This window comes from Glycine max, chromosome 17 (assembly GCF_000004515.6).
Source record: "Glycine max cultivar Williams 82 chromosome 17, Glycine_max_v4.0, whole genome shotgun sequence".
Lineage (NCBI taxonomy): Eukaryota > Viridiplantae > Streptophyta > Magnoliopsida > Fabales > Fabaceae > Glycine > Glycine max.
In genome coordinates, this window is record NC_038253.2 from 16,507,188 (window position 1) to 16,579,276 (window position 72,089).

General features: G+C 37.2%; 4 protein-coding genes, 1 non-coding gene and 2 pseudogenes across 5 annotated transcripts in view; 2 read left to right on the forward strand and 5 right to left on the reverse strand.

The window, feature by feature from the left end:
* Positions 1 to 3,687: 3,687 nt before the first annotated feature.
* Positions 3,688 to 6,209, reverse strand: LOC102659632 (protein NETWORKED 1D-like; annotated as a pseudogene).
* Positions 6,210 to 6,280: 71 nt separating this feature from the next.
* Positions 6,281 to 7,249, reverse strand: LOC100794742 (transcription factor DIVARICATA-like). Its single transcript, XM_006601430.1, has 2 exons — positions 7,046 to 7,249; positions 6,281 to 6,637 (listed from the first exon to the last, which is right to left on the reverse strand). The coding sequence occupies exons 1-2, from the start codon at positions 7,247 to 7,249 to the stop codon at positions 6,281 to 6,283; spliced, it is 561 nt and encodes a 186-aa protein (XP_006601493.1).
* Positions 7,057 to 10,754, reverse strand: LOC100795272 (probable polygalacturonase). The gene is made up of 6 exons (XR_005889417.1): positions 10,335 to 10,754; positions 9,490 to 9,771; positions 8,934 to 9,126; positions 8,778 to 8,848; positions 7,887 to 8,125; positions 7,057 to 7,242 (listed from the first exon to the last, which is right to left on the reverse strand). It is a non-coding gene; the product is annotated as a probable polygalacturonase (transcript).
* Positions 10,755 to 11,546: 792 nt separating this feature from the next.
* On the forward strand, positions 11,547 to 25,789 carry LOC102666361 (mediator of RNA polymerase II transcription subunit 25). The gene is made up of 9 exons (XM_006600890.3): positions 11,547 to 11,641; positions 13,329 to 13,399; positions 13,721 to 14,050; positions 20,359 to 20,412; positions 20,598 to 20,626; positions 24,861 to 24,935; positions 25,035 to 25,125; positions 25,280 to 25,366; positions 25,518 to 25,789. The coding sequence occupies exons 2-9, from the start codon at positions 13,352 to 13,354 to the stop codon at positions 25,542 to 25,544; spliced, it is 741 nt and encodes a 246-aa protein (XP_006600953.1). The 5' UTR covers positions 11,547 to 11,641; positions 13,329 to 13,351; the 3' UTR covers positions 25,545 to 25,789.
* Positions 25,790 to 37,546: 11,757 nt separating this feature from the next.
* On the reverse strand, positions 37,547 to 42,806 carry LOC121173868 (protein PLASTID MOVEMENT IMPAIRED 2-like; annotated as a pseudogene).
* Positions 42,807 to 43,779: 973 nt separating this feature from the next.
* LOC121173869 (secreted RxLR effector protein 78-like) lies at positions 43,780 to 44,130 on the reverse strand. The gene has a single exon (XM_041011397.1). The coding sequence runs from the start codon at positions 44,128 to 44,130 to the stop codon at positions 43,780 to 43,782; it is 351 nt and encodes a 116-aa protein (XP_040867331.1).
* A 27,425-nt stretch (positions 44,131 to 71,555) lies between these two features.
* The window catches only part of LOC102666751 (zinc finger protein 4-like), a 680-nt gene continuing 146 nt past the window's right edge, over positions 71,556 to 72,089 (forward strand). The window contains 3 exon segments of the mRNA XM_014769710.2: positions 71,556 to 71,600; positions 71,661 to 71,775; positions 71,778 to 72,089. The exon segment at positions 71,778 to 72,089 is cut by the window's right edge and continues 146 nt beyond it. Of these exon segments, the coding sequence (XP_014625196.1) occupies positions 71,556 to 71,600; positions 71,661 to 71,775; positions 71,778 to 72,089 (472 nt within the window).

Below are 72,089 nucleotides of genomic sequence, written 5' to 3' on the forward strand. Positions count from 1 at the left end.
TTTTAAAATAATTTTTTAGATTAGTTCTTTTATAATTGATCTAAAACCATTCATTCTATTTAAGAAAATGTTACCGTGTTTTATTAAAATAGTTCTTGTATATTCGATGTGAAAAGCTAATTTAAATTTTGTTTTTTCAATTAGTGTATACTTGAGTGTACCCCCTTGGCAACCAACCAAATTGGTGAGTTTAATTTTTATTCCCAAACTAGTACTCTACTAATTATTTAACTGCATTCCATCTATTTATATTTCCCCTCTTGTAGTTTTATGCTTTATTTACATAAATACCACTAGGATTTTTTTTTAATAAGAGCAATGATATGAAAAACATCAAAGGCCATGACATCCCAACCAGATTGGTGGCATCCGATGTCCAACTTATCATCTGTAGCACAAGGCCGGCTTAAGGCCCAAGCAGCCCAAGCAAGGGTTTTAGGCCCAAAAAAAAAAGACCCTAATTTTTTTTTAGTACTAATATACCTAAAAAAAATTATTGTAAAATTATATTTGAAAATAAATTTTAATTAAAATATTATAAGTAACTTTTAATATTTTTATTGGTATCGTAAGTAACAATTAATGAGCAACAACTCTACACTAATATCATAGCTTTGTTTAGAAAAAAAGATTTAATAGTTAATAGGTAAAGAAACCCAAAAGCTTTTCTTTTATTTCTATTATCTTCCTATTCAATTCTAATTCTATCTTCTTTTCTCATGGTCTCTCATACTTCTTTAGTTTACTTCATTATTGTTTCACTTTGACACATTAGTCAATAGCTCCTCAATACCTATTTGTTTATTCTCATCTCTTATGTGCATGTGTCTCTATTTGGAGGTTAGAGGGAACAGTTGACATTTCTTCCTTTTGAGTGTGTCAATATTAGGTAAAAGTCAAAAATAGAACTTATTGTACTCTTATTTACTCAAATTTTCTTTTGTTGATAATTATTACATACTTACATGTTCCTTTATCAAATTATAATTACCTTTTCTATTGAAAAGTGTTAATTTAATAATCTAAAATCTTATACATACAGTAATAGTCTCATTATTGCATTGACAAATTGAATGACAAGTTTTATATATATTATTAAGCTTCTACCCCAAATCCTGATGAATTGCGAAAAATCAATTTTAAATAAAACAATTATAATTTTAATAAACTATTTTATGAGTAAATAAAAGGTCTCATTCTTAAATTTGTTTTAGGTCTCTCAAGTCCTTGAGCCGCCCCTGCTGCAACATAGCACCAATTTCTTGATAATTAACAAAGAAAATAATAGATATCCATAAGGTATTACAAACTGCCTTTAGCCGGCAAAAAGTCACATAAATCTATAACTAGGAAACCGTATCCTATCTCTGCCAAAGAAATCCTTTACAAACCGGGGTATAGAATTCCACCAATTAATACAGGTAAGAGAAATCCCATGATTTGCAAGACTATTCTTTGTGTTTGGATGGAGGATTTGAAAATTTTAAGAAAATTTAAATGCATATAACATTTTAATTGCCTTGATTTAAATTCTTTTCATTTTGTAAATTGTTTGTTTGGATGAAGCAATTCAATTTCTTGTATTTTAATTTCCTTATTTTGATAAAGTAATTCAATTTCAATGAAATTCAAATTTTCATGTTTAAATATTTATTTAAAAATTAAAATTTCAATATTGAATAAAAATAAATATTAGTCTTTTTTTAATACTTAAATATTCACGATCTGCGCCTCTCCTTCTCCTTTGTGGTGTTGCTCCGCCATCTCCTCCTTGGGCACCACGTTGTGCGCCACCGCCACCAAAACATATTATAATCCCACTTAAGGTCCCTCTGTAGACAGCTCTTAGAAACTGTCACGCTCCATCACCTAGAGTTCGTATGAAACCATCATGCTAAGAGTAATGCTGGAGAGAATAGTGAGAGAGTCGAGAAACGACACCGTTTCGGCAACAAGGGAGGTGTGGTTGATGTATTTGAGGCCGATCTAGCAGTCGTATTGATAGCCGAGGGGGGCGTTCATCCAGGTGCAGGTGAACTTGACAGCACCGCGATGAGGGGTGAGGTGGTCGTGAGGGAGGTGCGGTAATGGGAGTAGTGGAGGACCTATAGGCAGTTCTTAGTGACTATGGAGCTTATGTGGTTGTTTGCAGAGGTGTCCATGATGGACTGCACCTTGGATTGCACGAGGAGGAGGTTGGAGGTTGAGGGTGAGGAAAGAGTGAGCGAGAACGCGAAGAACACAAGCTCAAGAGAGAGAATGAGAGCTAGGGTACCAGTGTGAGAGAGAGAACGAAGGGTTGCTTAGGGTGTGTGTGTGTGTGTGTGTGAGAGAGAGAGAGAGAGAGAGAGAGAGAGAGAGAGAACGAAGGGTCGCTTACGGTGTGAGAGGAGAGAATTTGAAATTCTTACAATTTAGGTGGAATTTCAATTTCTACGATTTTCGTCTATTAAAATTCTTTAAAAATGAAGTAAATTTAAATTCTTTAAAAGCATGTGTCCAAACAATTAAATTATGATAGGGGTATTTCAAATTCACTAAAAAAATACATTACCTTATTTAAATACCTCTTCCAAACTCAAAGTCGGTGTAGCGATTCCTCTCTCTTAATATAAGAGTAATTTGATGTTGCAAAGACGAAACATAACCATTGTCCCATCTAACTGGGAATTAAATTTCGCTACAATCATGCTTATTTATTAATGACCTAACTAATCATTTTCTTAACTTGTAAGGTTAATTTCCTTAATTACTTACCATCTAGCAGTTTTATTCTAACAATCTACTTAATCTTCCTCTCACAAGACTTATCTTTTAAATTTCAATTAGTTACTACTAATGAAATTAATTTTATTTAATTTAAGTACCTAAAATTAAGGGTGTTACAATATTAACTTTTGTACTATGCTAAATTACATTATAAATCATGAACTACTCGCTTTTATCTTCTTAGCTCTGAATTAGTTGTCCTTAATTCCTTAAACTCTTTTAAGTGTAATTTTTTCCCATAAAAATATCATCTAAAAATAAATTGATTCAAGACGCTACTTTAATGCCTTTTTTCCACTTTAAATCATTACAACTAACATAAGAGAAAATAAATTATGTAGTAACAATGTAAAACGACTTTACATTGTCATATAATCACAAACTAATTTAAGATAAATTTGTTGACTTTTATAATAATAACTTTTAAAGTGATATCAATAGTGATTTTTATTATTGGTTGGAAATGTAAAGGATACACTATCATTACTTGACTATTAAATTGTTAAATAATCTTATGTTAATATATTTTTAATTAAAATTTTCAATTTTATTAACAAATAATCACAATATATTATTTAATTTAATGATCACTACAAGAAAAATGACCTATACCTACGGACAAAAACTGTCACTATAAATAAAAAATCTGTAGGTAAATGTATGATAGACTTTGTCCTACAGACATTTCTTCTGTCAACTTTGAGGGGGCATATAATGATGGCTAATTATCTGTCACTATAGGTTTTACCTACTATGTATAGTGTGTAGGTAAAAGTCATTAACTTCTACTTATATTTTCTAACTGTAGGTAAAAGTCTTTAATATGTATCTATCATCTTCAACTGTAGGTAAAAGTTATTAACTTCTACTTATATTTCCTAACTGTAGGTAAAAGTCTTTAATATGAACATCACTTGAGACCACAAGAACCTTCTTTCCTATTAACCAATGCCACAAAACTACACTGTTTAGAAACAATGCCAGAACCTAAGATTAGATATGTTCAAACATGATGTAATAACACTTGATGTCTTTTGGCAGAACTTCAATTTCTTCAACAGGGACATTTGACACTGATTTTTTTGCCTTCTGTTCAACATACTTGCTTGCTTGAATATTTTCATGGCGCCGGCTGATTCCAGATTTTAACACTTGAATCTCTCTCATTTCATCCTTAGTTTTGAAACTTTCATTCCATCTGTTTAACAGCCATTTCAATTGCACTGATCCTTTTCTGCAAGCCTTGGAAGCCTGGAAGTGCATCTGTTGCCATAGCATTCTGATCTTCACCTGTTTGTGGACCACTTTCAGCATATTTGTGATTCATCAAATCTTTAACCTGGAAACAAAGATTGAAACAAATTACATCAATATAGAAAATGAAATAATGGTTGGTTCCCAGCTGAAGATACCATGTAAATTACCTTTAATACTTTGTAGTTATGAGGATTTGCATGTGCAAGTGTCTGCATCTCCAAGGATGTTATACAATCATTCAAAGCACTGACAGCTGGGACATAAGCAGCCAAATGACCACGTAATCTCCCATTTTCACCTTCCAATTTGTTAACTCTTTCTTTCAGCGTTTCACTTTCCATACCTTTAAAGTTGCTTCTGCGATCAAGATCTTCACATGCATCAGCTAACTCACGCACCTTCTCTTCAAATAATGTCTCATTGACAGCAGAAATCTGCAGTCTGGTATAGAGTGTGGTAGCTTGAGTATCCTTGTCTGAGGATAATTTTAAAATTTGACTAGCTTGGTCTTCAAGTATCACCCTGGCTCCATCATACTTGCTCTTCAGATCTTCCACCAATCTTTGCAATTCTGTTTTCTCATCATGTAAAGTGCTAAACATCTTTGCTGCTTCCAAAATCTCATTTTCCTTTTGAGACAACAATTCCTTTCCATTCCTAATCTGACAATTTAATTGATCATTAACGGATTGAACTAATTTTAGTTCATTGCTTGACACTATCAAGGACTCTTTAAGATCTGAGTTTTCCATTTGTACATCTTCCAATTTGCCCATCATTATTTTTAGTTTCTCCTCAAGGTCAGTATTTACTGAACAAAGTCTATCAAGATCTTTGCTTAGCTCTTTAAGTGCCTGGAGTTTTTCAAGGACAATGTTCTGGTAAAGCAGAGAAAGATTGGATTGTGCTATGGTATCGTGAATCATAATGCAGATTTCTTCTTCCAATTTACTTTTCTCTTCACCCAGGTCCCAAAATCTTTTCATCAAGGAATTTTTCTCTTCAAAGGTTTTGCAACTTTCTTCCTTTATGTTTTGGTGATCCTCTTTCAAGTCTAACAGCTGTTTGCATAGATTCTCTATTTCAGTTGTCATTACTTCCATTTTCCCTTCTCCTTTGCTTATTGTCAACTTTAATTCCTGATTCTTCTCCAATATCTTTTGTACCTCTGCTTGCAATGCCAAGAACTGCTTAGACTGGGTTCTCAACTCCTTATCAAGAGAATCTCTTTCTGTCAAAAGTTTTTCAGCCTTTAATTTCAACTGGCCAAGGAATGCAACGAGAACTGAATTCTCAATGGCCACTTGCTAGCTTTCATTGAAAATGCTAACAAAAGAATTTTGTGTCTCCTGAAGTTTGCCATGTATATGGTTCAGAAGCTCCTGGTCTTCTTCAATAATACCATCACACCAAGGCTCACTGTTAACATCAAGAGTTTTTAACGCCTGAAGCAGTCCAATTCGTAGTATTTTAATTTTCTCAGACAACGAATTCACATCAACTTGCTTTTGAACATTGTCATTCTCCAATTTAGATACCAATCTATCAGACAGTTTGGAAGACTCCAAGAGTCTCTGACTCTCAACTAGAAGGGAAAAGTTCTTTTGCTCCGAACCCTGGATACATTTATGCAAGATGAAAATTTCCATTTGAGCATGTGCAGCTCTGTCCAGTTCCTCTTCAAATTCCTTTTTCTGGTAATCTGCATCTTCTTGGAGAACAAACATTTGTAATTCCTTCTCAGCCAATTGACAGTCATTCAATTGCACAATTCTGGAATGCTCTTCCCTTTCAATTCCAAATGCTTCAGTTCCAATTCACTGTGTTTTTTCCCAAGATCTTTCAGAGTTTGATGAGTGATGTTTAATTGTGAAACCAACATTTCTTTATCAGAGGTGAGACTGGACTTTTCATGGTCAAACAATAGACAAGAGTCTTCTAAAATCTTTGACTTTATCCTTAATCCTTCAAGCTCAGAATTCACATTAAATAGTGAACTTTCTAAAAGGTGGTTTTTTTTCTGAGAGCTTCTCCAGCTTCTCAATTGTGGTTTGTAACTGAGAAAACAAGGTGGCTTTCTCAGCAGCAAGAGTGAATTTCTCCCCAAGCAAAGATTCACAAGTTTCTTCCAATATCTTTACCCGGTTGCGTGATGGGCCTGACGTATCACTCCAGTTGCGTGATCATATCTCTCAGCCAATGCCCGGTATGCGCGGTAAAACTCTTCAACTACATTAACCCTAGAATTCATAGCTCAAGTCACGCTAATTGGTCCAAGAAGGAAGGAATCTGGGGATGATTTTGTTTGTGTTTGTTCCAGGCCTAGAAGGGTTTTAGCCTTGCCCTTGGAGACTGCAAGAGTGAGCTCCAGATCAGGAACTACTGCTGCAACATTATTATTTGAAGATTTCATCTGAGGATGAAGCCACAAAAGCACAACTTCATGTTCAGCACCAGCTGGTCCAGCTTCACAATATTTATCACTATCTTTATGTTCATCTAATTTAGTATCTTGTAATTGAACAAGTGACAAGGTCACATCATCCTCAATTTCACATTTGGAAGACTTGCAGTTAGAGCTGCTAATTGGATTTGTGATGTCGTTACCAACCTGCCATAATTGATATCCAATCACATGGTATCGAGAAAATTAAATTATTTATTGCCTCCCTTCCTATGATGTTTGATTTTTTTCTTTTCTAATACTGGAACTATAATATTTTTTAAATTAATTATTTTTAAAGTACAAATATTTTTCAAAGAAAAAAAATAATATATTAGTAAATAATTAAGAGAAAAGTATTAATAATAATGATAATTTAAAAAAATTATAAATTTAAGATAAATTTATTGTTATCAATTAAATTAATTATCAATTAAGTAATTAGAATATAGTAACAGAAAAAGTATAAAATTTATTATAAACAAAACTAATTTAAGTACATATATATGGATATGTGATTGATATAAGATGAGATAATTTGGAAGTTGATCATGATGGATCTATGTATATATATACCATATCAAAAAGACTTGAACGTCTCTTTTTCTTATTCATGGTTGCAAGCCGAATAAAGTACTTATGAGCATGGCTAGCGACTTGGGTTGGGGTTCTTGAAGTCACATAGTTTCTAGAGATACCCCTCCAATCACCTTTTCCTAGCTTCTCAAATCCAACAGGGAACGTTCGGTGCTCTTCTTCTGTCCATGGTACTCCTATCATGTATGTAAGCACAAGAATCAGAGACTTTTCCCGGCAAAAATTAACGAAATTAAATATATAGTACTTCCAAGGGATAACAAATCCACAACAACCAACAAAATTTAATGAGTGATGAAATGTATTCAAACAAAATAGATAAAAACAATTAAACCTAGCTAATAATTGAGGTATATATATATATATATATATATATATATATATATATATATATATATATATATATATATATATGACAAGACAAATTAAAACTAGTTATAAATAATTTTTATTAGCTGCAACCTTTTCCTACTTTCCTAATTAATATCGACTATCATTGTTATCCTTTTGACAAAGAGAGATCTACAAATGTGAGCATATATACCTTTCTTCCTAATCTCTTGTGCTCCAACAATGAGACTATGATGGTAGCACAGTAACTATCTATGAGACTATGATAACAAACAAATATTAAAACTAGATTTTAGAAAGAAGAAGAAGAATGATATTGCTCTATTAGATTTTGTTCCCTGTTTAACAGAAGCATTTCTTTCTTCAGAAATGGGTGCAATTTAATCTCCAACCATTAAGATGCCAGGTGATGAATAAGAACTATATATGTTAGCATCTTAAACAGAATTGCTTTCAAAGCCAAAATTACCCGTCAGATTCTCTTGGAGCCATTTCGAGTTCTTGGGGCTAATGTGACTGTCCCACCATCATGAATACATTCTTCTAGAATCAGCATGGGACAAAGTTGCCATCGCTCCGGCCAAGTAAATCAACACCGACACCGAGTCTTCTGATTTTGAAGAAACTCAATCCGCAAAAATTCAATGATTTACAGCAAGAACCACGTTAACACAGTTACATAACAGATGGTATAGAGAGTCCCTCTTGCTGCTTGAAATAGTCATTGGAATAAACAAAAAAAAAAGAATGCAAATGGCTCAGTTTCAGATAAATCATACACACTTTTTTCTCATCAAAGCAAAGTAAAACATTTGTGTCCCTATCATGATCAATAGTGTCCAAAACAACTTTATTATACCAAAAGGCAACAACAAAAATTGAGAACTGCTTCTCAAGATTTTGAGCATTGAAAAATTTATGCCTTAATTAAGCTTACGATCCTAATATTTTTTTCTGTAATTATTTTAGTCCTTTAGTTTTTCAATGCATTCATTTTAAACACTCAATTCATCAATTACATCAAATTTCCATAGATCATATATCCAAATCATTTTATTAAACTCCAATGTGTCCAACAGTTATTCAAATGTCTAAGAAAAATCAAACTCGACACCTCACATCTTACTAGAAAAAAGCCAAATTGTATTTTTAACATACAGAAAAAGAGGAAATTATGAGAAGGCTAAACCTAATAAAAGCAACAAAGCAAGGATTAAAACTTATTTCATATTAATTTAGGAATAGCATTGATTATTTCCCTATCAGTATATTGTTAATCCCATATAGCTTTTTCCCTTTTTTCTTTTTATCTAATGTTTTCCTCTGAAAGCCAGTGGAAATAATAATAATAATAATTTACCTAGATCTATTCCATCAGTGTTTGGAGAATCAATTGGAGCAAGAATGGTCAGCCCTTGAATTATAATGTCGCTGCAGAGATAGGGGATAATAAGAATAAAAGAAAACGCTGTGCATTAAGATTAATCATCAAGGCAAATGAAAATTCTTGTCAAAACTTGTGTAAATTGGATGGACAAACAAAGATAGAGAATTGATCAAAGTGAGATTAGATATCTGGATGTGATCAAAGAACATAATCTCGATCATGTAAGGCCTGGTATTTCATATTAGCACCCTTGTCCATCAGGAGCATCCCTTCCTCTGCCATATGATGGTAGCACAGGAAGTGTGGGCCACTCTGATTCATCCTGTTTATGTGGGTCCATGGTAAAAAAACATCAACATAAAATAAATTAAAATAAAAAACTATAGATTATGATGTCAAATGCAGCTGAACTAACAGCCAAGAAATCATAGTTAGGCAAAAAGGCGAAAAGAAAGGCTAGTGACTTGATGTTAGGTGACCAAATTCTAATAATGTATTGTAACAAGAAATAACTGCTATGTATCTTTGAGTAATGTATTTTTACACTATAATAGGGTGCACATGTGTCATGCCTAGAAGATATCATATTAAACATAACATAATTGACCATGTTCTACAACGTGAAACCATGAAAGTAGTCTGATAATCTAAAAAAAAAAAGAGGAGGGGTGAGGGAGTAAAATACCTGAGATCCAAGAATTGTAGCTTCCTTTTGGAGAAAAAGTGTGAAATGGCTAGTGAGATTGAAACTTCCTGTTAACCATTTCCCTGGTGGCACAACAAGGAGAGCTCCACCATCAGATGCATAGTGGCTGAGATTGCTAATAGCATATTGAAAGGCCTTTGTGTTAGATGTTTTTCCATCACCAACACCACCAAAATCAGTCAAAACTGCACTGTGTTTTCTGCAGCTGATAGCAGGGTACTCAAAACAGTCCAATCCATTGGCCACTCTGCATTCCCTGTCCTAAAACTCAAATTATTGCATTTTTGTAGGTTTCCAATACTGCAACTGCAGCTGTATCGATCACATTACCAACATTTTATGCGATTTACTAGAGAACGTTAACCGCTATTTTAAAACCTTGGAAGGTAATCAATTTATAGAAATGAATAAAGCAAAAGAGGGGTCTATGAACAAGCACAAAAACCAAAATGATAAAAACATTGAAACATACTAAGAAAAATAGAACAGAAGATTGTTTGCATGTTTAAAAAGCTCAATGAACACACACAAAGAAAAAAAAGAATACCAAAATCGGAACACTCCATTCCAGCAACACAAACCACTTCCTTCAGAATCCTCCATTCTAATCATAAGAACAAATCATTTCCTTGAAAATCCTCCATTCTAATCACAACAACAAATCAGTTCCTATACAATCCTCCATTCTAATTCTAATTATAACAACTAATCATTTCCTACAAAATCTTCAACATTGTTAACTCTAATAACACGAAACTACTTCCTCCAAACCTGAATTTGCCAAAATAAATAAACAAATAGAAACAAACAGAGCGTTACGAAACCTGAAACATTGACTCGGAGCGGTCCAAGAGAGTATCGATGTAGCGGAGACTGAACCACTTCCCGAATGCGATGCTGGTCTGCACCAAGCGGCGAGCCACGAGTAGAGGCTTCCGCGAGCATACGACTGTGATTTTTGGTATCTGGTATTCCCCCAGCGAATCCGCCTTCGTCACGCTCAGCTCGAATAGGTACCCCGACTTTGCCGTGAACTCATCGTCACCGGACTCCGCGGCGGCGCATCGAACGACGCGGTGGCGCATCGAACGACGCGGCGGCTCCGACGAGGTCGAAATTGGAGATAACGGTTTGAAGCGAGAGAGGGGAAGGAGGGAGAGAGAGAAAGCACGGGAAGGAGTAGCATTTTTGTTCTTCGGAGTGTTGAAGTGGATTTGACTAAAATACCCGGCCCGATCCATAATCCAAAGGCTTGTGGCCATTTTGGAGTTTGATTTCAAGATGAAATGAATATCATTTATGAAACTAACAAGAAATTGCCATAAAAAATAATGTTAATCTAAATTAATCCATAAAAATAATGTTAATCTAAATTAAAATTTAATATTATTAATTAATATATTTTATCTTTAAAATTTTGAACAATTATTAACTAAAAATTAATTTAAATTAAATGGTTATTTTTTGAGATTGAGTATTTACTAAAAAAATAAGAGATTGGTATTCAAATTTAAATCGTAAAAAGTTTTACCTACACCACCAGTCGTAGATATAAGACTTTTGAGGTTATACCTACATCAACTGATTATAGACAAATGTTCTATGAAGTTTTATCTACATCATGTAGTTGTAGGTATAAGTTTTTTAGAATTTTGTCTACATTGTGATTTTGTAGGTAGCAATTCTTTTGAGTTTTACCTACACTAATCAATCATAGGCACAAGTTTTTTGAAGTTTTACCTACACAATGTAATTGTAGGTAGAAGTTTTTTTTAATTTAAATGAATTTACCTACACTAAATAATGTTTGGTACAAATAGTTGAGTTTTACCTACATTAGTTAGTTGTAGGTAAAAGTATTTTTGAAATTTACCTACACTAATTCATGTCTGTAGGAAAAAGGTGTCCGTAAGCATAGGTCATTTTTCCTATAGTGATACTAATAAAAATTCATAAATATAATTTATTATTAATACATTAAATTTATATATATACCCACACCCTTGCTCCCTCATTGTTGCAACCCTAATTTGCTCGGCGCATTCTCTATCTCTCTGTCTCTCGCTCTCTCGCTTTTTTCATTCTCTTTCTCCTTTCAGAATACACACTTTCTCGCGATAATTGATTATAGGTTTGTTACTCATCTCTAATCTAGGTTTCATTTTATAATTCATTAATTTGAATTTATGGTTTGATTTTATTAAGTTTGATTTTGATCTAGGGTTTTGTTATGTTGTACTAGTGAAGACTAAAAATTTATTTCTCTCTTCTTAATTGGATTCAAGTAGCAGAAGTATCATCTTTTCCTTTCTGCTTTTTTATATTTTCATGAGTTTATATTATTTTTTTGGCTATCTTCCTGATCTAGGGTTTTCTTTTTTATAATCTTGGCCATTTGAAATTAGGCGTTCTTTTTGAATTTATTCATTTTGATTATAGGAGTGTTAAAAATTCATTTGTCTTTGATGATTGTCAGTGTTTACAACAATAATGTTTCATGTCAAATGCAAAACAATGAATATCACATTTAGATTCATGAGAGTAGATGGAATTCCAAAATTACGTTATTTCTTTTTGTGATTATGTAAGTGGATCAAGAGGGAAGGGATCATAAATGTTGGAAGAGATTTTTAGGTCTTATTCTTTGACTAGTTGGGGTTAATTTGTGTCTAGTTACAATGTCATGTATTGCATGTTTGTTATGAATATATATGGCATGTCTATACAATAATGAGGCTGACCGGAAGTATAATGAAGCTATGGGTGTGGCTGGCAGCCTCCGTTATGACCATAGTCCACCTCTTGGTAATGCACGTGCACCACCAAACTCTCACCAAACACCAAAAAAGAGAATAGGGGAAAAGCATTCAATTAAGTTATAATACTAATTGAGAGAAGAGGGGAACCTGAAACTGGCAGCGGCGACGATGAAAGCTTTGGACTAGCACCGACAATGAGAAGCTAGGGCTCTAGACGATAGTGACGAGCACAAACACATGCAGTGATGACCAATGGCAACAGGAGATGACAATGACGACCACCACAACTATGACGAGCATGACAGTGGCAGTAGCTACAACAACAAGAAATGATATTTTCTAGTAGTGTTGACCCAAAAACACAAGTGAAGAAACCATCCTACCTGACGTTTTGATTTGACCTAATGGCCTCTCGATTTGACCCTCATATTCCAACATGATTAAAAAGGACAAGTTGGAAACTGTACTACTTAACATTCTGGTTTGACCTATTGGCATCTCGATCTAACCCACACAATCAAACTTGATAAAAAAAAAAACAAGTTAAGAAACCATGTCCCCCGCATTTTGATTTGACTTACTTGCATCTTGTTCTAATCATTGCATTCCAACTTGGTAAAAAAAGACAAGTTTAGAAACCATTCTACTCGATCATCAAGGACTACATTTCCCATAATTTTCGCTAACATTCTTCAAGCTTCTATATCTAAACATGTTTGTTTGTCATTGTTTTTTCACTTTCTTTTTATTATCTTTCCCTTGTGATATAACTTTTGTTCTTCCTATGTTCTGACAAAACTTTACCTCTAATTAGTTTTTTCTTTTGCAGTACATATTGTGGAGAATAATTTATTTACGAATAAATACCCATAAATAATGTAGTGGTAACATTCTTCCAACAAAAGCCATCAAAAGTGACATCTTATTTTATTTTATTTATGAATTAGTGTTGAAGATTACAGAAATTATGTTCTATTTTTGTTTCCTCTGTATCGCAATAGTGACTACAAGGCAAAATTTCTCTATTGTTTATGTTCTCTTTTTGTTTAATATTTTCAGAATACCTGTTCTCATCTAGTAGCATGGCACTCAGAGAGCAAACCAAGGAGGGTGTCCAGAATGTTAGACCTGTACGTATTGTCTTTTAAAAAAAAGTTTATTTGGCATATTAAAGTAAAGTTTTTTGGTCTCTCAAAATATTTTGAAAAACTTAATTTGAGTCTTCATAAAAAATTATTATGTTTGTTAATTCTTACATTTATCCAGAAATATGTACTTTTTGTCTAGGACTAAAACCACATCACTCTTAGAAATGAAAAGACTAAAAGCGTATCAGTTTGAGATATTCTTCTTTCACCTTCAAGGAGTTAAAATTCTTAGAGAATTTTCCGGTCCATCTATTTTGGGCTCATTATTTATTTATTTATTTATTACATAACTTATGTGTTCAGGAGTCTAAAAGTATCCTATCCCCGCTTATCCCACAGACAAAAACGGATGAGGAGCATGTTCCTTCCCCCAATGACTCTCTTCCAATGAATGTCTATCATAATGTTATGGCACAATTTCAATCATGCCCATCACGAAGCTTGCAAGTGCTTCCTTATGATAGTAGTAGTAGAAGTAGTCACCAACAATTTCCAAGGTACCTTCCGTTCCAAATGACTCGAATCAATCCACAAGGCATACCTCCAGCAATGATGCCTCAGTATAATAAAGGACATTTATGGCCTCACCCACCAACTCTCACAGATTTCCCAAAATTCGTGCATGCTTGGGAGGTAAACTAACTTGTCTTATTATTTGATTAATGAGCGACATAATATATGCTATGGTAATTTCCTTTCAAAAGAAATTAAAAATTATTTATTTGATCCTTACATTCCCTAGACATAAAAAATTCTCTTTTAGTTCTTGTTTAAAACACTTTTTGATCCCTCTTAGTTCCTGAGGTTACCAAGTGACAAGGACTAAAAGATAAAGTTTGTGTAATAATAAGAACCAAAAAAGATCAGAAGTGCTTATATAAGAACTAAAAGAGATGATTTTTAAGTGCAGTTAAAATGTGTAATTTTCCATTCCTAAAACTTAATTGGATGGCATGTATATCCTTGTCCTTTATATGTACTTTTTTATTGGTAGTTTCATTTATATGCAATAATTTAACTACATACATACATGCCAATTTACTTGTTACCAAAATACAAAATTGCTCCCCAGTTCCTAGACTGAAGCCTATATGAAATTACCTATAACAAACGAGGTTTAATGATATGATACCAAAAGCAGATAACATAGCACCAAAAACAGAGAAAATAACAACAACAATTAGGGAACCAAGGGTGCAAAAAGGAGAAAAGCCCTAGAGGAGAATTGCAAGACCATCATACCTTAGAGACTACGTTTAAGGTGAAGGGCATAATGGGCAGCGCAGTATCAATGCAATCTTGCTTGGTTGAGGCTTGTCTCCCTTGAATAGACAAGCATAACAAATTCTGTTACTTTTGTAATATTCCTATGGACAAATTAGCACAATTCTGTTAACAGGAATGCTATAAATATCAATGTAAATAACAAGCAAGGTGTGGAAATAATATTGCCCTTTTACCTCTAACTCTCTTCTTCTTCCTTGCTCTTCTAGAGGTCCTGGCCCTCGAAGCCAGTCTTTAAGCCTGTGCCTATCAACTTTGGTGCCTTCATTGACATGCCGGATTCAAGCACGACGTCGAGGTCTTTTGACAAGCTCAAAGATGCCCTCATTTGCCTCACTCATCAACAACTTTCCCTGGGTGACTCAATGAACTCCATGACTACCAAAATTGATGAACTCCTCCATTGAATCTCTCTGTTGCTTTCACCTGCTCCCTTAGCCACACCCTCCCCCTCCACCTACAACTACGTCAACACATAAAATGAAATTAGATGTGCCCTGATTTGATGGCATAGACCCGCTTGGTTGGATCTTCAAGATCAACCAGCTTTTCGAATACCATGGCACACCCGCACACGAGCGTTTAACCATTGCATCATTCTATATCGAGGGTCGAGCCCTTGCATGGTTCTAATGGATGACCAACAATGACCAATTTACCTCCTGGCCAGTTTTTCTACAAGCCTTACAGACTCATTTTGCACTGTCTCAATATGACGACCCAATCGATGCTCTATTCAAGTTAACTTAGAAAGGGTCTGTCAGGACTTACCTGTCGGAGTTCGAGGACTTGGCAAACCGCATCATCGGCCTGCCGCCGCCCTTTCTTCTTGTTTGCTTCATCTTCAGGTTGACGCTGGACATTCATTGCAAAGTGCAGGCACTCCAACCCTTGACCCTAGTCCAAGCAATAGGCCTCGCGCGACTCCAGGAGGAGAAATTTCTAGACCATCGTCAGGCGGTTCGGCCTCGGGCTTCCTTCTCGATGAACCCCACCCCTTTCCGCGTGCCACCAAGTCCTCTACCACAGCTGGTACCACTTCTTCCTGCCCCCATTCGACCACCACCACTGGCCCTGAAGCGATTAACTTCGAACGAGATAGCCTCACGCCGTGAGCGCGGGTTATGCTTTACGTGCGATGAGAAGTACCATAGAGGTCACTGTTGTGCCTCTAGGGTTTTTCTCTTAATCACTGAAGAGGATGAACCCCCTGCATCTAATATAGACCTACTCGACCTGCTTCCCGACCTGACCCGTACCCGGCCCAAATCAGTCTTAATTCTCTGGCGGGTCATGTAGCACCGAAAACACTCCGTTTGGTTAGCATGATCTCCGACCACCAGGTGGTCCTTCTGGTGGACGGCGAAAGTACTCACAACTTTATCCAGGAGCAGCTTGTTACACAATTGGGGTTGTCGTGTCAGGATACGACCCCATTATGAGTAATGGTGGGCAATGGCCAACACCTGGAGTGTAACTGCCTTTGTGCAAACATCACAGTCGAAATTCAGACCTCAAAATTCACAATGGATCTTTATGTGCTACCAGTTTCGGGTGCCAACGTAGTTTTCGGAGTTCAATGGCCAAATCATTGGGCCCTGTCCTCACAGATTATAACACCTTGCGCATGCAATTCTTCCATGAGGGCCGACTAGTTGAATTAAAGAGAGACAATGATGCCAATTTAAGATTGCTCACACCCCCGCAATTTCGTCGTTTATGTCACTGACAAGGGGATGGGTGTTGCTTTCACATTGCGATGCTTTATAACGACAATCCTTCATTGGAAACTCTAGATTTTCCTCATGAAATTCAAACTCTACTCATCAAGTTTGATGTCCTGTTTCAACCTCCTCAGACATTACCGCCTACCAAAGCCACATACCACCATATTCACCTGCTTCCTCAGTCTGTGCCAGTCAATGTGTGCCCGTATCGATATCTCCACTTTCAAAAGCATGATATTGAGCTCCAAGTCGAGATGATGCTTTAAAAAGGCTTGATTCAACCTAGCACAAGCCCCTTTTCTTTGCCAGTACTGTTAGTAAGGAAACAGGATGGCTCCTGGCGATTTTGCATTGATTATCGGACTTTGAATGTTGTGACGGTCAAGGATAGGTTTCCCATTCCCACCATCGATGAGCTAGGAGGTGCCCGTTGCTTCTTGAAGCTAGACCTGTTGCAGGGATACCATCAAATCCGCATCCACTCTGCCGATGTTCCCAAAACAGACTTTTGAACACACCATGGCCATTATAAGTTCAAAGTAATGTCATTTGGGTTGTGTAATGCATCATCATCATTCCAGGCCACCATGAACATGCTCTTCAGACCTTACCTCCAACAATTCATCATCATTTTCTTCGATGACATTCTCATTTATAGTGGGTCAATCGAGGAACATCTACGTCATTTAGAGACCACATTTCAGGTATTGCTCGAAAATCAATTTGTTTTGAAGTTGTCTAAGTGCTTCTTTGCTCAGTCTCAGGTGGAGTACCTTGGGAACCTCGTCTCGCACAAGGGGGTAGAACCAGTGGCTTCAAAGGTGGCGGCCATTCAACAATGGCTAGTCCCTTGATCTACTAAAGCTTTGAGAAGCTTTTTGGGCCTTGCAGGATTTTATCGCAGGTTCATCAAAAGTTATGCGACAATTGCAACCCCTTTAGTCCAGGCGACCACAGTGGACCCCTTCCAATGGATGGCTCAAGCTCAAACAGCCTTCGATCATCTAAAGGAAGCTTTATCAACAACTTCGGTCTTGGCCCTATCTGACTTCGAGAGACCATTCACCATAAAAACTGATACATTTGATGTAGGGATGGGCACGGTCATATCTTAGCAAGGCCACCCCATAGCTTTCTTCAGCAAACCCTTCAGCCCCAAGCTTCTAAGTGCCTCAACATACGTGTGTGAGCTGTGTGCGGTTACGTCGGTGGTAAAGAAATGGTGCCAATACCTGCTTGGTCACCATTTCACGATTATTACCGACCACCATAGCCTCAAAGAATTGTTGAGCCAGACAATCCAAACACTGAAACAACACATGTACTTGGTACGATTGATGGGCTACAATTATAATATTAAGTACCGTTCCAGCGTGCACAATCAAGCTGTTGATGCCTTGTCGAGATTGCCCAAGCAGAACTCCTCCATGACCATGATCCTCTCGGTTCCATGCTTAACCTTTTTGGAGGAATTACGTCACCAACTTGATAACCATTCTGGATACATACACCAATGCCGAGCCATTTTGGAATCTCTGGCTACCCATCCAGAGTTCTCAATTTCCTTGAACCTTGTTCTCCACAAAGGTCGCATTTGGTTACCTCGTGAATTGCCAATGATCTCCACCTTGCTCACTGAATATCACACCACCCCAACTGGAGGGCATACTGGGGTTGCCAAGACGATAACTCGTCTATCGGAGAATTTTTATTGGTTAGGGCTCAGAGAAGATGTAACACAGTTTGTAGCCAACTGGGTGGAGTGCCAACTTACAAAGTACGAAACCAAGAAGCTTGCTGGATTGCTATGCCATTTGCCGGTTCCATATTGCCTATGGGAGAATCTTTCGTTGGATTTCATTGTAGGGCTCCCGTCGTACCATGGTAGCATGGTTATCCTCGTCGTAGTTGATTGCTTTTCTAAGGGAATTCATCTGGGAATGTTACCCCCGCTCATAGTGCTCTCATGGTGGCTTCGTTGTTCATGAATATAGTGGTGAAAATCCATGGCCTTCCTCAGAGCTTGGTTTCTGATCGAGACCCCCTGTTCGTTAGTCGTTTTTGGTAGGAACCTTTTCGATTAAGTGGCACTCTGCTGCGGATGAGCTCAGCGTATCACCCATAGAGTGATGGCCAAATAGAGGTCCTGAATTGTGTAATTAAGCAATACTTGCGTGCCTTTTTCCATTGTCGGTCGGGAATGTGGGGGAAGCTTCTTCCTTGGGTTGAATGGTCACACAACTCATCTTGGACTATGGGCACAAGAACAACTCCGTACTAGATAAACTTCGGTCGCAAACCCTTCAACTTTTCAGAATACATTGTTAGGTCTTCCAAAATTGATGTTGTGGAAGAAATGCTATGTAACATGGAAGAGACTTTTCAAACTATACACAAGAAGCTTGTGAAGGCTCAAGAGACCATGAAGAACTATGCAGATTTCGAACGCATAGAGGTAGTTTATCAACCTGGTGATTGGGTCTTACTTAAACTATGGCCCCATCGACAAACAACTACCAAAGGACCTCAAGCGAGCTCGGGCAAGCTTGCCAAGTGGTTTTATGGACCCTTTCAGGACTTAGAATGCATTGGCAAAGTGGCCTATCACCTGCAATTACCTGAAGAAGCTTGAGTCCACTCTATTTTCCACTGCTCCTTGCTTAAACCATTCAGAGGTTCCCTGGAATAGTCGGAAATGGCTCCATTACCACAACAATTCATCAATTATCAACCCTTAGTTTCTCCTCTGGCTATCCTCAATTATCGTCGGGTACCTGGTACACCTAATGCTCCATGGGAGGTGTTAGTCCAATGGCAGGGTCTGTCTCCAGATGAGACCTCTTGGGAAGATTGGTCCCAACTATGCCAAAATTATCACCTTGAGGACAAGGTGATCTTATAAGGGCTGGGGAATGATATGATACCAGAAGCAGATAACATAGCATCGAAAATAGAGAAAACAACAGCAGCAATTAGGGAACCAAGGGTGTAAAAAGGAGAAAAGCCCAAGAGGAGAATTGCAAGACCATCATACCTTAGAGACTACGTTTAAGGTGAAGGGCAGAATGGGCAGTGCAATATCAGTGCAATCTTGCTTGGTTGATGCTTGTCTCCCTTGGACAAACAAGCATAACAAATTATGTTACTTTTGTAATATTCCTATGGACAAATTAGCACAATTTTGTTATCAGGAGTGCTATAAATATCTATGTAAAAAACAAGCAAGGTGTGGAAATAATATTGCCCTTTTATCTCTAATTCTCTTCTTCTTCCTTGTTCTTTTGGAGGTCCTAGCCCTTGAAGCCAGTCTTTAAGCCTGTGCCTAGCTATCATTTAAATATAGTTTTAGTTTTTCAAAATAAAAGAAACTTTTGGTTTTGATCCTCTAATTGAAAAATTGTTTTTTTAGTTTTCCAAATTTGCAGATTTTTTTTAGTTCTTGAAATTTGCAGAATTTTTATAGTCCTCTAAAGTAAATTTGAGAAATTAAAAAGTGATTTTTTTTTTCTATTTCCTTTAGTCCTCCAAATTGGAGTTGAGGGATGAAAAATAATATTTCACAAATTTGAGAGAGTAAAATAATATATTTTTAATTAGGGGAGCAAAGCTAAAAGTGTCCCAAATTTAAAGATTAATGAATGGATATCATTTCTCAAATTTTATATATTAAATTTAATGATAGTTTAGTAGTGGAGGAACATGTTATGTGATGATGTGCTCTATAAGCGGTAGATATATTGATTTTGGATTTTGTCGCCTTGCTCTTATTTGTACACTATTTATAACTATGCAATATAGAATTAGGTAAATAGATATAGAGTATGCCGTAAGAAATATATATATTTTTTAATTAATATTAAATTTGATAATATCAGTTTATATGGTCTATACATATGCCTTTATGGCAAACATATTCTTTTGTTCATGTAGGGAACTTTGGTTGGAAGAACTCACTCATATCGTGATTCCCTTAATCAAGCAAGGGTATGATATACTTAATTTATTGTTAAACAAATCTTTCTTGGCTTAAATATATAATCTGTTAAATTAGTTATATCACAAGGGGATTGTAATTCTACTTTTTTTATTTGAGCAACCTTCACTGTAACAAATATGAGAATTGACTACAAAATTGTTGAACTTTCTCCTCTTTTTTTCTTGCGAAACAGGCCGTGAGGAGACCCACATCACCTGTCAGGTAAGTGGATTTATTATATGTTTGCACTGAATGTAAAAAATGAAATTTATAATTATTATAATTATGGTTTTATCTTTTTATTTATAAGATAGCATAACTTTTCATTCATTTTAAGATTTTATGTACCTAACATCCCATACGGTCATACCCATTCAGCCATTCACACTTACAAGTTCGAATAGAAGATTAAAATTTGAATCATTACCTTTTATTTTATAAAAAAAAAGTGAAATATTAGAACAATGTAAAGATTCTATTGCGACTCCAATGCAGATTCATTGCAACTATGCTGTGCCCTTTCTTGTGATTGAAATTCACACCGCAATTGTCCCTTAATCCAATTTTGAGCACCAATGCCACAATAATATTGCGACTGCAATTATGGTTGCAGCCTGTAATTTAGAACCCATAGTCAGAATATACATTCCAAGAATTGGAATGTATCTTGCCTATTAGAGTACTCCAGTACCTTAATGAGAGGCTAGGATAGGTGAAGAAATGAGACAATTCACTATATAAGTCTCATTCATGAATGAAATCATGAAACCTTTTCTATATAAAAGGGTCTTGTAAAAATATGAATCATAGATGTTTTTGGGGAGGTTCATATAAGAAAAAGGAAGCTTCTGGCTAGAATATGAGGGATTCAGAAGGAGATGTATGAAGGAAGATCTAATACTTTCTTGCGAAGGCTTGAGAAATCGCTTCAGTGATTAGCTCTTGTTCTTCACCAAGAAGAGTTAACTTGGTTCCAAAAATCTAGATCTCAATGGTTTCTTGAAGGAGACCGGAACACAAGGTACTACCATGATAAAACAGTGAATCGGCGAAGAAGAAACAAGATTAGCATTCTCCGTGATAGTGAAGGTCATTGGGTGGATGAGGAGGATTTTATTGAGGAGCTAGTGAATATTGCTTATCAAAACTTATTTGCTGAAGACATGCCTCAAGGTTCGTGGAGGGATACCCCTTATTCCTTTCACTTTATTAAGCCTGAAAATTTCACTATGCTTGCGGCCCCTTTGCAGCATAAGGAAATTAAAATGGCTTTGTTTAACATGAAACCGTGGAAAGGCCCTGGTCCTGATGGCTTTCCAGCGGGTTTTTTACAGAATGCTTGGTCTATTGTTGGTGGGGATCTTTGTAATTTAATTCAAGAGTGGTGGGATCGACCGGAGGAGATTATGGAAGCTAATGCCAAAAACATTTTTCTGATTCCTAAGGTGGAACAACCAGAATTTGTTAGTCAGTTTCGTCCCATATCTTTGTGTAATGTGGTTTACAAAGTTTTGACAAAAAACTTTGGTGAACCATCTTAAAGCTTTAATTCCTAAGTTGATTTCTCCTCAGCAGACTGGCTTCATCCCTTCAAGGAGCATTCATGACAATATTGTAGTAGCACAAGAAATGATGCATTCCATGAGGCGTATGCAAGGCAAAGTGGGGTACTTCATTATCAAGGTGGACCTCCCAAAGGCCTATGACAGAATGTGTTTGTCTTTTGTGGCGAAGATTCTTAAAGAGGATAAGAGGTTAGGCTTCCGCAAAATATGATGAATGTCATTATGAGTTGTATGTCATCTGTGAAGACTAATATTCTCTGGAATAGGCAGTGATCTAACATGTTTTATCCTCATAGAGATTTAAGGCAGGGTGATCCTCTTTCGCCTTATCTTTTTTTTCTTTGCATGGATAAGTTGTCTCACATCATTTCCAAAGCTGTTGATGATGGGCATTGGAAACCTATGAAGATGGGTAGACAAGGACCCCAAATTTCTCATTTAATGTTTGCAGATGATCTGTTGTTGTGTGCTCATGCGAATCTGGTTCAGATGTAGAATGTTATGGACATTTTACAAGAATTTTGTCCCATGTCGGGCCAATTTGTTAGTGAAGAGAAAATAAGAATTTATTTCTCTCAAAATGTCAATCATCATCACATACGAAGACAACTGAATACTATAAGTGGTTTCTCTGAAGTTAATTCTCTAGGAACCTATTTGGGAATTCCTTTAACAGGTAGACTCCTAAACGTAGGGATTTCCAGTTTCTTCTTGACAAGGTGGCTAATAGATTGTCAGGGTTGAAATCCAAACAACCTTCTATGGCGGGAAGGATTACTCTTGCCAAGTTTGTTGTTCAGTCTTTACTGGTCTACTCTATGATGACTGGTCGTTCCAGTTGGAATTTTGAAAGATATAGAAAGACTTGAGAGAGCTTTTATTTGGGGAGAACAACAAGATAAAAGGAGGGTTCATGCTATTGGGTGGAGTACAATGATTCAGTCTAAGGTGTGTAGAGGAATGGCCATGTGCAACATGAAAGCTATGAATAAAGCTTGTCTTATGAAGCTTGGTTGGCAGCTGAGAAATGAAGGTTCTTGTCTTTGGTGCCCAGTCATGAAAGGTAAGTATATCAGGAATGTCTCTATGGATTCTTCTTTGATTGAAAAAAATTATGATTCTGCCCTTTGGAAGGCTTTGGCTAATCTTTGGCCAGATTTGGAGGAAGGTGAATTCTAGGTTATTGGTTGAGGGGAGACTGTGAATGTTTGGAGGACTAAATGGGTGGATAGAGACATAGAATTGATGAACATGGTTCCGCATGTTCCTGATCAATTCTGAGTTGAAAATCAATCAGTTGCTTAAAGAGGATGGTAGGTGGGATTCTGATTTTATTAGAATGCTTATGCCTGAAGTTATTGCTTGGAGGATATTTTGCTATTATGCCTCCCTGATCTCAAGCTGATTCTGATACACGGTTGTGGCCAAGTGATAGGATGGGCGATTTCACAGTCTCCAGTGCTTATAATAAGATCAATTATATTCCTAATTCACACTCTGATAATATGTGGAAGCAAATCTGGAATATTAAATCTCCTGAGAGAATAAAAGTTTTTATGTGGTTAGTTGCTCATAATAGACTAACTACCAACATGCGTATAGCTAGATGGGATGGAGAGACTCCTTTCTGTCATCATTGTCAAGGTATGGAAGAATTTGTCCTTAGTGTTCTTAGGGATTGCCCTATGGCATCTCAGATTTGGCTCCACTTGATTAATTATTCTCAGAGATTTAATTTCTTCATGGCTGATATGAAATATTGGATTTTCTTGAACTTGACTATGTCTATGGATAGCTTCGGGGGAAGTAATTGGATTAGGTTGTGGGCTCATGTTTGTTACTACCTTTGGTTTTAGAGAAATCAGCAGGTTCACAATGATTCTTTCATTAGACCAGTGAGACCTTGGCAATTTATCTATCATCAATGGCAGCTGTTTAAGGAACCTGAGACTTCATTTTGGAAGGGTACTGCTGTTCCTAAGATTCAAATTGTGGTTACTTGGTTGCCTCCTTCTCAGGGATGGACTAAATTAAATACTGATGGCTCAGTGCAAGGACCTCAGAATGTGACTCTTGTGGGGATTATTAGAGATGAGAAAGGATGTTGGATATCTGGTTTTTCAAAAAAGGTGGGAATTGCTTTTTCTTTTGCTGTAGACTTATGGGGAGTCTATGAAGGGTTATGCCTTGCCAGGAAGATTGGGTTAGTTGTTGTGGAAGTTAACATTGATTGTCAAGCTGTTGTGGATAGCTTATGTGGGAGTAAAACAGGTTGTGCTGTGGGTTGTAGATTGATCAATTCTATCAGAAGTATGATCAATACTAGTTGGCTGGTGGTGTTCAAGCATTCTTACCAAGAGACTAACAAGTGTGTTGATGCTCTTGCTAGAAATGCTTTGGTTGTGTTCAAGCATTCTTAGTATGGATAAGTTTTTTTGGTGTTTCAACAACCTCCTTCTTTCGTTAAGGAGTTGCTTTTAGTTGATTCTTCTGGAGTTGTAACTCCTAGAATAGTTCCTCTGTAGCTTCTTCTTATTTGGGCTTAGGCCCCGTCTTTTATATATATATAAAAAATATGAATTATCACAACCAAAGCAAGAGTAGAAAGTCTGTGTGATCACTTGTTGGAATGAGTATCTTAAATTGAAAATTAATGTGTTGCCGATTCTTGTAACTTTTAAGTGGGGAACTTGGGTTAGTAGAATGATACATAATTTATAATGGGCTACAATTCTAGAAATCATATTTGATGGATTAAAGTGCTTTTGAAACAATTTTATAGAGATAGGTAAGAAGTATTGAACTACATTAATTATTGAGTGTTTCATCTAAAATCTTTTTGCCAGGAGTGATTTTGCCCGAAAATTATCGATTCTTGTTGGTTATTACAGGCTTACTGCTGAATGGAGGCCTAGTCTAGACATCGTCATCTTCATACCTACAAATGCTATCAACTATACAATAATGTAATTTTAAGGCAAATATTGTTATTGTTGTCTTTTTTATTTAATATTGCCTTTTTGTGAGGAAATCTTATACATATTTTAATAATGTTTTAAACATAGGACTTATGGTGGACCTATTGATTATGTGCTCTTTCACATAACTCATTTTGACAATTTCAACTTGCACAATCATATGAGGAGCAAAAATTTGGTGAGTCATATATATGGGAATATTCTCTCATGTTAAATTTTAACTTAGGAAATGTTTTTCTTGGCTGTTATTGATTGAATAGATATTTTAGTTGCATATAAATGTATTTTATAATATATATAAGAATCACTTTAACTTTACATCTTTTGTGCAGTGTGCAAAAATTTTGCTCCCTTACCAGACTATAATCTTATCTTTAACCGATAGTAAATATCACTTCTTAGGAGCAATTTTCCATGGGGTGAGTGTGATGTTAATATCATTTCACATTATTGTTTAATTTTCCTTAATTTCAAGTTATGCTTTGATGAAACATTTATCATGGGTAATTAATTTTCTGTGTTTTTTTTATCAATATTTGCAATTTGACTAATCAATTAATATTGACACAGGATATGGTATTTGTTCTACCTGCCTAAGTATGCACTGTGGCTCTCAAACCAAAGCAGCCCCTTGTCATGAACAAAAGGTTCAATGAGTTGTTGTAAGCCAAAACGACACTAAATTAGGGGGGAAAGAAAGATGGTGTAGAGAAGAGTGAAAGCAAAGGAAAAAAAATGGTTGGTACCAGCTGTTGTAGCAAGAAGAGCTAGAGGTAGAAACTATGCATAAACAACCATACTGACTGCCTTGTGGCTCTAAGAATTTTTCTCTAACTTATAAATGTTTGTGTGGACATTCTATATTATAAGCACTATGCAATTTGTTTTTAAGAATTTATCTAAATTTAGTGATGTTATGTTTCATTTTCGCTCTCTTTATTGGTTGTCATATGAGGTCAATCTAATCGAATAGGTTTGATATTTTTATTGGTTTTTGTTTTTTTACACATAGATTAAGATTAAGATTAAGAGTATGACATTGATAAGGATTTTATGTACAGTGTCCACAATCATTGCTCAATTCTTGAGTAGGAGGACCTTTACCTTTGATTTTTATATTGTTTCCTAATCATTGGAAAATTGGATCAGTTTAATTTAACTTGTTTTATTCACAAAGGGCACAAATGAAATTTACATTTATTACCACCATTTTTTATTTGAAAAATTAGCCCCAACCCACCACACCCTTTTTGTGACCCTGTTCGAAATAAGGGTGATAACACAACCAAAACACCCATGGTAGAAGTTGTTTTCTGCCATCTTGCCAAAAACCCTCCGACTACTGCTCGCCACCTTTGTCTTTGCCTTCTCCGGTGAACCCTTCGAGAGTCACTTGAACAGTTCAACATACATCACTCCCATTCTATCACCACCCACTTCCACCACAAACGTCGCTCTTGGAGGGTGTGGATCCGAACTAGTTGAGATTAAATGGATAAATTTGAAAACTATAGAGACTTAATGGTCTCTTAATGTTTGTAACAACAGGCAAGTCAATGACAAAATTTAGCCCTCAAAGCATATGTTTCGATGCCTCAAAACAAGATATTAACTCCACTATCATGTTTAAAAATGTATCTTAATGTGGAGTCTCTTTTATTTAGGCATCCCACAAAATCAAAGTCAGAATATCTTGTGATCTCTAAACTTCTAGACTTCTGATACGCAAGCATGTAATTTCTTGTTCTCTTCAAATAGCGCATTACGCATTTTACTATTTTCTAGTGCCACATACCATGATTACTCACATATCTCCCTACAACTCCCACTAAGAAAAATCTATTTGGGACGGAAAGAAACTTAAGCATACATAAGATTCCTCACAGCTAAAGCACAAGGAATCATTCACATTTTTTTCAATATTACTATTAGGGTACTGTTTGAGGCTAACTTGTCTCTTTTACCAACATGTGTATCTTTTGGTTTATTATCTTTCATGTTGAATATATCCAAAACTATATTATGACTAAAAAGTTGTCATCAACATATATAATACCAAAAAGACAATTTTACTCCCACTGAAATTTTGGTATATGCAATTATCAACCAAAATTGCCTCAAAACCATAAGAGGTAATAACTTGATGAAATTTGTAATACCATTAACAGGAAGCCTATTTAAAGTCATAGATGGATTCTTTTAGTTTGCACACCATAAACTTTGTATCACCTTAACAAAGTTTTCTAGTTGCACCATATTGTTTTTTATCAATGTTGTCATTTAAAAACATATTTTTTTACACCCATCTAATGCAACTCTAAATCAAAATAAGTCATTAATGTCATTATAGTCTTAAGAGAGTCTTTATGTGAAACTGGAGAAAAGTCTCTTTATAATCATTGTCTTCCTTTTAAGTAAAGTCTCTGGAAACAAGACGAACTTTATATATCTCAACATTAACCTTTGAATCCCTTTAAGTTATAGATATTTGTTTACAACTTATGGGGTTCGCATCTTCCGGTAATTTGATGATATTCCAAAAGTCATTGTCAACCATTGATTTTATCACTTAATTAATAACAATAATCCATTTTTTAAGGGTTAGAACATTGCATGACTTGAAAAAAGTTGATTAAATCTTCCCAGTCAACCTAATGTCATATTCATGTTCTTAAAAAGATGCACCATAATAATTCAAAGTTGCATTTCTCCTTTTTTTCTAGCAGATATTCTAAATGACACTTCTTGAGGCTGTTGAGTTTGAACTATAGGTAGTGCTTGAGGAGAAATTTTTGTCCTTGAATGATGTTAAGAATAACATCATTATTAATGATAATTTCTATTTATAGGTATATTTTGGGATTAAATTATATAGGAATTGGTAATTTTTCTCTCCTATTTATTCCTCTTTGTGCAAATAATTATTATTTTAACATCATTGAGTGTGTTTGGATGATGGAATTTAAAATTCTGAGGAATTTTAAATTTTAAGAATTTCAAATACCTCAATTGAAATTCTTTTATTTTCAAAGTTTTGTGTTTGGATAAAAAAAATTAAAATTGCGAGGGTGAAAGAAAATGAGTCGCGAGTTCGAGAATGAGATTTCGGGAACTTTTAGGTGGAAAAGAGGACGAAGGTGATAAAGGAAATACGCGAATGTTTTAGAAAGTTCTTATGTAAGAAGAGAATTTCAATTCCTCACCTTTTAGAAGAAAATTAAAATTTCACATTTTTAGTTGTTTAAAATTCTGTTTTAAAATTCCAAAAATTTAAATTCTTCATAAAAAGCATTGAAACAATGAATTTTAGATTAAAAAAATTTAAATTCTCTGATAAATTACTTTCCTAAGTTAAAATTCTCTATCCAAACGCACTCTTAGGGAGTGTTTGATTTGACTGTTTTCTGTTTTCATTTTCATTGGAAATAGAAAATGGTGATGAAAATGCGTTTGGTTGAATTTTTGAAAATATTTTCAGTGAAAATATTTTCTCAAACGAACCAAAATTTGGAAACAATAAAATCTCGTTTTCATTGTTTTCAGTTAAAAACCAGGAACCTCATTTTGGATAAAATGAAAACGCGGTGGCAAGGAATGTAATTTTAAGCAAATCTAAAAATACATTTCCTTTTGAAAACACATTTTCAGTGTTTTTATTTCTTGAAAGCAGAAAATAAGAAGTCAAACCAAACATGTTTTCAGAATTCTAATCTTTTGAAAATGAAAATAGTTTTCAGAAAATGAAAACAGGAAATGAAAACAAAAAATGAAAATGTAAACCAAACACGCCCTTAAGTTTTTGTGCAGAAAATATTAAAAGTTGATGAATTTATGATGTTTGGTGACTAAAGTAAAGCCCAAAAGAAAAAAATGGAAATCTAAAGAGGCACGCTTAGTGCGACCCAGGCACTCAGCACATAGCAGGCTCAGCGGGCTAAGCACGCTTAACACCAGAAAAATAATTCAGCAAAATGTAGGTTAATTCAGGAAAGCAAACTAATTTAGGAAAGAAGCGAGCTTAGCACAAGTCACGCGCTAAGCGCGAGGATTATTGCCATACTCGCTAAGCGGGGAGAGCGTGCTCAGTATGAAGGTTGCGTGAAAACTAAGTTGATATGCATCTATAAAATGAGAGAGAAGAAGAAAAAAAACATAGAAAATTCAAGAGAATGCAATTCCATATAGAAGGCAAAAGCTAGAGAAGGAGAAGCAATCATTAGGAGTCATTCTTTCCCTCCATTTCCTTTCTTATCTATTTCATCTCTTACTAAATATTCCTCTTTTGCAATTGTAAAGTCTCCGGTGACAATGAAAGGCTAAACCCCCTTTGTTAGGAACTTGGTAGCCAACTACTTTTGATGTAATTTATCTTTCTATCTATTTGATATTATTACTTTTGCATTATCATATCTTGTGCTTAATATTATTGCTTGTAACTTAATCACCCATTTGCATGGTAAGTTTAGGGGTAGCGTTGGGAAACATTATTTTCTAATAGAACTAGAAAAAGGTATCTAAATAAAGTCATCACTAGAGATAGGTTGATTTTGTTTAGCCTATTATACATCTGTATTCTTAATATAATTTAACTATTTGTTCTGTGCAAAGGGATTTGGGAGAAAAGATAGATAAATTAGACTTTTTTACTCGAGGGATCTTGGTTAGAGTATATTAGTAGATGCAGGTGTAAATTGGAATAATCATAAATAGAGAAAAATCATTAATGTTACATCAAGAGTAGCTCTGATAGGCTAAGTTTCCAACATTCTCATCTTTTGAATTTAACTTCTATAATAATATTGGTTTTTCTCATATTTTTGTTTTTAATTAATTAATTTCTTTCCTTGTTTATTTTAATTTAATTCTTTGCCAATTTAATTTACTATTTTTCTCACAGTCTTTTCAAATCAATTTATTTATTGCCTAAAAATTATATATTCACCTACCTAAGTACAAACAAAGTCTTTGTGGATTCGACACTCAAACTTTTATTTTAACTTTACTACTTGAGACGAATTGGTGCACTTGTCAATTAATTATTAGATATGTTTCTTGATCAATGGTAAGTACAAAGGCTTATCCATTGTTAATAACAAGTTATTCTTTAAGGACAACACTCCTAATGTTTCCTTCTCCTCCAAATTCAATTTTCTCAAAGAATTTTACATTTTCATCTCAAAGAATGATCATATAGTGGGATTGTAAAACTTAAACTCATGAGAGCATTCAATCTAACGAACAAAGTAGTAACTATATCTTTAAGTCTAGCTTACATGCAACCTATAAGGCATTTATTCGGCTAGATATTCTTAAATGTGCATGTGCCTAATGATGGGCTTATTCCTAGCCCATAGCTCATAGGGAGCTTAGTGACTACTTTAATTAGTACATTGTTGAGGATATAAACTGAAATCTTTAATGTCTTTCCCAAAGTGACTTTGGTAGACAAGAATCATACTTACCATATCCTTAAGAGTCTTGTTTTGTCACTCTGCAACTTTGTTCATGTTAGGTTTTCTCAACATTGGATATTGTAGAACAATTTCACACTTATTGAAGAAGAAGAAGAAGAAGAAGAAGAAAAATGTGAAAGACTTCTCATCATTTGACAACCTTACTTTTCTTTCCTAATTGAAGTTCAACTTCAACTTTGAAAAACTTGAAAACATCTAGAAACTGAGACTTCTCATCAATTAAAGAAAGAGTTGTCTTCTGTGAAAATAATAAAATACATTTGTGTAACATCCTATTTTTCGTAAACTAATTTAAAAATGATTGTTTTTTAAACAAATAGAGTTTTAGAAAAATGATAAGTTTTTTATAATCAAATAAATAAGGAGAAATAAATTTATTAATTAAAATAATGGTTTGAGAGAAAATAAAAAAGGTATTTTATTTATTCATTTGATAGAGAATAAAATAGAGTTTGTTTTTATAAAATGATCAAAAAAAATAAATAGTATAAATGATAAGTTGTAAGTACCCTAGCTATAAATAGAGACGTGTTAGGTCAGTTTTCACACTGACGATGCCTCCTCTTTCTCTCAATTTCATTTTCCCCTCTCCTCCTCCCAAAACCCTCTCTTTTTCTCGCATACCACCAAACCTATCTCAGAAAAATGATGATCTTGGACTCATTCACCGTTGGATCGTCGTGAAATTTGAGCACCATGGTCGGAACTCATTTCCGAACATTTTCACTATTGAGAATTACAAAAAGATGTCGAAGCTGAGAGAAAACCCTTTTTATCGCAACTTTTTCTTTTCCCGTAGAAACCCAAAACTGTCTCAGTAAAATTACGATCTCGGACTCGTTAACCGTTGGATTGTCGTGAAATTTTGATATTTGGTTTGCGATTCAATTCCGCACACCTTCACCATTGGGATATGTGAAATAAAATTCTTGAAGGGAGAAAACTGAATCACAGGAAGACGGTACAAAATGGAGGCTTCAATCTCTTCTCCTTCTCTCTAACATTTGGGAACCCTATCAGAGCAGTCGGAGGAAAAACTGGAGAAATCTTAGGAAACCACTAGAGATGCCGCTATTGTTTTCACAATGCACACATGAGCCCGCTTAGAGGTAAGGGATAAGTTTATCGCAATTGGGGTTAGAATGAACTGTGTAGGGATCCTTAGAGGATTAAATTGGGATTTATTTTGGGATGTTTATTAAATTGCAATTTTTCCTTTACGACTATAAATACAATATTGTTGTGTTTTATGTACCAATTGATGTTTTGATGAGAATTAATTGATAAACTTGAGTGCTCATGATGTTTTTTACCCATGATTTTGATATAATTATGTAAAATTATTTGAGGAATTTTACTCCTCATGTTGTGATAACCTTTTATATAAATTGTTATGTTGAGATTATGAAATGGTGATTCAAATTGTGAGTATGTGATAAATTAAACCTGTGATGAATGATGAAATGCATGTGTATTGAAATGAGATGTGTGTATTGAGTTGTGAGCTATGAACTGTGTAATCACACAATTGTAAGACCCTTTAAGGGCGACGAGTATTGTGATGGGATCCACTGTAGGAACCCGACGAGTTTAATTACAAGTGCGAAGAGTTAAAATGATTTTGAAAACAATTGAGTAGTTGTGTGTATTGCATAGTTCATAGGTAAAGTATGTATGATTCATGAGGTGTGATAACATGCTATTTTTAGATTATACCATTGTGATTGAGACTGAATATATGTGAAAAATTGAGTATGTATTGACTTGTAATATATTAGTGCATTGAGATGTTGTGTACATTGAGTTGTGAGTTATGAATTATATAATCACATGACTATAAGACCCTTCAAGGGTGACGAGTTAATAATAAGACCCTTTAAGGGCGACGAGTTAATGCTAAGACCCTTTAAGGGCGACGAGTTAATGCGCGACAAGTATTATGATGGGAACCACTATGGGGACCCGACGAGTTTAATCACAAGTGCAATAAGATAAAACTATTTTGAGCATAATTGAGGAGTCATGTGTTTTATACAGTTCATAGATAGAGTCTGTGTGCTAAAATGTTTTCTGGGTTGGACCTGAATCAGGAGGGAGAGGCCCTGACGGACTCTTCGGAGTGTAGGCCTTGGGGTTAAATACACCCGGTTTGAGTGTTCCTTTAAGCTTATGCCGATCCCACATGGTTGGACCATGCTCGCAAAACAACGTGACCCTGACTGATCTCCCTATGATTTTTCCTAGTGAGAGTGATCTGACTTACTAGTTTGTGGTTTGTCTTATCATGTACTCCTAGGCGCCCGATGAGGTTTTCACTAACATGGTACCACATTGCATATAGCATTGAGTCGTAATGTATATGTTACATAACGCTTGTGTATTGATCGATATTGATTGACTTGGTGATATTGTGTTTTGATCTTTGAGTATGTAAATGTTGTGAAAATGAATGAGATGTGTTGTGTTGTGATGTGATGTTGGGCGACAAAATGGTGAAATGACGTGAGCTATGTTTAAGTAAGTTTTATTTTGTTTATATGATATTTATACCTATATGTTATCTTGTTTCTCTCCATTAGTTAGGAATGTGATAACTCACTCCCTATGTGTTGTTTGTGTTTGGATCCTATGATGATCTTGAACTTTGTGTTCGGGGGAGCAGATGACTAGATGAATTGCTTTAAGGAACCTTGTGCTAAAGAATGTCGGGACACCATGCTCTAATAGGATGTGACATGGGGTATAAGTTTCTATATTAATTGTATGAAGTCTTAGATGACCTTGTTTGAGCCGAGATGACTTTATTATTTATTTGGAAAAGTTTGAATATGATGTAAAAGAAAGTGAATGTGAGCCTTTTACCCTATTGAAAGGATTTTTTTAAAATGTGTTTTAAAAACATTTAATTAATTATGATTTCTTTTCCTTTTATTAGTACATGTATGTATGGGATAGAGGGTGTCACAATTTGTCCATTCCATCAATCCATAGGGAAGGGATCACAAATATTTGTATGAATTATTTCTAAGACATCCTTAGCTCTTTCAACACCTAAATTTCTTTTGTTTGTTTGTTTTCCCTTAATACACTCGATACAGACTTAAAAGTCTGACAAATCTAAGGGTCCAAGAATTTCCTCCAGCACAAGCTTCTTAGTTCTCTGTATAGAGATGTGGCCTAAGTGCCTATGCTATAAAGTGAAAGAATTTTCATTTAATTTATGTTTTGTACCGTGCAAATCCTTCACAACATCTAATTATAGGAACACTTAATATCAATTAAAGACCTATAACCAACATTATTTGAATCAAAAGAGAGATTAACATTTTTATTTCCAAATGAATAAGAATTACTAGATTTGTCCAAAATAGAAATAGAAATTGAATTTCGTCTAATAGACAGTGCAACCTATGTCTCAACCAAATCCAAATGATAACTTCAACTCCAACTTTATTATCATTGCCCCATATAGATGATTCTTTCAGCATCACTTGGCTAATGACTCCACAAACAACCTTTAAAAAACATACTTATGTGAGTAATAACACCAAAATCTACCCACCAAATGTCCTTAGGTACGAAAACTAAATTAACTTTAGAAAAAATAAAATGAGAAGTTTATCCTTCTTCACACATCAAATAGTGTACTTAGGATACTTTTACTTCATATGTTCTTCCTTTTTACAAAAGTAAGTAAATTCACTACTAAAAAAAGGCTTTCTACATCGCTCCATTAACATCGGTTATTGCAAAAACCGATGTTAACGAAAGCACGATGACATTTTTGTAATTAAATGGAGTTACTTAACATCGGTTTTAGCAAAACCGATGTTAATTACTTCATGTTAACATCGGTTATTTAAAAAACCGATGTTAACATGATGTTAAGATGAATATGGTAACATTGGTTTTGGCAAAACCGATGCTAACTTCATAGAGTTAACATCGGTTTTGAGAAAGTCGATGTTAATGAGTTGATCTTAACATCGGTTTTTTAAAAAACTGATGTAATCTATTTGATGTTAACATCATTTTTCCAAAACCGATGTTAACTATATTCGGTTAACATTGGTTATCCTTAAAAAACCGATGTTGTTATGTTTATAAGTTAAAACTTGACATTTCACAACCCGCGTGCTCGAAAACCTTGCCGTCCCTCTTCTCTTTGTCCTCCTGCCTGAAATCGCTCTTCTCTTTCTCCTCCCGCCTGAAATCTACCGGAAACCGCTCCCTTGACACCCACGTTGTCCCACATTGTTTTCAATACTGTCAGAAACCCCTCGCTCGAACCCACAGAACCCCCTACACTGCTCTTGGAAGTGTGGCTCGAAGAAAACCCTACATACACTCTTGGTACTAGGGTGTTGTAACACTCGTGGGTGCTCAAAGCTTAAAGCTTTCTCTGCGAGGTACGTAGGTCAACTTCGTGTATGCTAAGTTTCCGTGGGTGTTCATGTTTTATTGATGATAATAATAATAATACGTCTTCAGTTGCAGTATTGTTGATTGAGGTATGAAGAAATCTTCAAGTTTCGTGCCATTTTGTTAGATCTCACTTCCATTGTCACTGTTTGGGTTCGAGGTAAGCTTGGTCTCTTTTTTCATTTGTAGTTTAGTTAGGAAACATGTTGAAGTTTGTCTCTGTTAAATCTATAGACTGCTTGGAGCACCAGTAGAGATAACTAGTGATAAGGATCCTGTTATTGTGAGTAATTTAGCTCACTATCTCATTATTTTGCATTAAGCAGGTTCATAACAAGTTACAAACACTTCTTGCAATTATTTTGGAGTTTAGGGTACTTGTTTGGTATGTCACAAATTTTCCAAATGCCTTCCATATAAATTTGTTTGATATATAAGTTATAGTGTGGTGTATGCACGCATTAAGTTACCATAGCATAAATATGATGTGGCATAAGCAGGAGTAAGCCTATTTTAGGGAAAATTCTAACATAGATTCTTGGGAAATTGTTGTTGGGTTTAGTGTAGGAAATAAATTTGTTGTGGCTGGAGTTGTAGGGTTTACTACAGGAACTGTATCCAACTTGGTATCAAATTCATATGAGATTTGTTGTTGCTCTTCTCTGAATGTTGTGGCTTTACTTTGGCCTGCAAAAGAAACCAAGGATCTTTCAACTCTTCAGCAGGACAAATGAAAAGTAATTGCTGAAATTGAATTAGTAAACCTGAATAATTTAACTCATAAGTGTTTGTGTGATTGCTCCCTCTCATATTTTAAAATTAATTTGCTTATGAACTGTTAACTCTAGTATCTCAGCAATGTCTCCGTCTAAATGAAACAATTTAATTTGCTTTTCAATCCTGTGAGGTTGTCTTGCACTGTTTGAAATGTTGTTATCAAATGGCTTTCTTATCCCCACTATCGTAATACTGTCTCAAAGAACCAATCTGATTAAATGTTGTTGATAATCCATGATAAGGAATTATTTGTAGGATACCTTGAACGAAGATGAAGCCTCAGCTAAGCCTTTCTTCCGTGATAATCCGTTATAGGACATGTGAGGCTTTTTATTTGTAGGATACCTACCTACCAATAATAATCTGTATGGGGTTGTTGGCTTGCCATGCAAATTTTGTGTCTTGCAAATACTTGTATCATACAATTAGTAATCTAAGATCCTTCTAATCTTTTGTTTCCCAAGAACTCTATAGCTAGAAGATACATTTGATTGGGTTTTAGTGGTCAGCTGATCGAGGTACGAGGTTTGTTTGCTACGTCATTAGTCGCTTTGCTGGACTTGCTAGATGCAATCTTGCATATACTGAGGTACGACTTGATCAAGGTACGAGCTGATGAAGATACATTTCCTTGATATTTTTGTATGCTTTGCTGTGCTGATGATTTTGTTGGTGAGAATTGCAATTGTGATGTCATGCTATCTTGAAACACAAGCTGACAATTAAAAAGATACTGATTAGTATAAATAATAGGGAAGTTAGGCCTTAATTATCATGCTATTTTGATAAAGAGCTGACAAAATCTCTGAACCTTGTTCATATATTTGTCCGAACTGTGAGTGTTCTAGTGAAAATGAAGAAATCCCCTACTAAAGGATATCGATAAGCAATTCACAAAGCAAACAAGGCTGATAGTGTATGCTGTTTCTTAAATATGTAGTGTATATTTTATATTCTGTAGTTTCTTTTTGAAGGATAATTCATTGTTCACCTATGTAGTGTGTATCTGGATTCAATTCATGGTTGCGTGTCTTTCAATTTACTTGCATCCAAATATACAAATATTATAGGAGCCGTACACCCGAGTGGGTGTTGACCTTGGTCAATACTTTGCTACATGAGTTGGTTATGCCTTTTTTGGACTCAGGTGTTCTATAATACAAATTGAACCTTAACTCTAGTTTAGAACAGTTTCAATTTCAATAATGATGGAAAGGGGGGAAAAGATATTTGAGTTTGGGGTTTTATGCACCATACCTTTAATCCTCTTTCTTTTAGACAACTTTGTTTTTAGTTTTTACTAATAGGAAGAAAAGGAAAAAGATAATAAAAGGTAAAGCAACTAAAAATTTAGTGGGATTATTCAAAAAAAATTATGTGATCGATTCTATCAAATAAATGATGAAATTTAATAGTATTTCAATGGCAAGACAATTGACATATGTAAGTCTAAGTTAGAAAATTAAATTAAAATAAATAAATTATCAAATTAAAACTTAAAATCATTAACTTTTCTCCTGGCAATTAAAATATGAACTTTAATTGATTTGTGTTTCTGGGTAATGAGTCAATTTACATCACAATGATACGTAGTTAAGGATTTGCTGTCATAAGACCAATCTATGGCTGGAACGACAGTTTGTCATGCATAATAGCCAAGTGCCAAAGACTTTTCGCACAGAAGTCTCTTGGGATGATGCAATCCATTTTGCGTCTTCGTGAAATCAATTAAAGTTGGACACTTGTCATAGACATCTAGAGATGAAAAGGACACAAGAGGAAAAAGAAGTCGACAATGAAATAAGAATATACACGTGAAACGATAAAGTAACACAAATCCTTGTAATTGGAAGCTTAAAATTAAAACCATCCCCTGCAATGCAATTTTGCAGTGTTAGTCCTTGGATATTTGGATTTGGGTTTAGTTCAACCCCAAAAAAGCTTTGTCAAATTTGGTATTACCTTCTTTCTCTTCTTAATAGTAAAAGGATTGATATGCCGAGCTGCAGGTGAAGTAGTCTTCTGAAACTTTGCTCCCCTTGCAGGAGTTATAGTGCCATTAAGTTTGATGCTCTTTCAAGACATGGCTCTCTGGAAGTTTTTGGATGAATTCTTCTTGTGTTTTCATGGCCAATTGTCAAGCTCCTCACTACTACTAACTCTTCTTGAAAGCATCTTCTCTTTGGTGTAAACCTCTAGCTCTTGCTCCAATTTTGATTCTTTGAGTTCTTTTTGAGCTATTTTTGTTTCCATCAGTATTTCCTTCTCGCTGGCCTTGAGAGCTTCAATCCATGCCTCAGTTGCTGCTACTTTTTTATCAGCAATTTCTTCTGCTAAGGCTACATGATTTGTTAGATAGTCATACTCAAATTTTGAGATAGTGATCATGGAACTATGCTGTGCTGTTAAAGCTCTTTCTCTCATGGTACTCTCAGTAAGAGTTTTCAGCTTCTCTAAGTCGGGAGGAGAATAAAAATCGAAATGTGTTGGGCCAAAATCTGAACGCCACCCCTCTGCTTTATTCATATTTAAATTAGATGAGGATTGAAGATTTTTTTTGTGCTTTTTTTTTTTCTCCTTAAATATGAATTGAGATGCACATTTGCATCACCTGAAGAAATTTTTGGACTTGTCGAATTGTTCTTGGATCAAAAACCTCGTTGTTGGGACAACATTCAACAGTATGTCTGGTTTCTTAACATAACCACAACCACCATTGGCTCTGAACATTCCTTCCATGTACCTAAGATGGTGCCCACCACCCTTTAAGGAAAAGAAATTGCAAGTGAACACGAAACCTGTTATGATTTCTATTCATAATGCTAAATTATGGAAAGCTGAAACCGAATTTCTTAGCATTGCAAGAACTAATAAGAATGTAGAAAAGATTCTCATGCGGTTTTTGCAAGTCATTATAGGGTATTAAAATGCAGAGTTTGATTCTGCTCTACATTGTTCTGCTTTATATACTTCCCCTTAGACTACATAAGGAATAAAGAAATAACACCATTCACCAAAGGTTGAGGCCTGTAAGCTATTTTTGAAATGGTTAATGAAAAATCTTAGTTTATGTGGCCTAGTGGAGCTCTGCTTTATTCATATTGTTAATCTTAATATTATTAGGTTTTGTTGTTTTGCTTATCCTAACCATTTGAGGATTCTATCTGTCTTCTACAAATTGTGATATGTGCATAATTAACTAAAGTACAAAACTGAATTGCATTTTTTTTTGTAAGTAGGAAACAAACTCAAGTATGAGGATTTACAATATCGTTCAACCAACTGAATTAGATACTCTTGAAAAAAATGATTACATTTATAATAAAAATGGAAATCAAATTTTGTCCTTAACTAATCTACAGTTGAGAAGTAGGTAGGGAAGTGGTTTCAAATTGGTGGAAAAGAAAATTCTTCTTGTATGTCTCTGCAACTTCTAGAAAATCAAAAGAAAATGCAATACCTAAAAAATAACAATCACATATAAACCACTACAATTTATGCTATTGTCAAAATTATGGTGCATGGTTCACACAATCAAAATATCAGGAGTACTATCAGGAGTACTAGTTTCGCGTGAGTTCCTATCTAATGCCATTTAGAGAAGGTTGCTCATGTAGCTTCCTTTCCCTGAGAACAGAGAACCACCTTTAAACCTCACAATTGTCATTTGTTATATCCGTATGGCCCAAATTTCTTCATTCTTATGGAAAACAAAGTCTAACCTGCATATTAAACGCTACCATTTGAGCTCCATGCATCCATCCAATCATGGGATCATAATTAGACGAGTTCAGACGAGTACCCTTTGGATATATTCTAAGCAAATTTCTTTGGGTGAATCTATAGGATGGAACAATGTCAACTATTGTAATGGTGAATAACATGGGGGTTAAAAAAAATATCAATGAACTTCATTTTATTATTCCAAAATTACATGTGTCACCAAATTAGTTGAATTTAATTGCAAAATCAATATCTCAATTCTCAAATATAATGATATTATCATATTATTTTAGGTATAGATAACAAGTATTGTGAGAACAAGACTCATTATGGATTAGTTTTTTATATTGTATTTCAAACCATGGTGACAAATTATAATTACACCTATATAATATGTTAAGAAAATCTCAAAAGTTTGTGGGAGCAATTGTCCCCGATATTCACCAAGTGAATGCTTCCTTGTTTTCAAAGATATAACATGTTTCTATATTCATGATAAAATCTTTTAAGAACTAATTTGGCGGTAGATGAAATGTTTTAAAGACTAATTTAGCTGAAATTTTCTTAAAGCCCTAGACAAAGAGACTTTTTTTAAAAAAAATAATAGACTACTACTTTTAAATTAAAAGACTAACATATAATCCATGTAATTTTAGAAAATCATGTTTAGTGTTTTCTACATGTCTTGGCGCCAGAGTAAAAGAGAGCTACTTAAGTTTAATTTTAAGCTAACAAAAAAACATGTATGAGCTTAAATTCTACCACAAAAATAATAATAATAATAATTACTTAGGTTCAATATGTCTAAAAAAATATTGAAATCACCTAACAATGTCAGTTCCATGATTTTTGGCGATATCTTCAAGCTCTTGCTCACTCAAGCTAAGACGCCTGATAGCCAATTTCTTAACTTAACCTTCTGCTGAGGCTGCATGATTTGTTAGATACTCATACTCAAATTTTGAGATAGTGATCATGGAACTATGCTATGTTGTTAAAGCTCTTTCTCTCATGGTACTCTCTTTAAGAGTTTTCAGCTTCTCTAAGGCTAGAGCTTCAGATGCTTTGCCTACTTCTAGCTCTTGCCTTACAACCTCCTGGCTTACATCCTCATTTTCCTTTTTTGCTTCTTCTATTTTTGTCTTCAACTTTTCAAGAGTATGAGACAAACTCATGACTATGGATCTGGCCTTTTCCTCAGCAGCAGACACAGGTTCTAATTTAGACTTTGCTCTCAAAATCTTGAAATTGAGATTTTGAACTGTTGAGTCTACTTTCCCTTTCTTCTTCTTCAACCTATCTGTCTCAACAGTGACGTGCTTCAACTCATTTCTTATGACATCCAAAGAGGCCATAAACTGGAAACCTTCTTCTCTAACCAAAGCTAATTCTTTCCTAGCTACCTCCAATTCTTCTGTTATAGTTTGTAACACTATAGAGTCTTATGATTCCTTCCAATTGCTTCTGGAAATGTGCAGTTTATACAGCTCTTTTGTGTATTTATATTTGGCTAGTGGAACACCCTCATATTTGAGGATGTCCCCATTCCTGTAAACTTTAATTGGAAAGGATAATGATTGTGGCTTATCGTTGCAGTTCTGTTTATTGTTGTTTTAGGGGAGTTTCTTTTTCTACTATGTAGAAGAACTTAGCAGCCATGTTATATTCTTGCTCTTTATTTTACATATATTCTTGCTATACCTTGTTTACTCTATTTTGGATAATAACTCATCCTTCATAGTAGGACTTTCCTCCTTTTCTCTTGTAAAAGTTTGCCTTTTCTTCTAAAGAGACAACCCAAAAAAAGAGAATTTGAAATTGAAACCACAATGATAATAATTAATGACTAACAAACCTTAAGGACTTGATACCTTAGAGAAAAGAAATAGAAGCAGGAGTTACTGTACTGACTCTTGGATCAGGGGGATCTTCCTTCTTGATGTGCAAGCTACTACCAAGAGTTGGATTGCTATCAATAATTGCAACACTCATTCAGTTTTTTACTATTTTCCACTCTCTTTTTCTCTCTCACACATTCATTTTTTAATACTTCCCTTCATCACCATTATCATGCTTAGCCCGCTTCATGATAAATTACAGAATACAAAGTACAGACATAAATAATTATTACCTACCCAAGAAACAAGATAAAGCCATGCCAACCATGCCTCCTCCAACAATAGCAATATCGTATTGTGGAATAACTTTGCTAATAGTCTGCTTCTTCTCATGCTCCTGCAAATTTTCAAGAATATAATTTTGCAATTTTCATTCAATATAAACTAGAATAATATGAAAATGCACAGAGATGCAAGGTGTGGAAGAAGTGATGACACTAGACAAAGATTAAAAAAAAAGCTGAGAAATGAGTAATCACAATCATCCCTTTAATCAATGTTAGAAGAATAAACTACTAACAGATGAAATAGAAGTAAAAACCAGAAATTAAAAATATGATGCTACAAGCCTATAATCCACCTTTAATCATTAGAAGAAAAGGATTGTATCATCATGTCACATAGTATTCCTTTGGCTGTGGCTTGATTTAATCACAGAGCTTGTTCAAGGAAGTGAGGGCAAGTGGCGCAACACAGTAATGATTTCAGTCTTTGTTAAACTTATAGAGTTTGTTGATCATGGGGGTGAGGGCTAGTTGCCCAAGTTAAAAATGATTACAGTCTATTCATGCATAGAGAAACTCATTTGAGGGAGTAACGACAAGTTGTCCAACTTTGGTGTTTTGTTTTAGTTTGTTGTTGATATGGCTTCAAAAGTGTTAGAGAAAAAATAGTGGTTGAACAAGATAGTTGACTAGCATCACAGGTTTTAACCCTTAGAGCATGTATAACCTTGATTAATTACTATCATTGTTTTTTTTGAACTGCAAAGATATATTATATTAATAGATAAAAAGTACCAGGGGTACTACATAACAACATAGGATAGTAACTCTCATGAAAAATAACAAAAGAACAACAGCCCAACAAAATCACCAGAAACCCAACCCTACAAAACAAACTCTATAAAAAAGCTATAGACATTGCTGAGGACCATTGGTGAAAAGGAACATTGAAATCCCTTTCCCACCCCTTCAGCCAAGACCACGTGAGGAAAATTGTACTGTCTACCAGCTTAGAGATATCAAAAGGCTGATTATGAAAGACCATGTCATTTCTAAGGCAAATGATAAGGCTCTAGGAGGGATTTTAATATTCCACAGCTGTTGGAAACCCAGACACTGGACTTCAGAAGGCTACTCAGCTTTAATAAAGTGGTATGCAGATTTGGTAGAAAAAATCCCATTAGATTCAGCTCTCCACACCCAAGTGTCATTCAAATTGGCATTTAGGCTGATTGTTGTAATTTGATCAATAAATTTTGAAGCTATCCCCATCTCATTGTCAAACAAATTCCTTCTCCAAGAGAGATTCCATTCCCACCCATTTTCAGAGAAAGAGCCCATATCTGCCACAATGTGTAATCTTTGGGAAGAAATTTGATATAATTATGGAAATTGATCTTTGAGAGGTATCCCACCATCAACCCAAGAATCTTCCCAGAAAAGAATCTGATCTCCCCTACCCACCTTCCAAGAAAACTTATTAGAGACATCAATCATACTCTGCTGCTGATTAATGGACCTTAGATCAGCCCACCATTGAGAGAAATACTGCTTTGGTGGCCTTTGATCCAATCCTCTCCATCCCTTGTACTTAGAGACCAAAATCCTGCTCCAAAGGTGATCTGGTTGGTGAAACATCAACCATTTCCATTTGATTAGAAGAGCATTGTTGAGGATCTTAATGTCTTTGATCCCCAAACCTCCCATTTCTCTAGAAACACACACCTGTCTCCAAGATATCCAAGCTATCTTCTTCCCTTCTCGGTTACCACCCCAAAGAAATTGCCTTTGGATGGCAGTTAGCCTATTGATCACTGCTATAGGTGCCCTGAAAAAAGACATAAAAAAAGGTAATGTTGTTAGGACAACATTGATTAAAGTGATTCTGCCAGCCATGGAAATGCTTCTCTGGTTCCATTTGTTCAACCTAGCCTCAAATTTTCTGATTATAGGTTCCCACACCACCTTTCTTTTCGGATTAACTCCAATTGGCAGCCCTAGGTAGCAGAAAGGAAATTGAAGCAGGGCACAGTTTAGGTAAGCAACAACATAGAGGCACCAATCCTCAGATTGCCCTATAGCTCCAAATTGACTCTTTGCGAAATTGATTCTTAGGTCAGAAACCATCTCAAAACTTCTAAGAATGGCCTTCACAACTTTAACATTCTCCATTGAGGCTTCCCCAAAGAATATAGTGTCATCAGCATATTGGAAAATATTCACAGGCACCTTATTCTTCCCCACCAAGAAACTTTTAAAGCAATTTTTGATTATTGCTTCCCACATCAAACTTGTCAGGCCTTCATCCGCTAAATCAAATAATAGGGGGGGCCAAAGGATCCCCTTGTCTCAAGCCTCTTTGAGGCTTAAATTCAGTGGTTGGGCTGCCATTCACTAGGATAGATATAGAAGCTGAGATGAGGCACCCCTTGATCCAGCTTATCCATCTCTCATGGAACCCCATTCTTCTCATCATGTAGAAAAGGAATTGCCAAGACATAGAGTCATAGGCCTTTTCAAAATCCACTTTAAATACCAAGCAAGACCTCTTAGACCTCCTAGCCTCCTCAACTACCACATTAGCAACCAGGACTCCATGAAGCAGTTGTCTACCTTTTACAAAAGCTGTCTGCCTTTCATCAATGAGGTGAGACATGACTATCATTGTGGTTTAAGGGAACACAGAGACCACCTTCTCACTACCAGTGGGAAGGATTTCTCTTTTACTACCCACACTAGAATCCCATACTTCTAATGTAGGACTAGTGTCATAACATGTTGGATCCTAACATTGGATCTTGGTTAGCATGTTGCTTTTGCTTGTATTATTATAACTTTATAACGATATTTACATGTTGGTTAGCATCTTGCTTTTGCTTGTATTTTTATGACTAGTCTCACAACTGTTGATGTCGATATTTGTTACGTCATCAATGTAATTTGCTATATAAACAATTGTTGTTCATGCTGAGTGAACCTTAGATTCCCGTTTGAGATTGAATGCAATGATTCTTGCAGAGAGTTTGCATTAGTCATTGTATTTAGTCTTGAATTGTTCGTTTGGACAGTTTGGGGAGACTGATATTTTTATGTTAGATTCATTTGTTAAGGTTATTATTATTTTGATTAATTTGATGAAATTTTGGTTCAATTCATTTCAAGTTGTTCTCTGGGAGCATACTTGATTATCGGGAAATTCATTTCACCGATGTCATGTCGTGTACTTGGAGACCAATGCGAAATGCTACCGAAATTTTGTCAAATTTATCAAAATAATGCTAACCCTGACGTTTGAAGCTAACATAAAAGACAATCTTCCTAAATGGGATAGGGCCACACCTATAAATAAAAAAAGTGAGATTTCCGTGCATGGAATTGCTTAGATGGATCGAAGTTGAATGAATGAAAGTCGCATGAGCCCCGAATATGAGGATGGCGTCGAGCAGTTCTTGCAATTTGTGTCAGAAAGAGGTCGATCGAATGAAGAAGGAAAATATTATTGTCCTTGCATCAACTGTTTGAATGGAAGACGACAACTGTGACATCCTAGAATTTCTACCCGAAATTTTGTAAGCGTTATATTTTAAATAATTATATATGTATTATTCAGTGTATATATATGTATATTTTTGGTAGGAGTATGTACATTGGAGGAAAGATACGTGGGTTAGACTAATTAGCGAAGAGTAATCCATAACTGGACAGTTATAGATTAATCCTCAATTAATTAGTCTAAAAATTATCATTTTGTGTGCAACTTAAAATTTAACAAAATCAACCTCTGAACCACGCTCAGGGTCTCATTCTGAGCATTTTGATATATATATTGCCTACTTTTGAAAATGGGCCCCGACGGTTGCAGAGAAACGCGAGGAAGAATTTTAGCATCCAAAAGGTCAAATTTTTCTCCTTTGTGGCTGAGTATGAAGTCAAATCAAGGAAAAAAGGTGGGCCTTTATTGCTCCACTTAAAATGGGACATGTGGCATTGCTTTATAAAAAGAAAAGAAAAGAAAAGAAAATCATTTTTTTAAAACAGCCCAACTCTTCTCTCTCCTCCTTCAGCAAATTTCAGAAGCTTTTTCCTCTCTTTCCATGTTGCTTTTCTTCTTCCTTCTTCTCCACCATTATTGTCTATTGAAGCTTCAAAATTTCTCCTCATTTCTACTCCAAATTGCAAAGAAAAGCCATTTTCGGAGTCTTGAGCACACCTCTACATTGTAGGGCTTCAAATTTTAGGTATGGGTGGACTTCTTCTCACTTGAAATTCGTGGGTGTTGGGTTTTTGGGAGATATGATGGATAGTTCTACTAGGTTATTGCCTTAGGGTAGTCATTTGTGAAGGAATTTGTGGAAATCATGCTAAACTTGACATGTTTGATGTGAGCCAAATTACCCATGCTGATTTAGGGTTTTATGATGATGCTTTGTGATATTTGTATGCTGAAAATGTTGTTGGAAAACTGGTAGAGATGATGGGGAGAGTTAACTTAGGGTTAAATGTGAGAATGGTAGTGTTGTGAGTGGAAAAGTGTGAGATTTTGAGGGTTAGAAAAGCCAAACTTGGTGTTAGTGGAAATTGGAGTCTAAAGTGGGTTGATTCTAGTTTAGAATGTCAATTAGGACTTGTAGGAAAGCTTGGGTAGAGCAAATGAGAAAAAAATGAGTGACAAATGTGAAAGAAAAGAGCCATTTCTAGGGTAAATTGGGTGTTGAGAGGTCAAATTTTGAATGGCTGGGGTTTTCACCTTAAAACCAGTTTGAGCAAGTCTAAATCAATGTTATAGACTTGATTGAGATGAGAGTTTACCCCAAAATTATCCAATTCTCATTTTCACTTTTCAAACCTTGAGAATTCAATAAATTGGTGGGTTTTGGATACCTATATTTTGATTTGCCTTGGTCTGAAGTTTGTCTTTGGTTTAAGTATGATTTATACATGATTTAGGACTTGTAGGATCCAATTTGAGCAAAATTGGATGTGGGCAAGTTGGATTTCGAAATCTGCCATATTATGCAGAAAAATGATGTCAAAATTGTGCAGCAGTTTTTTTTTAACATAGTGCAGAAAAATGGTTGTACATTGCTAGTCATGGGAAGAGTAGTACATCTCGGGTTCCAAGAATTTTCTAGCAGATCCCAACGGTCAAAATGTAGATTTATGTACTAGGAACCTCCAGTATAATTTTCAAGTCGATCCAATGGTTAACGAATCGGAACGAAGAGAATGTTACTGGGGTATATGAGTAAGGAAAGTTGTGGTATTTGAATGAGTTTTGGACAAAGTTTTCTGCCTTTACTCTGTTTTCTTGGTTTAGGGTAGTTTCATGATAAATGAGATCGAATTGTTTGGATATTGAGGAAGGTTGGAGGGGTTGATGGGGACCCGGTGTTGAAAGGAACGAGGATAAGGGCTACGTAAGAGTGCGTGAGCTCAAGTTAAAGGTGGGCAACTGGGGATGGTATGCTTGTGTCTGACTTGTGGAAATGGGAGAGTTGATTTGCGCCATCGCCCGATCGCCACCTAGTACCACATATGACGGGTGCCCCATAATCCACTAAGCTTGATGTGAGAAAGCGTGGATGAGTCAGTCTTCCTACTTTTGTTTGTTGACCACAGAGTGGTACCTGGAGATATGTCGCGGGGGTCAGGAGACCTTGGGGACGTCAGGTGGGGTGCTATTGCCCAAAACCAAGCTTGGCTAATCCCGACCCAACCCGGGCATAGTCAGTCAATGAGAACCTGTGACGTACCTAAACAGGCAAGCTCCTAGCAGTCAACCAATAAAAGAACAAAGTCCACGAAGCAAGGAGGCTTGTGTGGCGGCTGGCCAACTATGTATCTTGGGTGGTATCTGAAGATTAGCCTCTGGTAATCGATTACCATTCGTGGGTAATTGATTACAGGGCTTAAAAATGGAGACATGATGTTAAATGGCCTCTGGTAATCGATTACCAAGGGTGTGTAATCGATTACACAGGGTGATATGGCCTCTGGTAATCGATTACCAAGGGTATGTAATCGATTACACAGGGTGATAGGGCACTGGTAATCGATTACCAGTTGGGTGTAATCGATTACACAGGGTGATGGGGCACTGGTAATCGATTACCATTTATGTGTAATTGATTACACAATGTAATTTTTAATTTTCAATGTGCAAAGGCTGTGTAATTTGTTTTTGGGCACTGGTAATAGATTACATACTTTGGTAATCGATTACCAGAGAGGAAATCCCTTGAAAATGAAATTTTGATTATGCGTACCCGTTATGGGACGCATTGTATTGTTACCTGTGTAGTTAGATTTCTTGTGAAAGAGTCTACCCTCTTTCTTTTATCTCTTGTAGATCGCGATGGCAGCGCAGTTGATCCATGATCGCGTGGTGATGGAGTGCCTAGAGGGTGTTTGGGAGACCCTCGAAGGCAATGAGAGGTGCAGATTCCGTGGCACAATTCAATTCACTGCTACTTCATTAGTACATCCAGAGGAACCCGCACGCACACTTCAGTAGCCTGTGGAGTGGATACTACCTACACCTACTCCATATCGACTAGTGGAGCCAGTTCAAGTGTTAGAGTTGTCATCCTCTGAAGAGGATCTTGAAGAGGACCCAAAGGAGTTACCCCCTGAACCTGCTATGGACGCCCTTGACTTACCTGAGGATGATGAAGACCCACTCCCTGATGTTGATCCTCCAGAGGATATCATGTCAGCATCTGAGGCAGACTCTACAGAGGAGAGTGGCCCTAGAGGGATAACGAATAGTGACGACTCTTCATCATAGCAGACGACTCCTTAGACTAGGCGTACATACTTTTTGTGGGTGGGTGTATCTAGTTCAGACTGCTAGGTTTACTCTTTTGATTTTGGGTGGGTAGACCTATTGTATAGAAATTTTGATGGTTGTATATATTGTGGCTGAAGCCACCACAGTTGTTACCTTTGCTCTGGATGTCACTATGTTATTTTGCAAACTCCCATATTTCTGACAGTTTTAGATGATAAATATAATTATGTTTAATCTTGTTATTTGAAAAGGAAGTGTTAACAAACTTTATTTGAAAAGAGTTTACCGACCGCATCTTATTATTTTTCACGTGACGACCTAAAATGATGACTGGTATATTTTTTGAAAGAGCAAAATAGTTTAGAGGTTATGAGTGATCAGAATGAAATGAATTCGAATAGAGTTGTGAACTGGCCATTCAGGACTCTATAGTGATAATTTTCCTTCTGAATTTAATTACCGTGAAATGCATAACAGTGCGAAAAAAAAGAGAGAAAAAAAAAGAAAATTTTTTTCCCATGGTTTCTGCTATTTAATTTATTACTATTAAACCAGTCATTATTTAGGGACGCCACAACAACTACTGGACGACATACGGAACCACCTATTGTGTGATGGGATTAAGAAGAATTACACGATGTGGATATGGCATGGTGAAGTGACAGACATGCAGAGTGGGTCCCAATCTGAACCGTTTGATGTAAAAATAGGAGATCGCTTGGAGGACATGATTTGTGACCTTGGACAAGAGTCTTTCCAGCAAGCACATGCCCCTATGTATGAAGGATTGTAGAGTGATTCAAAGAAGCCTTTGTATACGGGGTTCAAGAATTCCTTAACCATGTTGTCTATGGTGTTAAGTCTGGTTAATGTGAAGGCCAGGTATGGGTGGAGTGACAAAAGTTTCACCTCACTACTTGAGGTAGTGCACAATCTTCTTCCAGAGGACAACACATTGCCTAAAAGTTACTATAAGGCGAAAAAGATATTGTGTCCGATGGGTATGGAGTATCAGAAGATTCATGCTTGCCCCAATGATTGCATACTGTACAAACATGAATTCCAAGAAATGTCGAAAAACCCTATTTGTGGGACTTCACGGTACAAAGTGAAGGATGAAGAGGAAAGCAGTTTTGATGAAAACTCCAACAAGGGTCCCCCAGCGAAGGTTTTGTGGTCTCTTCCAACCATTCCAAGGTTTAAGCGCCTTTTTTCTAATGAGGACGATGCAAAAGACATTACATGGCATGCAAATGGAAGGATTTCTGATGGAATGGTCTGTCATCCGGCTGATTGCTCGCAGTGGAAGAAGATTGATGGTTTGTATCCAGATTTCGGGAAAGAGTCAAGAAATCTTATACTTGAACTAGCCAGTGATGGAATGAATCCACATGGCACCTTAAGCACTCAACACAGTTCATGGCCAGTTCTGCTAGTAATTTACAATTTGCCTCCTTGGTTGTGCATGAAGCGAAAATACATGAAGTTGTCTATGATGATATCGGGCCCAAGATAGCCAGGAAATGACATTGATGTTTATCTAAGTCTGTTGGTTGAAGATCTGAGAAAGTTGTGGGACGAGGGGGTTGTAGTGTTTGATGCGTTTCGCAAGGAGACATTCGAAATGCGTGCAATGCTTTTTTGTACCATTAATGACTTTCCAACATATGGGAATCTCAGCAGTTTCAGTGTTAAGGGTCATCATGCATGCCCCATCTGTGAAGAAAACACAAGCTACATACAACTAAAACACGGAAGAAAAATAGTCTACAGTAGGCATCGCGGCTTTCTAACACCCAATCATCCTTACAGACGACTGAAAAAAGCTTTTAATGGAAGTCAAGAGCACGATATTGCGCCGATACCATTGACTGGTGAGCAGGTATATCAATGGGTTCAACACCTGAATAATGTATTTGGAAAGACCCAAAAGAAGGATAAAAGTAAGAGTTGCATATGGAAGAAGAGGTCCATTTTCTTTGATCTTCCGTACTAGTCTGATCTAGACGTTAGACATTGTATTGATGTTATGCATGTGGAGAAAAATGTTTGTGACAATGTGATTGGGACGCTCCTTAACATTCAAGGCAAGACTAAGCATGGCTTGAATACCCGTCAAGATCTAGCTGATATGGGGATACGATCACAGTTGCATCCAAGGTCTGATGGGAAGAAAATTTACTTGCCCCTAGCTTGCCATACTTTGTCCAAAAAGGAGAAGATAAGTTTTTGTCAGTGTCTTCGTCGGGTAAAGGTTCCACAAGGATACTCTTCAAATATTAAGAGCCTTGTGCAGTTGAAGGATCTTAAGCTTGTAGGGTTAAAGTCTCACGATTGTCACGTGCTCATGCAACAATTGTTAGTCGTGGCTATACGAGACATCTTGCCAAACAAAGTTAGGTTAGCCATAACTCGCCTGTGTTTTTTCTTCCATGCTATATGTAGCAAAGTCATTGATCCTGTTAAGTTTGATGAGCTGGAAAATGAGGCCTCAATTATACTGTGCCAGTTGGAGATGTATTTTCCCCGTGCTTTCTTTGACATCATGATTCACTTGATTGTGCATCAGGTTAGAGAAATCAAATGTTGTGGTCCTGTTTATCTACGGTGGATGTACCCGGTTGAGCGATACATGAAGATCTTAAAAGGGTATACAAAGAATCTATATCATCCAGAAGCATCTATTGTTGAGCGGTACATTGTAGAAGAAGCCATTGAATTTTGTTCAGAATACATTCAGAAGGATAAACCTGTAGGCCTTCCTGAGTCTCAGCATGATGACAGAGTGGGTGGTAAGGGTTCAAGAGGACTGCATGTGATCACTCCAAGTGTAGAAGATTTGTAACAAGCTCACTTGTATGTCTTGAACAACAGTAATGAAGTTTTGCCATACATACATAAGCATGAAGCTTTAGTCGAACAGACTAATCCAAAAATGTCAAAGAATTGGGTGTTGAAAAAGCATAACAAGACTTTCTGTGATTGGTTTAAAGATGCAATCTTTGCAGATGAGAATGCTTCAGAAACATTAAGAAAGCTAGTAGATGAGCCTAAAAGAAATGCTATAACTTGGTAAGGATATGACATAAACAAGTATTCATTTTACACAAAAGCACAAGATGACAAAAGTACAATGCAGAACAACGGGGTCACCCTAATGGCTGAATCTCAACACTTCGCAAGTGTGAATGATGCCAATCCCTATGTAGCATCCATCCCTTACTTTGGGTTCATTGATGAAATTTGGGAGCTTAACTATGTGAAATTTACTGTATGTGTTTTCAAATGTAAATGGGTTGACAGCAACACTGGTGTGCGCACCGATGATATAGGATTTACGTTGGTAGACCTAAAGAAACTTGGTTACCACAATGACCCTTTCATCATGGCAGAACAAGCTAGACAAGTATTTTACATGCAAGACCCCTGTGATGAAAGGTGGTGCGTGGTTCTCTAGGGCAAAACAATTGGTGTCAATGTAGAAGATGATGATTTATACATGGACACCTATGTTAGTCCTTTGACCGCACAAATGACTCCTAACATTGTTGGAGAAGAAGAAGCTGACAACGTTCATGCTAATCATAATGATCATGATGAAGGAGAATTAATTAACATCATCTAATGTAATTTTCTATTTATATATTTGATTTTGCTAGATTCATTTACATAACTCATTCACATAATTCAAATTCATTAATATTTAATGGACATTTAATATGAGTCCATAAAATGGAGCAAATCAATACTACATTTCTATTTAGAATCAATCAATACTACATTGGTTTGTGTCATTGGTTTACTAATTGCATTATTGAAAACATGCATATATTGGATGAAAGCTTTGAAAATGGAACTTATGGCAATTCATCTTAAATTGTTGCAAGTACTCTTCCTTCTTCAGATACTGTTCCTTCTTCGTAGCAGCTAGTGCCTCAATCATCTTCTTGTTAGCTCCAGACATTGACCTTGCTGTCCACACTTCTTTTGCACTCAAGTTACTCAACACAAATCTTACTCAACATAAATGTATCCCTCATTTGGTTATTATCATCAATGAAAATATCTAAATTGATTTTATCTTCTCTCTTAGTTTGGGTAGAATGATAAGAGTGGTGATAGAATATTTATCTTGCGCCTATCATCCATTTTTTGAGATTTGCTTTACAGTTTAAGCTTTTATGTCCTTATGGATTTGCTTTACAGTTAAAACTTCTATCTCCTACAGTGATCTTCTACTTCCATCTAGTTCTTATTTGACTTCAATTGACTCTTCTGGTGTATGAGGGAGAGAGATTCTAAGTATTTTAAAATTCATAATGAAACATGTAAACCTAACTCTATGTTTAAATTGAGAAATAAATTAGAAAAAGTAAAATAAAATAGTTGATAAATTTCTAAGCCTTCCAGTGTGTGTTTATTCATTTTCAGAATATAAAAAAATATAAATGATGTACAGAGAAATGTATTTTTCTTTCTTGCATGTCCTTTTCTTTGTTGGTAATTTCTATTGTCATAAAGAAAGCATGAGAATTATAAAGGAAAGCCATTCCATTGTTAAGGTATGTAATCTTGAACAAATAATTTTTCATCCTTAACTTAGAATGCAAAAACATGGCACCAGGAAGTCCAATTTACTGGAATATAAGGAGCAACCGGTTCTCTTTTCGTTTTCTGGTTGGGTTTCTAAGGAGCAACCAGGTTTTTTTGTGTCTAGTACAGAACAAAAACGTGCCCCACTTTTAAAAAAAAGATCCCCAAAAGCATTTTCAAGATTGATTTTTCAAAAAAGAAAAAGGAGTACATCATAAGCCTCACCTCACAAATACCCATAAAGTTATCTTAAAAAATTTGAGAAAGGTTGATTCTGTTCCATTGACTCTTCTGCTCCTCCTATGTTCACCTTTAGAATCCTCCAATGCCGACACATACTCAATCCTTGGTGTGAGGGGGGTGTTAGATATGTCAAATTGATTAGCGATATGGTAAAAATAGTGTATATAAGTGAAATGCAACCCTTACCTCAAGAATTAGCTTTTGGAATTGAATTAAGGCTAAAACCAAAATTCTAAGACTTATTAGTGAGCGCTGCATAGCTAAAACAAAGCTCCAATTACAAATTAAACACAACTTAGATGCTTACATGGTTTGGTTAAAATTTTCAGTTTAGTAACCTATGTGGCGTAAAGCTTTATTAAAAAACTGGATTCTGATAGATCTAACTATCTAATTTTTAATCCTTAGAAATTGAGAGGAAATGCTTACTTGGTGAATAGCTGTATCCATGGAGGCGGCGGCTTGAGAATCTAAAAAGAAAAGCCAGGGCAGCATATAAATTGTACTGCTAAGAGTAATAAGTGTTTCTGCCATGCAATTCTCTAGGATGAGTCTGTCTAGACTCTATAAGCATTTTCTGGCACCTCATCTGCTACTAGTAATAAATAATACATTAATAAAGTGAAACTCTAATTCTAACAGCAGAAAAATGCCAAAAACACCTAATAAACGATATATATGTTTTCTTCAATTATAATTGCACACACACCGTCTACCAAAATTTCAAATTTGAAAAGTGATAGAGGAAGTGACAAATGACATCTATTCTATGAAAGGCTTGGCACTTTAGAATAGATTCCATTTCTATTAAGAGTCCTAGTGTCTAATTCTTGACGCATTTTGTATGGTGTACTATATGATGATGTTATTAGACATACCAAAGTAGGAAGAATCAATAATACCAGGCTTTTTTTTCCTGAAAAAATGCAAACAATTTAACATTTTCTTATGTAAACAAAGTTATTCTTCCTCAATAAAATGTAAAACATTGCTGGTGGTAGCGAAATTTTACAAAATGAAGCCGCAAGTCAAAATTAAACACCCATTAATCTGCACATTAGTTTCACCAGCTTAGCAAAATTTACTTCTCAAAATTTCTCATAAAAGTAACGTGGTTTTCTTATGTTCCAGTCTATTACCAGCAAGTTGAAGCACCTACAGTGTGAGAGACACATGAATAATCACCAAAAATTATGTTGATGATGAAAGAAAATCTGAACTGTAATATTTGACATTCACAAAATCCAGCATTCTTCCCCATTGTATTAAACAATTGTCCTGAAAAAAAGGTGAGGGGTTGATTTTTGGTATATAACATAAGCTGAGAGTAAAAGTAATAAAAAAATGGACATAGAAGACAAAGAGGAGTGCAAAAACATAAGTTGCAATGTGAAACAAGTTTCCATGAACACAACATAAAATAGCAAAACATTTATCTGCAGTTTGGGTTCTTTTGTCATGGGATTGTTGCATAGATCAATGGTTTTTGCCTTGTATTTTGTAGCATTACCACACCATGATTCACACCATAGCCACTCTTGTGGCAAAGAGAAAATAGGCACGGTATGCTGAGCATAATTAGGAACATCCTAGACCATTTAATGGCAAATTTTAGCAAAAAGGCACCTCAAACCAATAACAAAAAATGCATTCAAAAGACAGAAGGTTAATGGGAAATAAATTGGAACTACATAAAGATTAATCTTCATAAAAAATAATACGAAATATACTACGAAAAATAAGCTGGGGTAGTGTTTGCCCCATCTTATTTTTGCCTTTTTTTTCTCCTTAAAAGTAAAAGCTAGGCCAAACACACTTTATATAAAAGTCCTTAAAATTATAAGTAGCTTATTTTTAAGACTAAAGGATGAAAATAAGGAGCTCCATGGAGTAGATTTTTTATACCTTGTGCAGAGCTTTTCTAGCAACAACCTTACTTCGAATCCCACATACCGGTCTTTCATGTATTTTTTTTTCTAAAATAAATTCAGTTCCTCCTTTCTTATATGTGCGTGCCCCTGCAGCTTTTATGTGGAATATCGATGCTTTTCTAACAATATATTTTTTGTTATTGAGAAAGTTTTCATAACTTGTACTTTTGTTTGCAAATTATCAACCAAGAGGAGTGTTTGTTCTCCTTCTTTACCATTGTCTCGGCCACGTTATTAGGCTCTCCATGAGGAGTGGAAACTATTCTTAAGGAGAAAACCTTACCAAGAAGCCCCACAGTACTCATTTTATGCTTCTCATAGATTTTAATTCCAAAGATTAGATCTCATAGAAGGAACATGACTTCCATAGACTGCTGTGAAACACCAAACTTCATGTTGACCCCTCCTTCCAGATGAATAGATTGAGTGTCTTCCTCCAAATTTTAATTTTCCACACACCAAAATTCCACATGCACCACAACCCTCCTGACTGTCCATTCGAAGCAATAACATGATGAGTGTAGTGTTAAATTGCATCCTTTTGATAATGAATTCCGCTTTACTCACATTTGCATGACTTTACAACAGACACATTATGATTAACAATTAAGTCGTTAATCAGATTAGAGAAACCCCGACACCCAATACTTGTACAATTCTATGTAAGAACAATCATACACCTCATGTTTGTCGCCAGTTTCATCATCCACCACCCTTACCTTCTCTGGCTTCTCACGTTTATTGTTGTTAAACCTATATTTATGCTATCCTCCCTTCATGTCTTGTTTAATCACAACTTTAGCCGAATCTCCTATCCTCAGCACAGTTGAATCTCCTGTTATATTCTCCAATGACACACTTTGATGGCCTGTATCTCTTTTCTTCATATGTTCTAGTGCTTCAGCTTTAGAATGCATAGAGCAATCTGAACTTTCCCGGTGATCACCAAAGGCTTCTACATCATCATTGACACTCTCCACCCTCTTTGCTTTATGCTTCTGTGCTGCATTCCCTACTTCCTCCTTAAAAGTTGAAAGGAAAGATATTGAGCTGGTAGAGGAGGAAGAGCCACGGATTGGTGTTGATTGTTCTAGTGCAACCTCTAATAAATCTGATATATATAAGGAGGAAGCAAGGAATGCAGCACAGAAGCATAAAGCAAAGAGACCGAGAGTGTCAATGCTGATGCAGAAGCCTTTGGTGATCACTGGGAAAGTTCAGATTGCTCTATGCATTCTGAATCTGAAGCATTATAACATATGAAGAAAAGAGATATAGGCCATCAAAGTGTGTCATTGGAGAATATGACAGGAGATTCAACTATGCTGAAGATAGGAGATTCGGCTAAAGTGGTGATTAAACAAGACATGAAGGAAGGATAGCATAAATATGGGTTTAACAACAATAAATGTGAGAAGCCAGAGAAGGTAAGGGTGGTGGTTGATGAAACTGGCGACAAACATGAGCTGTATGAAGTCCAAAGGATGCTATCTTGATGTGTATTTTTCAAGATATAGTATTTATATTCCATCATGCATCCATTGACTGCTGATTACATCTAATATACTTTTTTTAACATATATTGAAAAATCAAATCATAATTCAATGTTTGCTGCACAACACGTCAGTAAAATTTGCTATGTACAAAATGACACCAACGCCAATCAACCCCTCCCCTGGTAACCCCCAATTTCATTCCTTCATCATTCAAGGTCTTCATGTCATTCCTTCCCCGAGAGTTTGAAGTACTGTTCTCAATGATTTCTCTACAATTCCAAAAATCTAAGAAAAGTTTGCTTGCATTGATCCCACTTTGACATCCTTTAAATCCCATGGAAATCTAGCTTTGAGTGCACACTATGTAATCTTCACCTCTCTATGATTATTTTTATTTGTGCTACACAGTAATTTTCTTTCATGTCTTGAAACAAATTTAAAGCACAAGTATCACAAGTGTCATACCCTAATTTCGTCCGGGGACCTTTGCTTGATGACATGCGACCTTTCTTTGGTCCTTGTGAGGTGCTTGGCATCCATCATTGGGAAATTTGTGAAATTCCAGGACATGCCGAAAAACCAAAAAAAATATATTGATGCACAATCCGTAAGTTTCCGTGACACACCGGAAATCAAATGGAAGCATCGTTGCATAATTAAGTGAGGTTCCGTAACATTCCGTAAGTCAAAAGGGGGATGATTATGTAATCCGCAAGGTTCCGTAACATTACGGAAAGAAAACAAGTATCGTTACGAGATTCGTAAGTTTCCGTAACTTTACGAAAAAAGAATCACCAAAAAAGGTAAGGGGGTGAACTTATCAAGATAGGGGTGTAAATAGCAATTCAAATCTAGGCCCTTCTAGAACATTTTGGAAGTTGGGTTGCTTAAGGAGGAAGCAACTGGGCGGCAAGCTCCTCCACGTTTTTGAAAAATGGTTTTCGGGGCTTCCGCGGCTTCCGTAATACTTCCGTAAAATTTCCGAAAACCTTGGGTAAGCATATTCTACTTAACATTGGTGAAAGGGAAGAGAAAAAAGATGAAAATCAAATTCGAAAACAGTTCCGTAAGGCTTTCGTAACTTTTCTGTAAAATACGAAAAGGGAGGTGAACCTAGTAATTCGGGTGCGCTTAGAAATCTTCTTCATTAAGTCTTTGGGCGGCAAGCACCTCCCTTTTTTCTATAAATAGGGGAGGGGGGAGCTGTTTCAAAATGTTCAGCCCCTTTGGCACTTCTCTCTCTTTCGAATTTGCTTGGAAAAATCGTTTCCGTGAAGAAAATCTAAGCCGAGGCGCTTCCGAAACGCTTCCGTAAGCGATTCTGTGGAAATTCTTCATCGTTCTTCACCGTTCTTCATCCGTTCTTCGTTCGTTCTTCGTTCTTCAACGGGTAAGTTTTCGAATTCGAGACTTTCAATTCATTTCTTGTTTTGTGTACTTTCACTTTAATTTCGTTTACTTTCAGTTTTCTTTTCTTCCGTTTTTAACGTGCTTTAACCATTTATTTAAGCCGTTTTCTCGTCTAATAAATGATAAAATGAATTTCAACCGATCATTTGTATTGTAATCTCGTTTAATCACTGTTAAAACGAAATCTAACTGATCGTTCACGCTATAACCTCGGTTAAACCAAAAAAAGTAAAATAATAATAAAATAATCAAAATATCTTTGAATAAAATAATAAAAAAAATCAATCGGACGTTTTTCTTTGGAAGCTTCCTTGAATGAATTGATTAATAACCAAAGTGAAACTAAGACTAAAATCAACTCACAAATCAAGTTTTTTTCCGAAAAATCACCAAAAACCGTTTCAAGGTCCAACGCCTTAAACGGTCCTCTTTGCTTGTATCGGTTAACATGGACCGTTCAAAAGCATAAAATCAACATGTGACTTTACCGCTTTTGCAAGAACTACGTAGGTCTGATTTCCTCATCGCAATTGAGGATACGTAGGAGCAAAAGCCCCGCTTTTGTCGACCACCCCGAGAGATCGTTAATGGTCCAACACCTTAACGTTTCTCTCCTTTCAAAATCAAAAGACCGTTTAATGGTCCAACACCTCAAATGACCTTTTTGTTCAAATCAAAATATATCTTGCAAAAAGATAAAAAACAACTTAACCAAACACTTTGTTCCGAAAGAACTACGTAGGTCTGATTTTCTCATCCCAATTGAGGAATACGTAGGAGCAAAGGGAAACACCCTTGTCGACCACAAAAAGAGAAAAAAATATAAAAAGGGTATAAAGGATATAAGGACATAAAAGGGAACGTAAAAATCAAAGTCATGTTTGCACATTCGATTAAAGGCTGCCGTCCCTTGTGACGGACGTGTGGGGTGCTAATACCTTCCCCGCGCGTAAATACAACTCTCGAGCCTTTCACTTAAAAGTTCGTAGATCGTGTCTTTTCCGGTTTTTCCGACGTTTTCCTCAAATAAACGTTGGTGGCGACTCCGCGCGTATTCCTTTCGTGGAACACGCATCCCGCGAGTCACGCGTCGCCCTCCCGCCGAAGGGTAGGTTGCGACAGTTGGCGACTCCACTGGGGACTATTTTTAGAGAGTTAGGCCATTTAATCTTGTGCAAATTTTTCCATGACTTACTCCTTTGTTGGCTTCCCCTTATTATGTTCTTGTATATATAACTCTTTGATGCTTTTAGTGCATTTTTTTTGTATGCATGAGGTAAATATTTATTCATTTGATGCACACAAACACTAACACTATTTGCACACACGGTGAGTTGAAAAAGGGCCCTATACCCGGGTTCGTGGGAACATAAGGAGTGGAGGTGAATCCGTGATCATGCTAGGTCTCCGACTTGCTTGATTACAGTGAACCCTCATCTAGAGTTTTTCTCTTTGAAAACATATTGTTGCTAGTAGTCCCTACTGCTGCAGTATGTTCTTCGAAGGGGATGATACCTCTAGAAACCATCAAGAGAGATATGACTACCTTGGGGGTTATCACTAAAAGCCTAGTTAGCTTTCTCCCTTATAGGTCCCTTAAATAGGGGCACGGAGCAAACACGCTGCGTGCCATTTTTCACACTGCCATGCATAAGTATCATATACCCTTTTGCTTATATTTGTTTGTGAATATTGTCGTACTATGTACATTCCCGTGTGGCGCCTTTCGCATATGCATCGCACATGGGTTCTGTCTTGATCCCCTCTGTAAACAAACCAATGAAGGGTTCGTGTCACCGTTTTAAATACATACGTTGAGGCACTTTGCTACCCCTAGACATTGTATCTAAGAAGGAGACAGTTTCTCGGGCTCTCATGTCCGTAAAATGCATTCATATCATGCATCGCATAAACATCTCTTCAGCATCATAATGAACATATCGTTCCTGCATTTGTCCGTTATCACATTCCCATTTTGCATGAGTCATTGCATCATCATATGCGTTCAACATACTTTTTGTTTGCTCATACATGATCCTTGTATTTTCCTCTACAAAACAAAAACAAAAAAAAGGGAAGTACGAAAATTCATGCAGCATTCTTAGTTGCATATATTCCGTACCATGAGCCAACCATGTTGGGATCATAAACCCATTTCACTTAAAAACAAAATGATTGAACATGGTACCTGATGCATGTTTAACTAAGAAAGGGTGTTTCTTCGGGCATCTCAATCTCATAATTACATTTTCCATGCATAGCATGCATATTCTCGAGTCTTTCATCCCTATGAAATGTTGTTGAAGTATTGGCGATCAAAATTGCCATTCCCTGGGATACGGGGTTGAACCAAGCTCATGCTTTTACAAAAAGGTTCATCAAGTCAAGTTGAAATATGGAAGTAACCGTCTTGCAAAATTGGGGCAAAAGATGAATCGAGTCACATCACTGCTTCGTCTACTGCCAAACATATTTAGGATTGTTTATGTCCTTGTTACTTCCAGTTTCACCTTGACAAAGATGTCATGGACCATGTTGAAAATCTAAATTGATTCAACCCCATATCCTGCGTAAAAATTCGCAATACTTCAACTGTACATCATTCGCATACATCCATGCTTTTCATTGGTTGCATTGCTCATTGCATTCTTTCGTTGAAAAATAAAATAAAATAAAATAAAATGAACTTAATCATTGTTATCAAAAAGAAAAGGACACGCTTTACGGCACCCTTACCGAACTCGTGCTAGAGCTAGAGTAATGGGTGAAGCAGAGGAGGTGCAAGAGAAGATGAAGGCCGACATGGAGGCCATGAAAGAGCAAATGGCCACAATGATGGAGGCCATGATGAGCATGAAGAAGATAATGGAAGCCAATGCGGTTATAGTTGCCGCTACTAGCGCTGTCGCTAAGGTGAACCGATGCTCCCATCTGGCCTCAAGCAAATGAATCATCCAACCTCAAATATGGTAGGCAAAGATTTGGGAAGTACGGATGACCCCATGATGTGCAAATTCAAAACAAGCACGCCTTCCCGCCATATGGTTTGCCTCCCAAACTATACACCACCCAATGTGGTGTACATTCCCAATGAGGATGTCAATAACTCCACTCCCATACTCATTAAGAGCCAACAACCTCAATCTGATCATGCACATGTCTCTCGACCCATGGAGGAGACACATGAAATTCCCCACCACGATCTAGCCAACTTCGAGCCTTGCCTCGGATATGCTGCTGAAAGGCAAGCAGTTGGTGGTATACCCCTGCAAAACACTTTGGAGGGCCCTCAATATCATCCACAACCACAACCCTCACGTTCCACAGCGGTTAAAAACCCTCATGACTATGGCAGGAATGGGAAAGTTGGATCATTTAGAGGAAAGGCTCAGGGCCATTGAAGGAGGTGAAGATTATGCCTTTGCTAACCTAAAAGAGTTGTTCCTAGTACCCAATATCATCACCCCTCCCAAGTTCAAGGTGCTGGACTTTGACAAGTACAAGGGGACTACTTGTCCCAAGAACCATCTAAAGATGTATTGTCAGAAGATGGGGGAATACGCAAAAGATGAGGAATTGCTGATACATTCCTTCCATGAAAGTCTTACTGGGGTAGCTGTTACCTGGTACACTAACTTGGAACCTTCCCGTGTCCATTCTTGGAAGGACCTAATGGTTGCCTTTGTTAGGCAGTATTAGTACAATTTTGATATGGTTCTGGATAGGATGCAACTACAGAACATTTGCAAAAAGGGGGACGGATCTTTCAAAGAACACGCCCAAAAGGTGGAGGGATCTGGCGGCCCAAGTGGTACCCCCAATGATGGAAAGGGAGACGATAATCGTGATGGTAGACACATTATCGATACTCTACTATGAAAAGATGGTGGGCTACGCACCCTCAAAGCTTTGTGGATTTGGTCTTCGCCAGTGAAAGGATCGAAGTGGATCTGAAAAGAGGCAAATTTAATCATCCTGCTTAGACGAATGAGAAAACTGGGGCAAATAAAGAGGGTGAGGATGAGGGAGAAACCCATGTTGTGACTGCCATCCCTGTACGGCCGAGTTTCCCACCAACCCAACAATGTCATTACTCAGCCAATAACAAACCTTCTCCTTACCTACCGCCCATTTATCCACAAAGGCCATCCCTAAATCAGCCACAAAGTCTGTCTACCGCACTTCCAATGATGAATACCACCTTTAGCACAAACCAAAAACACCAACCAAGAAATGAATTTTGCAGCAAAAAGCCTGTAGGGTTCACCCCAAATTCCGTTGTCATATGCTAAACTTGATCCCATATCCACTCGATAATTCAATGGTAGCCATAACCCCAACCAAGGTTCCTCAACCTCCATTTTTCTAAGGATACGACTCGAATGCAACGTATGCTTATCATGGAGGAGCCCCGGGGCATTCCATTGAGCATTGTATGACCCCGAAGCATAAAGTGTGAAGTCTAATTGATGCGGGCTGGTTGAAATTTGAGGAGAATAGCTTGTTGAATCCTAACATTGACAAGCAACACCATACATGGGGCAATTCTCGAAGTTGTTGTTATGACTCATCAGGATTTTCAAGTTTATGCCATAAACCACAGTTACAATGCTAAATGAAATGGATAAAGTTGATATCTTTGTCCCTCATCCTCTCACAAACGCATGTCTGCTTATTCAACTTTCACTGGAATGTGGGTGCAAGCCATTGGTCTGTTTGCTCAAGCGACCTGCGCTCCTGAGTGTTGACTTCTAAGACTGTTCAATCAGAGATTACTCGTCTTGCACGTTGGTGGGGGTGCCGTAAAACAACGAGTAAAGTTCAAAACAAATAAGTTTCAAAATAAAAAATAAAAAGGCATTTGGTTGACTGTGTTTTCAAGTAAAAATATAGACGTTCATGTGACCTCATTTTGTCTTTTTAGAAAGAAGTGAGTTATCAAGAATAAGATGTTGGACAAATGGCCTCAGTTACCTTAAGAAAAAGGGGGGTTGAATTAAGATGCAAAGACTATTCCCCAATTGAACTATCACTCTTTCTTTTTGGATTAACAATGCACCCTTAACATGAATTACTCAAAAGACAATTCAAAATAAACTTCTTTAAAGAAAAAGATAAATAGCAATAAATAAAAGAAGTTTAAAGGAAGAGAGGAATGCAAACTTGATTTATACTGGTTCGGCCACTTCCCGCGCCTACATCCAGTCCTCAAGAAACCCACTTGAGATTTTCCATTCTCTTTGTAAAACTCCTTTTACAAAGTCTGAACCACACAGGGACAACCCTTCCCTTGTGTTCAAGAATCCTCTACAATAAGAGACTCTCAGTCTCTTAATCCCTTTTCAGAAGTAAGAAGAAGAGAAGAAGAAATCTCTCTTAAAAGGGATAGATTGTACAATGAAGACCAATCAAAATTCCTTATTGAATATGCAAGTGGTTGACCAAGGAATCTTTTTGAGAGGATAAAACATTTCAGTTCAGAAAAACTCTTAATCGTTTTTGGGCAATGAAAACTCCCTTTAAGTTCGTGTTTCCAAGTCACCTTTGATGGCCATTCATAAACCATTTGAATAGATGTGACTCTTGGGAATTATATTCTGAAAATCCCCTCTGGTAATCAATTACAAGACTTGTGTAATCGATTACAGGTTTTAAAAATTTGAATTAAAACATTCAATAAACTGCTGGTAATCAATTACCATCGATGTGTAATCGATTACACATTATAAATTTTGAATTCAAATTTCTAGTGACTGTTATAAACATTTTCAGCTGCTGGTAATCAGAGAGCAAATCTCAATTTGAAATGATAGAATTCTTTGGTCAAACCTTTTGTTTTTTCAATTTGGAAACTTCTTCCAAAAGATTCTAGAAATCAACTTGATCATATATCTTGACTTTCTTGGATTCTTGTCTTGAATAAAACTTAGAAGCACTTGATCCTTTAGCATCATCAAGACATCAAAACATCTTGCTTCTACATAGGAGTCATTTGACTTAATCCATCAAAAAATCCTTCAACTATTTCTCGTCCTTGGAAAATTCTTTTTGCAAGAATCAACTGCTTCTTTCATTCTTCCTCACTACGAGGCTATGAAAACAAGACAACGATTGGTACCTCAAAGCCTTACACTGGGGCAATGAGGGGCATCGTGCATAAGCCTCAAGTGAACCTAGGGGCAGATTAGAAGTTCTCACCCAATAGGTTCCCTCCTACAAGGTCATGACGAAAGACAACGATTGGTACCTCAAAGCCTTACACTGGGGCAATGAGGGGCACCGTGCATGAGCCTCAAGTGAACATAGGGGCCGATCAAAAGTTCTCACCCATCGATGTTTTCAACAAAAAAAAGGGGGGACAAACCCTAGGATTTCAATAGATTGATTAAACGACAAACAGCTCTATTGCCATCACTCCAAAATGGTCAAGTGACTAAATCAAATAGAACATACACTTTGAGGGGGTTCCCGGAGAGATTTGCAAAAGATAGGATAAGGTTGCATGAATTATCACCTCTTTCAAAAGGACAATCAATCTGTGTTTTCCAAAAAAATTAAATCAAAATCAAAATCACAAAACAAGGAAAGAATGACATGAACATTGTACAAACTTTCCATTTCATTGCATTATTTCATATGAAGTCCGCATTTACCAAATTTCACAACAAAGGTTGCATGCATCTGCATCCCTAAAAATCATGTTGACTACATAGATTCCCTACATCTAAATGTCCAAATCTTTTGAATTTGGGATGACCGGCTCTCTCGATGAGTCGATCTCTTGCTTTCTCATAAGGGTGGACCCTTGGGTACTAGTTACCCTCACCGTTGAGAAGACTACACGTCCTCGCCTTGAGAGGACTGCACGCCCTCACCTCCAAAGGACTACACATCCTCGCCTTGAGAGGGCTGCACGCCCTCACCTTTAGAGGGCTACGTGTCCTCATTTTCAGTGCGCTCCACATCCACACCTTAAGAGGATTTAAGGTCCTCTGCCCTTAAATGCTTAACCGAGACTTTCACTCCCGGTTAAGGGGCCAGTAGTTTCCTTTTAACGGTTCCTAGGCCACCCCCTGATATTGGAGGAGGGCCAACTGTGCAAGCACAACCAGAAAGGGAGGCTATCACACGGCTACTATGCATACCGGGGCAAGATTTCACCCGTGCCGCTGCAAAGAGACGAGTGCGGATCATGCGCACCAACATGACCACTCTTACACAGATATAGATGACATTGCTACTTAGCAACATTCTGCCCAGCGACCGCATTGCCAATCTCCCCCTGCAAAAGTATCAGTTGGTCTGTGTCGTCCCGACGTGGGTAAGTATGCATATGGTTCAACTGATTTCTGATACCATCTATTGTTTGCAGGGATCGCACCCACCAAAAGAACCCATTCCCAAGGGAAGCCCTATTGATCCATGATCACGCATGTAATTTTTGATTTGATAGGAAATAATTTGCAAAGTCAAGTCATGACATATCTATGGTCCGGAATTAGGATGAAACACTTACCTGTGGGAGATTGATACACTTTGAGTGATTTTCTTCTATTTTTGTCGAACCCAGTGTTTCCTCTAAATGGTCATTTAGAAACGAAATGCTAACATCCAGGATCTCATTTATGGTTATGGGGGATCCCATCAGCAGACTCTCCTTCCCTGGTAGGCGCATTGTTTGTCACTCAAAAAAGCATATGCTGCTCTAAACAGTTGGAATATTTGTCTCTTTGCTAAAGCATGTTTGCATTTTTTTTAGTGGAGAAAACACCGAGACTTTTTCAAGTCTCACAAGTTATCCAGAACTACGTAGGTCTGAGTTCCTCATTGGAGGATACGTAGGAGCAAGAGCCTCGCTTTTGTCGACCACACCGCCTTTTGTTGCCATGACCCAAGAGCTGGTAGCCCGCGGAGACACCTTACGGTTATCCGCACCTCGAGTGTGATTGATAAGCAGAGGCCAATATGGTCATCTGCGCCCTTTCCGGAGATGTAGGCATCTTCTGGTGGAGACTTTTTCAAGTCTCACAAGTTATCCAGAACTACGTAGGTCTGAGTTCCTCATTGGAGGATACGTAGGAGCAAGAGCCTTGCTTTTGTCAGCCGCCCCATAATCTTTGTCATACTGACCCTGAGGTCATGTGACGTGCACCCTTGTATCATCCAGAGGCGGCGGGCCCGATGATACGCGGAGATACCTTACGGTTATCCACACCCTTGTGTCATCCAGAGGCGGCGGGTCCGATGATACGCGGAGATACCTTACGGTTATCCGCACCCTTTTGTCATCCAGAGGCGGCGGGCCCGATGATACGCGGAGATACCTTACGGTTATCCGCACCCTTTTGTCATCCAGAGGCGGCGGGCCCGATGACAAGCAGAGACCAAATTTGGTCATTCTGCACCCTTGTATCATCCAGAGGCGGCGGGCCCGATGATACGCGGAGATACCTTACGGTTATCCGCACCCTTTTGTCATCCAGAGGCGGCGGGCCCGATGACAAGCAGAGACCAAGTTTGGTCATTCTGCACCCTTGTATCATCCAGAGGCGGCGGGCCCGATGATACGCGGAGATACCTTACGGTTATCCGCATCCTTTTGTCATCCAGAGGCGGCGGGCCCGATGACAAGCAGAGACCAAGTTTGGTCATTCTGCACCCTTGTATCATCCAGAGGCGGCGGGCCCGATGATACGCGGAGATACCTTACGGTTATCCGCACCCTTTTGTCATCCAGAGGCGGCGGGCCCGATGACAAGCAGAGACCAAGTTTGGTCATTCTGCACCCTTGTATCATCCAGAGGCGGCGGGCCCGATGATACGCGGAGATACCTTACGGTTATCCGCACCCTTTTGTCATCCAGAGGTGGCGGGCCCGATGACAAGCAGAGACCAAATTTGGTCATTCTGCACCCTTGTATCATCCAGAGGCGGCGGGCCCGATGATACGCGGAGATACCTTACGGTTATCCGCACCCTTTTGTCATCCAGAGGCGGCGGGCCCGATGACAAGCAGAGACCAAATTTGGTCATTCTGCACCCTTGTATCATCCAGAGGCGGCGGGCCCGATGATACGCGGAGATACCTTACGGTTATCCGCACCCTTTTGTCATCCAGAGGCGGCGGGCCCGATGACAAGCAGAGACCAAGTTTGGTCATTCTGCACCCTTGTATCATCCAGAGGCGGCGGGCCCGATGATACGCGGAGATACCTTACGGTTATCCGCACCCTTTTGTCATCCAGAGGCGGCGGGCCCGATGACAAGCAGAGACCAAATTTGGTCATTCTGCACCCTTGTATCATCCAGAGGCGGCGGGCCCGATGATACGCGGAGATACCTTACGGTTATCCGCACCCTTTTGTCATCCAGAGGCGGCGGGCCCGATGACAAGCAGAGACCAAGTTTGGTCATTCTGCACCCTTGTATCATCCAGAGGCGGCGGGCCCGATGATACGCGGAGATACCTTACGGTTATCCGCATCCTTTTGTCATCCAGAGGCGGCGGGCCCGATGACAAGCAGAGACCAAGTTTGGTCATTCTGCACCCTTGTATCATCCAGAGGCGGCGGGCCCGATGATACGCGGAGATACCTTACGGTTATCCGCACCCTTTTGTCATCCAGAGGCGGCGGGCCCGATGACAAGCAGAGACCAAGTTTGGTCATTCTGCACCCTTGTATCATCCAGAGGCGGCGGGCCCGATGATACGCGGAGATACCTTACGGTTATCCGCACCCTTTTGTCATCCAGAGGTGGCGGGCCCGATGACAAGCAGAGACCAAATTTGGTCATTCTGCACCGTTGTATCATCTAGAGGCGGCGGGCCCGATGATACGCGGAAATACCCGAGTGGTTATCCGTATAAACATTCTTTTGCTATCTGTAAGACAGAACGCTTGATAGCATGCAGAGGCTGACATAGTCTTCTGCACCTTTTGTTCCTCCGGGAACAACAAGTCATTTACATGCGGAAATTTCATGGTCACCCGCGACTCTCGTCAACCGAGAGGAGCGAAATTAGTGTCATACACTAATTTTCGTCCGGGTACCTTTGCTTGATGACATGCGACCTTTCTTTGGTCCTTGTGAGGTGCTTGGCACCCATCGTTAGGCAATTTGTGAAAATCCGGGAACGACAAGTCATGGTCACCCGTGACTCTCGTCAACCGAGAGGAGCGAAATTAGTGTCATACACTAATTTTTGTCCGGGTACCTTTGCTTGATGACATGCGACCTTTCTTTGGTCCTTGTGAGGTGCTTGGCACCCATCATTAGGCAATTTGTGAAAATCCGGGAACAACAAGTCATTTGCATGTGGAGATTTTATGGTCACCCGCGACTCTCGTCAAATCGAGAGGAACGAAATTAGTGTCTTATCTTTACTTTCCTTTTATCTCCAATAAAAGACAAGTAAAGAGGGGCAACTGTCATACCCTAATTTCGTCCGGGGACCTTTGCTTGATGACATGCGACCTTTCTTTGGTCCTTGTGAGGTGCTTGGCATCCATCATTGGGCAATTTGTGAAATTCCAGGACATGCCGAAAAACCAAAAAAAATATATTGATGCACAATCCGTAAGTTTCCGTGACACACCGGAAATCAAATGGAAGCATCGTTGCATAATTAAGTGAGGTTCCGTAACATTCCGTAAGTCAAAAGGGGGATGATTATGTAATCCGCAAGGTTCCGTAACATTACGGAAAGAAAACAAGTATCGTTACGAGATTCGTAAGTTTCCGTAACTTTACGAAAAAAGAATCACCAAAAAAGGTAAGGGGGTGAACTTATCAAGATAGGGGTGTAAATAGCAATTCAAATCTAGGCCCTTCTAGAACATTTTGGAAGTTGGGTTGCTTAAGGAGGAAGCAACTGGGCGGCAAGCTCCTCCACGTTTTTGAAAAATGGTTTTCGGGGCTTCCGCGGCTTCCGCGGCTTCCGTAATACTTCCGTAAAATTTCCGAAAACCTTGGGTAAGCATATTCTACTTAACATTGGTGAAAGGGAAGAGAAAAAAGATGAAAATCAAATTCGAAAATAGTTCCGTAAGGCTTTCGTAACTTTTCCGTAAAATACGAAAAGGGAGGTGAACTTAGTAATTCGGGTGCGCTTAGAAATCTTCTTCATTAAGTCTTTGGGCGGCAAGCACCTCCCTTTTTTCTATAAATAGGGGAGGGGGGAGCTGTTTCAAAATGTTCAGCCCCTTTGGCACTTCTCTCTCTTTCGAATTTGCTTGGAAAAATCGTTTCCGTGAAGAAAATCTAAGCCGAGGCGCTTCCGAAACGCTTCCGTAAGCGATTCTGTGGAAATTCTTCATCGTTCTTCACCGTTCTTCATCCGTTCTTCGTTCGTTCTTCGTTCTTCAACGGGTAAGTTTTCGAATTCGAGACTTTCAATTCATTTCTTGTTTTGTGTACTTTCACTTTAATTTCGTTTACTTTCAGTTTTCTTTTCTTCCATTTTTAACGTGCTTTAACCATTTATTTAAGCCGTTTTCTCGTCTAATAAATGATAAAATGAATTTCAACCGATCATTTGTATTGTAATCTCGTTTAATCACTGTTAAAACGAAATCTAACTGATCGTTCACGCTATAACCTCGGTTAAACCAAAAAAAGTAAAATAATAATAAAATAATCAAAATATCTTTGAATAAAATAATAAAAAAAATCAATCGGACGTTTTTCTTTGGAAGTTTCCTTGAATGAATTGATTAATAACCAAAGTGAAACTAAGACTAAAATCAACTCACAAATCAAGTTTTTTTCCGAAAAATCACCAAAAACCGTTTTAAGGTCCAACGCCTTAAACGGTCCTCTTTGCTTTTATCGGTTAACATGGACCGTTCAAAAGCATAAAATCAACATGTGACTTTACCGCTTTTGCAAGAACTACGTAGGTCTGATTTCCTCATCGCAATTGAGGATACGTAGGAGCAAAAGCCCCGCTTTTGTCGACCACCCCGAGAGATCGTTAATGGTCCAACACCTTAACGTTTCTCTCCTTTCAAAATCAAAAGACCGTTTAATGGTCCAACACCTCAAATGACCTTTTTGTTCAAATCAAAATATATCTTGCAAAAAGATAAAAAACAACTTAACCAAACACTTTGTTCCGAAAGAACTACGTAGGTCTGATTTTCTCATCCCAATTGAGGAATACGTAGGAGCAAAGGGAAACACCCTTGTCGACCACAAAAAGAGAAAAAAATATAAAAAGGGTATAAAGGATATAAGGACATAAAAGGGAACGTAAAAATCAAAGTCATGTTTGCACATTCGATTAAAGGCTGCCGTCCCTTGTGACGGACGTGTGGGGTGCTAATACCTTCCCCGCGCGTAAATACAACTCCCGAGCCTTTCACTTAAAAGTTCGTAGATCGTGTCTTTTCCGGTTTTTCCGACGTTTTCCTCAAATAAACGTTGGTGGCGACTCCGCGCATATTCCTTTCGTGGAACACGCATCCCGCGAGTCACGCGTCGCCCTCCCGCCGAAGGGTAGGTTGCGACAACAAGACATCATCAACCTCAATTTATCAGACTTTTGATTTATCAGACTTTTTCACTACTATTACATCTTATCCTGTTTTGAATCATAATTAAAAAGCACAAGTAAATCACTTATGACTTATCCTCTTTTGATTAATCCTTTTATGAAAGCACACACACACACATACACAGAGAGAGAAAGAGACACACACATACAGAGACACACACACACACCTACAATAATAAAACATGACCACCCCCGAACCCCACTATTCCAGATTACTTACATAAAGAACTCTTGATGTTGATAATTGTCTGTAATCAAAATTTACATTTTCTACGTTGTTGTATGTTATTGTATAAAGGATCATGGCTTCTCCACCTGCCTCCCCTCCTCCTCCTCCTCCTCCTCCTCCTGCTCCTTCGGACACATCAACTTCGCCGTCTGCCGTTATGCGGACACGCAAAGCCTCACGTCTACGATCGTTGTCTACTAGATCACCTGGTGATGAGAGACCAGTGGTTCATGTTGATCCTGCTACCGGCAAGGCCGACGGTCCCCACAGGAAGAAATTAAGAACATATTTGGGGATTGTGACGCGTGATAAGGTGGACGTCACCTACGAGAACTGGAAGGAGGTCCCTACTGCTTAGAAGGACCTGATTTGGGAGGATATTCAGGTATTTTTCTTTTCTTATTTGATTTTGTTTAATTAATAGCCAAAAAATACATTATTGTAACAAATAAACCCTATTTGATGTTGTCAGGCGGAATTTGAAATCCCAGAGGCAAGTACTTATTATATATTGCTTATTTAATATTATCTTATAGAAGGAGCTTTCTATGAAACCTTGATACTTTTCTGCAAAGTTAATTTCTAATTTACTTACTAAGACAGGTTGTATTTTTGCTTATACATGATGAATTGCTTGGCCATGGTTTGCATGACTTTGATTGACCAGTTGATATTAACACCATAATTTTGTATGTTCCATGAGTTTTATTGCTTTGTCATAACAAATAATGTGCTTCATCAATGCAGGCGATGCCTAAATGGTAAGCTAAACGAAGCAAAAATTTGTTCCATTCTTTCCAATTGCTTAAAAGAAGTTAGCTCACGGTAGATCCATATAAACATGATGACTCCAAACTTGAATCTGGAACTAGAAGATGATTTTAAAGTCCTCAGCCAAGTAGGTTATGATAAGTCGATATGAGAGACATCACATGATCTTACCAAGGTCGATCCTGACCCAGGTCCTGTTTCTCTGGACTTGTCCCTCAACTTCAATACCAGTGATGAAGAGTTGAAAGTTACAAGTGACACTAACTGTGAAGTAGGACATGAAACTCATGCTTAGCATAAGCAATTCCTAGAGTTTTCTCTTGTAATTATTCCTGCCATAAATTCTTTAGCTCACATGTATTAGGTGGACACCAGAATGCTCACAAAAGGGAGAGGACAATGGCGAAGCGCGCAATGCGAATGAGGATGTTCACTGAAAGGTACACAAGCCTAGCATCTTTGCCTCTTCATGGTTCCACGTTTCAGTCACTTGGACTTGAAGCTCGTGCTGCAATGCACCAAGGACATGTGCATCATCATTCAATGAGGGCTCCTGATATAAGAGCTGCAGCAAAATTTGGTAAAGACTATTTTCGGATGTCGA

Bases quoted from the DNA above. Each gene is read 5' to 3' on its own strand.
- LOC100794742 (XM_006601430.1), bottom strand. From the start codon at position 7,249: ATGATAGGAGTACCATGGACAGAAGAAGAGCACCGAACGTTCCCTGTT. The intron at 6,638-7,045 runs GTATATATATAC...CAATTATGGCAG, and splicing joins GTTCAAGTCTTTTTGATATG to GTTGGTAACGACATCACAAA.
- LOC102666361 (XM_006600890.3), top strand. From the start codon at position 13,352: ATGGCACTCAGAGAGCAAACCAAGGAGGGTGTCCAGAATGTTAGACCT. The intron at 13,400-13,720 runs GTACGTATTGTC...TTATGTGTTCAG, and splicing joins GTGTCCAGAATGTTAGACCT to GAGTCTAAAAGTATCCTATC. The intron at 20,627-24,860 runs GTAAGTGGATTT...TGGTTATTACAG, and splicing joins AGACCCACATCACCTGTCAG to GCTTACTGCTGAATGGAGGC.
- LOC121173869 (XM_041011397.1), bottom strand. From the start codon at position 44,130: ATGATAGTCATGTCTCACCTCATTGATGAAAGGCAGACAGCTTTTGTA.